Below are 69,436 nucleotides of genomic sequence, written 5' to 3'. Positions count from 1 at the left end.
TTTCTACTTTCACCATCACCAATCCAGAATTTCCAAGAGAGCTTTAACCTTTGGGTGTTCAAATTCTGCACAAGGTAAGTGAAAACTCTAGGTTTAAGCTAAGTAAATCTACATGACACTTTTAACTCGGTTGCTTGAGCAAGGTTATTTTGATGTGCGATAGTGAGGTTGTGATGATGGTTGAATCTATTTTGCTAGTTCTGTGCACGTTCAAATGGATGTGATTTGTTTCTTTAAAATTATAGTGAAAATCTAATAGTGGAATGTTTAAACTTGAACGTGTAAGTGTTGTCCTTGGGGTAATCGTTGAACTCTTCTTATTGGTTTATGTACGTTTAAACAGAATAGAAAATCGTTTTACTCAAAGTGATGATTATGTTTATTTTTTATACTCAAAGTGATGATTATGTTTATTTTTGTTACTCAAAGTGATGATTATGTTTATTTTTGAAATTGGGCAGATTTTAATCTCAAAATCTGGTTATGTATACTTTTTAAACTGTTTAGACTTTACCTTCAGACCTTACGTTCAGACTTTACCTTCATACCTTACCACTCAGACTTTACTTCAGAGTTTACTCAGACTCAGACTTTACCGTTCAGACTTTACCTTCAGACTTTAGCCTTGTGAGTCTGAACTTGCTTCTGAATCTGAATGTGCTTTTAAGTCTGAACCCGCTTCTGAGTCTGAACCCACTTCTGAGTCTGAATTCGCTTCTGAGTCTGAACCCACTTCTGAGTCTGAATTTGCTTATGAACTTCCTTCTGAGTCTGAACTTGCTTCTGATGGCTTGTATTTTCTTCTGATGATCGAATTTGCTTATGAGCTGAGTTTGCTTCTGAGTTTGAAATGTATTGCTTCATATTTAATTGCTCGGATGATGCATTTCATGATTTTAAAGTACAAAATCGTGATGGCTCGGTATGGGACGGGCCAAAGCGGATTTATGCATGCAAATACTTGGTTGTCATGACTTGCATGGGAATAATATTAATTCTATTGCCCATTTAGTGGTGCGTGACGATGCCCCGAGTGTCGGGATGCCCCGTAGGTCGGGATGCCCCGGGGAGTGTTTCGGGATGCCTCGGGAGTCGAGATGCCCCATTGGTCGGGATGCCCCGGGTGTATGTCGGGATGCCTCGGAGTTGGGATGCCCCGTTGGTCGGGATGCCCCGAAAGTATTCGGGAAGATGAAGTAATGAACCTAATCGCATGAGCATAAATGTTTTACATCATGCTTGCGTCTGAGTGAAAATATCATGATATGTTGCATTATTCAGATTTTGCGGCACATCCATACGGTAAAGGTATAACATGCATTCGAATTCTATGCATACTGTCTATTATGCATGTATATGTGTTTATGCCAGGTGAAGTGGCAAGCTGATTTTCCTAACTTAAAACTAGAGATTTCATTTACTGGGCTTCAGCTCATTCCATTATTTTTCAGACATGTAGGATGGATGTTCCACAGCCTCTACGTTTTGGAGTTCCCGTTTATTATGACGCTGTTTATGAGGATGTGTTTGTGCCGGAGTCTGACGCCGTATATACTAAGTGTAGCTCTATGATATGGGTTGATGTGGGGCTTCCGTAATGGGTTCCTTATCTTTTTGTTGCTTGGTATTTCAACTTGGAGGGCGAGTTGATTGGCCCGTTGAGGGCCTTCAACCTAGACGATGATGGTTCCGCAGCGGAGGGCGAAGTGATTGGCCCGTGACAGCTTCGGACTTTAGGCAGACTTTTGGATGTAGGATCTAGTTGGAGATAGGCAACCCTGACCTACCCAATTTTTGTTTTTGTACTTGTATGATGCTTTGTCTGGGTTGTAAATCTGACAAGGGTTTATTAATGAGAAGAAAAAGTATTTTGACTAAATTTGTGTGATATTCATGTTTAGTATTTATCTTCCGCTGGCCATATTAAAGATAATGCTAAGGGATTTGTGTCGCGCGTGACGTTCTGGGGCGTCACATATTGTCCCTAGCCGGCGCATACTGCGATCCAGAAGCGGTAGCCCTTTCTGTCATGTCTCGCTCAATCATCTGAGCCCTCTCATACAGCTCGTTGTAGTCCTTTAGTTTCAGGAGTATCAACTGACTACGGAGTTCTGATTTCAGACCATTTTGGAATCTCCTTGCCATATCCACAGGGTCCTCGACCATCCTTAGTGGGTACTTACACAACCTTGAGAACTCAACCTCATACTAATCCACAGTTATCTGATTCTAACGGAGCCGTAGAAACTTTGCCATTTTCTGTTCCTGTGCAGTCTCAGAGAAGTATTTCCTATTGAAGATTTCAACAAAGGCCATCCAGTTCGGAACCGTGCCTATAGAGAAAACCCTACCTTGGGTGGCCTCCCACCAGTCATTTGCTACACCCTGAAGTTGATACACCGCCAGGGTCACCTTTTCTTCCTCCGTGCACCCCAGCAGTGCAAAGGCTTTCTGCAATTCTTGAACCCAGATAGTAGTAGCCTCGGGATCTCCCTTCCCGTTGAACTTGGACAGTTTCAGCTTTAAGAACTGCTCCACCAGTTGGTGCATAAGGCGATTCCCATTCCCATGATTACCATTATTCCTATTATTTCTGTTATTCTAATTATTTCCATTTGCCCCATTGACAGTGGCAACAATGGCCTCAGCAGTAGCAGTAACAGTAGCAACCCGTTATTGAGTCTGCCTACCCATTAAGTTTCCAATCTCTGCAAGTGCCCTCAAAATCTCATCCACTCTGTGATCCTCCATAGCTCTAGCTCGTGAACCCAATCGGCCTCTTGTTCCCCCTTTCTCGGCTGCTCATTCTCACAGGGTTCTCTCACCAGACACCTAAACTGCTATAATTCCGTCCAGGAATTATAAACCTAAGCCATATCTACTCAAGTCTAGTAGTTCTAGGCAGTAAATCACGACAATGAGCATAGGACAAGCAGCCACCAAAACAAGCATCAAGAGCATATAACTAGTGGGATTCTCCATCTTACCGTACACCTTGCAGCGCCTGCAATCACGAACATCACCAAGCAAGCATCCAGTAATCACAAGCACATATTTACAGGGCATGCATTAAGCATTCTAAACTTGTGATCAAACAGGTCTCCCTAAGTGACTACCCCAAAGTTATCATCCTTATCACTCCAAGTCTCGACCAACTTGGATCGAGCTAACCATGCTCTGATACCAATTCAACAGAGATGTCACGCCCCGAACCCCAACAAGCACGCAACATCCCTCCGAGGTCGTCAAGTACGCGACATTCCAGGACTTGTCGCCGACCCAAACAGAAATGCTAACGAATAGCATAAGCGGAAGCAAACACAAACTCTCCATACAACATACAATTTAACGGGATAGTCAGGAAAACACTTCACATAAAAACCAACAAGTCATTATAAGCTCACAAAGATAACCCAAGGAGGTTTACATAATTACAAGCCTCACACGAAGCCACTTCCTAACGAAGCCACGAATACAAAAGGAAGGTTAACTTAAACTCCTCTACAACAGGGCATTCAAAATGATGATACATCCAATGCCCAACATCACCCCAGAACTCCGAACCGCACATGATGACTACTTGTCAATCCAAGCCTGAAAAATGTTTAACAACGGGGGATGAGATAAATCTCAATAAGTAACTACCTAAGCCTCGCTTAAGCTAACGCGTACCTCCGAACAATCCTAATCATGCAATACCGACATCCAACATGTCATAACAATCACAGGCGCCCTTACCTCGCCTCGGCACATACGCAAGCCCTGCACGTTAGAATCCCGCCATAACATGGCCAATTGCCCATCAAGCTTGCGCAAAGCAATTCATGGCATAATCAAGCATAGCATGGTTAATAATCCAGACGTGCTCATCAATTAATTCAGGCAAAGCATTCCCCAATGCAAATCATATTCATTAAGTCCATATTATTAACAATGCCTCGGGCCACCGAACTCCCGCCGGTCTTCTAGCGTAACCAGGCATCGTCCTGCTACGCCGGCGACGGCAACGTTGGGGATCGAACACCCCCCGGCAAGCCGGGTACCCAACAGCATTCCACTTAGGAGCATCGATCCGGCCTCCACCGCGATCGGTATCGTCTAGGATCGAACACCCCCCGGCAACCCCGGGTACCAGACGGCATCCGAACTCCCGCCGGGCATCGTCTAGAACTCCCGTCTAGACGGAACGTGACATGATCATGCACACACATTATCCACTCAATGCCAATTTTTATCTTTGTAAATTAGTCCAATGTCAACTAAATCCGTCCAAACGCTACGATAACACCGAATAATTCTCGAGAGAGAGAAAAATCGAGAATGTACAAAACCGGGTCCAAACCGGGCAGTTGCGCAGTGACCGAAATCCGTTTGAAATAAATAGTAAATCAACTCCAAAAATTATGAAATTTTGATACGTTGTACAAAACATCTTGATAAATATTTTTCATGAGGACACAAAATCCAGTTCTGACTGTAAACGCCTCATTTTGACACTCAAAGCCGGACAGAACCCGGTTCGCTCAGACAGCCCCTCAGACCATTAAAATACAACTCATTCAGTACCCAAATCACTTTGGAAACCTCTGAAATTTTTATACATCATAGACACGGATGTTGTTAACAATTTTTGTGAAGGAATTTTGTTGAAAAGAGGTCTGAAAAAATTTATATAAAATCGAAAAGACCGGAAGGTCGGGTGAACAGTAAATCCAGTAAATTGAATTCGGTCCAAAAATGGACTTACGAATGACCCTAAATGATCTCCAAAAATTCCAGATTTAATTTATGTTATACTAAAAGATGTCATGAGCAACTTTTGTGCAGAACACTTCCTCAAATTCGACCCACACAAATCACAGAAAAAATAGCAAAATCCAGCGACGTAGCAGCAACCTTACCGGAAATCAACCAACAAGCACCACCAAGCAAACCAAGCACAACCAGCCACTAAACCAACTATCCACAGCCCTAATCCACCCTTAAACATATTCATTAGTAACCCATTATCGTAACCAAGGCTTAGGGAGTACTTACTCAAGGTCTAAGCAAGATTTTCAAGCTAGGGAGCCTAACAAAGCAAAGCCAAGCCAAGCAAGCAGCAGCTGTTCCGGCGGACATACGGGTGGCTCGGCAGCGGCGCTCATGGCGGCTGAGGGTGGCTGAGCAAGGGAGCTGGTCGGTCTGGTGAGCAGCAGCAAGAAAAAGCAAGAAGCAAAGAAGCAAAATGAAGAAGAAAAAGAAAACAGCAGCAACAGAAGTGAAGAAGAAGCAGCGGCAGCACCAATGATGGACAGAAGCAGCACGTGAAGCAGCATGGGGCAGCATGGGTCAATGGTCAACAAAGCACACGTGAAGGTGCAGCAAGAAATTAGCAGCAAGAGCAGAAACAACATGAGGGAGTCAGCGGGCGTGAAGGAAGAGAGGAAGTCAGCGGGAAAGAAGGGTCAGCCGGCGTGGGGGTTCGGCGGGGGAGGAGGAGAGGAGAGAGAGAGAGGGTTCAATCATTAACCCACTAAATATTGTCCAATTTTCCTTTTTCCAAAATTTCCGATCAACTCGATAATTGGCCACGTTTAATGAGACGACGTCCGATAAATTAGTTGTGGAAATCTTGAAACTTCGATACCCAGTTCGGATTCTAATTAATGGCAAAATTCAATCGAATGCGACTTTAGTGTGTCTCGAATTAACAAGCGGCTTTTAGGAATTACGCGTATCGACTCGTGGCTGATTCGATATCGAGCCACATCTAAGTTTACTCGAGCCATGGCGACCTCGGTTGTCATGTAATTGTGAGGGTCAATCACTAGTTCCAAATGACGCGATCGTTCGGATTAGGTTTAGGATAGTTCACTACAAAAAAAACTCCGGATTAGCGACGATTTTTGCAACGAAAAAAAAAGGAAAAATCCGTCGCAAATCGCATTTGCGACGAAATTAGCGACGGAAAAAATTCCGTCGCTACTAGGTCGTCGCAAAATTTTGCGACGGAAAATTTAAATTTCCGTCGCAAATTTGTGACGGAAAAAAATTCGTCGCAAAATTCGTCGCAAATTAGCCACGAACACTATTCGTCGCAAAATTCATCGCAAATATTTCGTCGCAAATAATTCGTCGCAAATTAGCCACGAGCACTATCCATCGCAAAATTCGTCGAAAATAATTCGTCGCAAAATTAGCCACGAACTTTATTCGTCGCAAAAATCGTCGCAAAATTAGCCACGAACTTTATTCGTCGCAAAATTCAACGCAAATTAGCTACAAACTTTATTCGTCGCAAAATTAGCCACGAACTTTATTCATCGCAAAATTTATCACAAAATTCGTCGCAAAATTCAACGCAAATTAGCCACAAACTTTATTTGTCGCAAAATTCGTCGCAAAATTAGCCACGAACTTTATTCGTCGCAAAATTTATCACAAAATTCGTCGCAAAATTCGTTGCAAAATTCGTTGCAAAATGTATTCGTCGCAAATTAGGCACGAACTTGATTCGTCTCTACTTATTCGTCGCAAATTAGCCACAACTTGTAATGGTCGCAAATTTCGTCTCTAAATATTCGTCGCAAATTTTACACCATTTCGGCCATCAAAAGTTGTCCATATCAATAGCTACGCATTAATGAACATCATGTAATACATTCAAAACAATCAAAGGACACGAGAAAACCATAGATTCCGCTTCAGAAACAGAAAACGAACAAACCAGACACAATGCCATATAATTGAAAAATGTAACTGAAGGAAAGATGCTAGTCCGCCAAAAAAATAATGATATATGCAAAGTCTGACATGATGATATTTGATATCCAATCTTATAATACATTCAAAACATTCATAGGAGGCGGGACAACCATAGATTCTGCTTAAAAAACAAAAAATCGACAAACCAGACACAAGATTGGGCAGCTGTGGTACTCGGCAGGACACCAAAAGCAGTCACTTTTGTCGACACCTGATGAAATGTGGATACATAGATAAAGATATTCAATCAATCCAGAATATAAAAGAAGTATTTATGTATGAATGTGGAACTAGGTATAAAAAAACAAGTAAGAGGGTTAACAAAAAAACGTTTCAGGACGAACATCAATGTTCTTACATATGAATATGAGTCAACTTTGACATCCACTGTACTTTTTTCACCCTTGTAAACCGTATTCCTGTCACCTAGGAAAAATTAGATCCTTGTCAAAAGAGCATTGCAACAGTTTAATGACTTAGAGAGGTGAATCACCAACACCAATTCCCAGGAAGAGAGGACTCAAAGTCAATTAAGGCATGTATTTTTACAATGTTCAAATATCATGATTTTTTTTAACAAGAATGTGATCCTGGGATCTCTAAATTTTCAGTTTTTTGCAAGCAAAGAACCTTGTTGTAAGAAAGTTGTGCACAAAAAGTAATTGTAAGGCATGAACATATTAGGTGAAACTGCACTTATGTCATAAAAGATTGTGAAGCAAGCTTACCCCCGATTTTGGCAATTTTAACTAGAAAGGACCGAGAAAATCATCATCATCATCATCATCATCATCAATCTCAGCATCATTGTGTTGCCCATCATTGTGCCCATCACCTGTTGGATTGGCGGGAGGTACAGGAGGAACGTCATCGCGATTGAGGTTGAGGTGTCGCATAACGATTTACATTTGTTGTTTCAAGTCATGTATTTCTTCGTCCTTCTCTACAAGTATATTTTTCAGTTGGTTCACTTCTTGGGTCAATTGCTCGTCATGTCGTGACCTCCTTCGACCAGTCGCATTGGATGATGAAGTTCCAGCATGATTCGGCATGTACATCCTTGACAAGGATCCCATCCCAAATATTTTTCCTTTTTTCATCCCACCCGTTGCCTCCACCCATAATGCCATACTGTCAACTGATGGCTCAGACGCAACACAACCATCACTACCACTATCATTGCCCATTAAAAGTTCATCATATTTTTCCTACATTAACAATATAGATGAAAATAAAATAACTTCAAATGTATATCTACCATAAATATTAAAAACATTCACGGTTTTCATTCTAGTTTCCATAAAGCCCAAAGTATAACCTTACATACCTTAACAGATTTTGCTCGATCGCCAATCCATGTCTTATCTTTATTTTGAAATGTGCGTTCAAATGTAACTGCAAATGTCGGTTCCGTCCCCAATTCTTGTGCCTACAAAATGTAAACATGAGTAATTGAATTAAATTAACTTATAACTTATTTAACAGACTTACCAGTCGTTTGCGATGCTCCACAATGTTGATACAGCCTCCAGCATATGTGGCAGACCCTTCACTAGAACTAGAAGAGCGATTCTTTTTATTCAGCTCACTGATTTGCTGACTCCTTTCAGTTTCCCAAATTCTGTTAATTTCCGTCCAATTGTCATCTGTAATGAAAGCCGGCTTCACTTTCTTGATCTTCGCTCTATTCATCACATTTCGTATAAAATCACTGACTTTCTTCTGAAAAATTCTTCTCACTTCATTTTCTTCCTCTTGAGCCCACCTGAACTTCCGCTGCAATCAATACAAGAAAAACTGAAAGTTATTATGATGGTCACATATCTATTACCATGCACCAGACAATTCGGCGATAGACTTTGTTAAGTTCATCTCGGGGAACATATCTAGTCCCTTTAGTACCGAAAACTAAAGAATTGTTCTGGTCCCTTTACATCATTCTTGACCATCAATATACTACACCGAACTTAGTTGGTGAGAAAATAGAATATCTAAAACTTACCTTGAACTCATTCCACCACAAATCTTTCACTTCTTGTGGAACACTTCTGTAATTAATATACTGCCCCATCCAATAGTTTTTGACTATTTTATTCAGTTCCCTCACAACAAACGGAGCATCCGTGAATCTGCAAACATACGGATATTGTGCAACATCGACAATTCAGTTGACATCCATATCTAAAGCCATAAATATTACATATACTAAAAAAAAATGAAGTACTTACGAATCTCCAAATGGGCATATCATGAATCGTTGATCTTCTTCACCTGTGTTTCCGTCATTATGCGAATGCTGCGCTGAATAATAAGGAGGAACGGAAGGAGAGGGAGCCAAAGGAGATGGAACTGGAGGAGATTCAGTTGGCATGTGGCCAAGTCCCATAACATGTTCTTGAGCGTTGGAGGAAGGACCAACGTGTCCATATTGTCCATCAGCATATTGTGGTTAAGGGTTTGATGAAAGGACAGGAGACGAGGAAAGGGCCGGGGACGAGGACGTTGAAGAGGCTGGTCTTCTATGCATGTGACTTCCACGTTTATACTGACAAGTAGGAAGGTTAGACAAATATGTAAAAAAAATATGAACACGTATGACGTACATGACGAAGCTTACCATTTTGGTTCAGAAGCAGAAAATGTTCCCTCTTAATTAGCCAATGCCGAGTGTTTATGACGGGCAATTTCCTACGAACAAATATACTATGAATCGCACTCATTTTGATATCAAACATCAATATATGAGCACGATATGCCATGCTAAGCCGACATTAGCCATAATTAACAACACGATCCACTTTCAAACCACACGATAATTCATCAAGTACAAGAACAACCATGAAACATCAATTTCAGCGACATGATCTTCGTTCTCGGCCACACGATCATCAATGAAAGTGGCTAGCCACAGGCATTATAAGCCATTAATTTTTGTGGGCATCTAAAAAAATTTAAATTTCACTCAAAGTGGGTGGTCACAGGTATTCTAAGCCATTATGTAAAGTTTTGAAATTTAGTTATTTCTTTATTTTTTAATTTTTTGGGGCACCTAAAAAAAGGTAAATTTCACTAAAAGTGGGTGGCCACAAGTATTATAAGCCATTCTGTGAAATTTTCAAATTTTTGATTTTTTAAATTTTTTTTTGGGCACCTACAAAAATTTAAATTTCACTCAAAGTGGGTGGCCAAAAGTATTCTAAGCCATTCTGTGAAGTTTTGTAATAAAATTAATTTTATTATTTTTAAAATATTTTGGGCACCAAAAAAATTAAAATTTCACTAAAAGTGGGTGGCCACGGGTATTCTAAGCCATTCTGTAAAGTTTTGAAATTTTTTTATTTTTTGTATTTTTTTTGGCCACGTAAAAAAATTAAAATTTCACTAAAAGTGGGTGGCCACAGGTATTATAAGCCATTCTGTGAAGTTTTGAAAATTTTAAAATATTTAATTTTTTTTTGGCTACCTAAAAAAATTTATTTTTCACTCAAAATGGATGGCCACATGTATTCTAAGCCATTTTGCGAAGTTTTGAAATTTTTTATTTTATTATTATTTTTACATTTTTGGTGCACCTAAAAAACTTACAATTTCTCTCAAAATGGGTGGCCACAGGTATTTTAAGCCATTTTATAAAATTTTGAAAATTTTGAATTTTTTATTATTATTCTTTTTTTTGGCACCTAAAAAATGGCCACAGTTATTTTTTTCCATTTTGTGATATTTTGAAATTTTGGTTTTTCTTAATTTTTTTAAAAAAAATTCAACAAATTTAATATTTTCCCAAAATATGACTTTTTTTAATTTGCACGAAATTTTTCTGAATTTTTCTACACTTGTTCAATTTTAATGCATTTTCTGAATAAATGCTTAATCAACCACCCAATCATCATTGAACGCTTAATCGGCGATATAATGGACAAATTAACCAGTCGAACATCGATCAAAGCAACATGCAATCCTGAAATTGACCCTTAACTTAACCAACCAATCAGACACTAAACAATCCCTAAACAAATCCGATTAATACTCATTATGGTAGGTAGGGTTTAGGGAGTTGCTTACTTGGTTCAAGGCCAAGAAAAATCAAACAATAATTATATTTTGGCCTGTCGGCCAGTGGCGGGCTCAGCGCAGGCGTGGGCCCAAGTGTTGGCTAGTCGGCTAGGCGATCGGCCACGGCCGGGCGAACGACGGTGGAGCTGGGCGGCGACGGCATCGGGCCGTAGCTGGGAGGCGGCTGAGCGGCGGGGGCTGGGCGTCGGTTGAGCGGCGGCGATGGTGGCGAGCGGCGGCGACGGCCTCGGGTGGCGGCCGGGCAATGACGGCCTCGGCCGGCGTTGGGCGGCGGCCGGCGGCGACGGCGACAAAGAAGTGGTCGGGCGAGGCCGGGCAAGCGACGGCCGGGCAACCGACAGCCTTCAGTGACAAGCGGGCGGCGCGAGGCGGGCGAGCGGCGAGGCCGGGCGGGTGGCCGGGCGGCGACGGTTGGGCGGCGGGCCGGGCGACGACGGTTGGGCGGCGGCTGGGCGGCGACGGCCGCCTGCGAGGCCGGGCGGCGACGGCCCAGCGGCCGCGAGGCGGGCGGGCGAGGCCGGGCGGCGACGGCTTGGCGGCTGTTGGGCGGCGACGGCGAGCTCGGCGAGGCCGGGACAGCGACGGCTTCAGGCGGCTGCGAGGCCAGCGGGCGAGGCGCGCGGGCGAGCTGGGCGGCAGTGAGCTTCGCCAGGCAAGCGGCGACCCCACACGCTGGCAGGCAACGATGGGGACGGCGACGGGGGCGACGGCTGAGAGCTGCAGGGCGGGCAGGCGACGACGGTTCACAGCACTCGGTGAAGACAACGGAAGAAGAAGAAGAAGAAGAAGAGGTGTAACACAGTCCGTGACTGTCAGAAAATTAGAAAAGCTGACGGGGGCACGTGCACGTGCAGGGGGAGAGAGAGAGCCGTTTTTTTTTGTCCGACGCAAATTTGCGACGGACGCAAATTTGCGTTTGTCCGTCGCAAATTTGTGACGGACTAGCATTCCGTCGCAAATTTTGGGACGGGAAAAAATTCCCTCGCAAATTTGTGAAGGACCAAAAAACGTCCGTCGCAAATTTGCGACGGATTCGAAAATGTCATTTATTTTTGGAATCTGAAATAAATCCGTCAGAAAATTGCGATGGAAAAATATTGTCTGTCGCAAAATTTTGGAAAGGCAAAAAATACGTCGCAAATTTGCGACGGACTAAAGAATTGTCCGTCGCAAATTTGCGACGGACCAAAAAACGTCCGTCGCAAATTTGCAAGGGAATTTTTTCCCGTCCCAAAATTTGCGACGGACAAAAAAATATCCGTCGCAAATTTTGGGACGAGAAAAAACTCCCATCCCAAATTTGCGACGGAATGTTGGTTCGTCGCAAATTTGCAACGGACTTTTTTGATCTGTCGCAAATTTGCGACGGATATTTTTTTGTCCGTCGCAAATTTGCGACGGACAATTCTTTAGTCTGTCGCAAATTTATGACGTATTTTTTGCCTTTCCAAAATTTTGCGACAGACAATATTTTTCTATCGCAATTTTCCGACGGATTTATTTCAGAATCCAAAAATAAATGACATTTTCGAATCCGTCGCAAATTTGCAACGGATTCGGAAAATTGCCGTGAATTTCACTTCCGTCGATAATTCTTCGATGAACAGTAGCCATGAATAAGTTGTCGTAAAATGAGCGACGAAATTAGCAACGATCCAAATCCAATAGAAAATAGAATATCGCAAATGTCATCGCACGAATAATATTTGACTTGTCGTCATTTAGCGACAAATTTTCCGACAATCAATTAAATTAATAAGAATAATCGACAACAACAATAATAACAACAAACCACCGTCCTCAGCGGCTGCGCTGGCTTCGGGCTCCCCTCCCCCCACGAAGGGTAGGAGTTCGAATCCCAGCGCTGGCGTTAGGGATTCTTAAGCGTGACGTCGTGGTGGTGGGTCCTGCGCTAGCGTCACCCCGGGTTTACCTCCTCGGCTGTCGGCCGTGTGGGGGGTTCCCGGGTTACAAAAAAAAAACAATAATAACAACAACAATAATGAAAATAGCAATAACAATAATAACAAGAAAAATAATAATAATTATGACAACCAAAATAACACTTATCGCAATAATAATTTAACTAAAAGTGTTTTGTCACAACAATTTTAATCTTCATTTTCGTCTTCGTCTTCGTCTTCGTCCTCGTCTTGATCTTCATCTTCATCTTCATCTTTATCATCTGTCTCAAAATCAGATTCTGAACCATCTTGTACATTTAATTCGCAAATTTCAGTTGGATCCACATCTATCATTGCTCCACATGGATCTCATAAAGTTGGAATGTTATATTCCTCAGTTTCAATCGTGTTACAAACTTCCTCTTGTTGATAGGCTCTATCCTTCCAGTGTTCCTCGATTTTTCTCCGTGCTTTGATTTTACATACAGCCCACCAATCAGCTTTGTCACGTTTCAAACTAGGATATGATGCATAACATACTTGAATTGCTTGTTGTGCCAAGACAAATGGTTCATATTTCATATACCTTTCTTGTGATTTATTTCAACCAAATTAAACTTTGTATGCACCTTCATTCCTTTGACGGGGTCAAACCACTTGCACTTAAATAACACAACCCGCATCATTAAAGGTCCAGGGTACTCTATCTCTATGATTTCATCCAACAAGCCATAAAAATCATCTTTTGAACTGCCACCATTGGATGACCGAACACACATACCACTATTCACTGTGGCTTTTCCCATTCCATATTCTTGAGTGTGAAAATTATATTCATTTATGAAATATGCTGGCCAACTTCGTACTCTTAACTGTGGACCCCATGACAAATGATATAACAATCCTTGCTCTCCAAGTTCATTATGATTACTGTGAACCTAAGGTTACACACGCAAGGTCAATAAAATATATTTTAATAAATGATGTATAAAATTTAAATAACTTGATTTTGGGCCATAGGCAACTTACATATGTTTTGAACCATGCTGCAAATTGTTCATCGCACAAACGGTCGAACTCATTTGGTGGTAGTCCACACATTGAAGTTTGGAAAATCCTAGTAACAAATACCATTTATATATTAGCAAATATTTGACACACAATACATATATTTGTAAATTTACACTTACACGAAGTATGGCTCGACTTCTGGGCAGTTTAGTAAAATATATGTATGGGCTGCATGCAATTCTTCGTCTGTTAAGTAACGAAACTGACGTGCGCCGCTTGGTCGACCCAGATAATTGAAAATAGAGAATGCTTTGCAATTGGGTCACTGGGGCCCTCATCATTTCCGCCTGCTCTCCGCCTCTTGCACTGCACGTGCGGCTCAAAATAGTATGACGCAAATGTTGTCACTTCTTCCACAATATATGCATTACAAATTGAAGCTTCAACACATGCCTTATTCTTCACTTTTTTCTTCAAATGATATAAGAATCTAGTTGCAATAGAAAGAAACTTATCGGAACATAATATATAATAAAGTAATTTTAACTTTATTTTGAAAAAAAATTACCTCTCAAATGGATACATCCATCGAAATTGGACGAGATCTGCAACTTTGGCCTCATAAGGCAAGTGAACTAAGAGATGCTCCATCGAATCAAAAAACAATGGAGGAAATATCCTTTCTAAGTTGCAAATAATAATTGGAATATCTCTCTCCAGTTTCTCCATGTGTGATGCTTTTAACACTGTCGAGCAAATATCATGCAAGAAATTGCTTAACTCTGTAATGGCGCCCCATACAAAGTTCGACAGAACTTCCTTAAAAGCTATTGGAATTAGTCTTTCCATCAATATGTGACAATCATGACTCTTCAAACCTGTCAACTTGCATTCATTCAAATCAACACATCTCCCGAGATTCAAAGCATATCCATCAGGAAACCGCACAGATTTCAACCATTGACAAACAACTCGCCTCTGCTCCCTATCCAATGTATAAACTGCTTTTGGTTTTGGTCCCCTGCTGCTTGCATCCACATCTAGTGTTGGCTGATCACAAATATCTCTCATATCTTTTCTTGCGTTCAAGTTGTCTTTTGTTTTTCCGGTGACATCCATCACAGTATTTATGACATTGTCAAAAACATTCTTTTCTATGTGCATGACGTCAAGATTATGATGAATAAGATGGGCGTTTCAATACGGTAGATCCCAAAATATACTGCGTTTTGTCCACTTATGTGTACTTCCGTACGCAAAAGTCGTACCGTGAGGGTTCTGAACAACAGTTGGAAAGTCCTGCACCCGCTCCCAAATTTGATCGCCGGTTAACCTCAATGGTGGACGTGTTCTTTCAGTCCTATTCTTGATGAACTCTTTTTTATTCCTTCTGAATGTATGATTTATCGGTTAAAATTGTCTGTGACGGTCAAAATAACTGGGCTTCTTTCCATGTTTTAATCTAAATGACTTTGATCTCTCCAAACATATCGGACATCCTAAGATCCCAGCTGTACTCCATCCAGATAACATTCCGTAAGCTGGAAAGTCATTTATCGTCCAAAGAATAGCAACCTTCATTACAAATGTTTGATCGGTAGAAACATCATATGTAAGGACACCTTTCTCCCATAGCCGTTGTAACTCTTCAATCAATGGTTGCATATAAACATCTATTAACTTTTTCGGATTTTGCGGCCCAGTCACGATCAATGTCAAAAACATATAAGGTGTCTTCATGCACATACCAGGTGGAAGATTGTACGGCGTTAAGATAACTGGCCAACATGAATAACTTTTTCCTGATTTCCCAAATGGGGCAAATCCATCAGCACAGAAACCTAACCTGATGTTTCGAGGCTCTATCGCAAACTCAGGGTACGTTCTATCAAAATGTTTCCATGCTTATGCATCTGAAGGATGACACATTAGATCCTCTTCTGTTTCATGATTTGCATGCCAAGTCATGTGTTCGGCAGTGGCTTGAGACGCATAAAGCCTTTGCAATCTGGGGATTAAGGGCAGATAAAACATTTCCTTGCATGGTCTACGCTTCTGATTACGACCCTGCCTCCTGTTAATCTTGTACCTAGGTTGGCTACAGAATTTGCAAGATTCTGCATTTTCATCATCTCTCCAATATAACATACAACCCCTACTACATACATCAATCCTTACAACCGGAAGACCTAAGTTATCCACTAGCCTTTTCATATCGTAAAAATCACTTGGCATGCTGTTATCACGAGGCATTGTTTCCCGCATTACGTCAACAAAAGAGTTGAAGCAATCTTGCGACACATTATGCTCTGCCTTGATATTTAACAGTCTTGCTGTCACTGATAACTTAGTGTGGTTGTCACAACCTGGCCATAAAGGTTCATCTGCTGCTTTCAACACTTCCCAGAACTGATTAGATGAAAAAGCTCCATTACACACATTCTCATCAAAACCCGTTACTCCTATCTCTTCCAATTGTGATGCATGACTAGTACCCACTTGTTCAGGTGTAGGAGTAAAACTAGTACTTGCATGGTTCGAATCTGAAACAAAATTCTGACCAGCTGCATCAATCACCATCCTCTCGTATGGGTTCAATTGGTCATAATAGCTACATTTTTCCCTAACTAAAAATTGGTCACTTCTTCGATATCCTTCATCAAATATAAATGGTTCACCATGGCAAGTCCAATTATAATAATTCGGAGTAAACCCAAATCTACAAAGATGTTCTCTAACTGTATCACACACATGAAATTTACCATTACTGCACTTTCTACACGAACACCATAACTTATTTCCATCCATGAACTCATATTTACTACTAGCAAAGTCTAAAAATAGTTCCAACCCAGTACGAAACTCATCGGTCAATCCTCGACGTCCAGGTAAGTTCTTATTATACATCCAAGCCCTGTCTCTTTGCATTGTGTCTGTATTAAAATAAAAATATCTCGTAAAATATTTAAAATATCATATCTACTGTTGTTAATTAAAACAAGAAAATTATGAAAATTAAAATTTTGTTTTTCACGCAACAATTACTTTGAAATTTAAAAATTTGAAAAAATTACCATGTAAAAAAGACTTACCCAGATATTTGACTGAAATCTTGGTAGCAGAAAGTGGTCAATTTGAAGAGAATTGCAACGTTCACTTGGATTGCGAGACCTTCAATTGGACACGTACCTAAATAAAAGCAAAATCACTTAACATTCATTTTTAAATTATTTTTATATTTTCCGAATTTTTTAAATTTTTTTTTTTTATATGACCGGCTGACGCCGGCGAGGCCGAGCGGCCTCGCCATGGCCGCCGGTCCGGCAACCGGCTGATCTGGGCGAGGCCGAGCGGCCTGGCCATGGCCGCCGGTCGACCTCGCCGTCGCCCAGCTGGGCAACGGCAAGGTCAACCCGCAGCCATGGCCAGGCCGCGCTGCCTCGTCCGGCCATGGGTCGAGGCCGGTCAGCCTCGCCATGGCCGCCAGTCGACCTCGCCGTCGCTCAGATCTGAGCGACGGCGAGGTCGACCGGCGGCCATGGCGAGGCCAGTCGGCCTCCGCCAGATCTCGGCGAGGCCGCCATGGCGGCGAGGTCGACCTGCGGCCTCGCCCGGGTGTGTCCGTCGCAAACTTGCGACGGACACAGACCGTCCGTCGCAAATTGGTGGCCGTCGCCGATCCGGCGACCGGCCACCAATTTACAACAAAAACAGAATAAACAAAAAAAATTCGCATCAAGCGATGAATAAAAAGGACATGACCGTATTAGTTGCATGTTTAGTCAAGAAATTAGCTACGATACTTATCGGTGGAAAAATTTTAACGAGATTGATTTCTACGCGCACGGCTTGTTGAGAGAAACGAAAGAGGGAGAAGGCAGGAGAAAAGCGGGCGACGTGACGAATTACTATTGAGAGAGAGAAATTGACGGGTGTGGTGCATATAACGAAAATTGCGACGGATATAATATTCGTTGCTACTTCCGTCGCACAAAATTGCGACGGAAAATCAATCCGTCGCACATTTGCGACGGAAAATTAGTCATCGCTAATTTCCAACGGAATTAGCGACGACCAACATTCCGTCGCAATTTTGCGACGAAAGTTGCGACGGAAAATAATTCCGTCGCAAATTTGCGACGGATTATTTCCGTCACTAATTTGCGACGGATTTCTAAATCCGTCGCAAAGTTTGTCGCAAATTAGCGACGAAAAATTCCCCGTCGCAAAAATCATGTTTTTTTGTAGTGGTTCTAAATTCATACAATGGCCAAGCGGAATCACCCGCGACCCAATTGCACAACATTTGCGAATCTTTCCATAACCATCCTTAGATCGGCCTTTAACGGCCCAAAATATTCCCTCGCCAATCCTTATGGTCGAAGTGTCAATCCATGGCCAAGTTCTTAGGTCTACGTCTTGATTCCTAGCTAGCCATTCCCTAACGGTTAGTCTACTCGAGAGTGATAAATTCCGAGCGAGATTTCACTGAAAGTGCATTGAAGAAATATTCATTTTATAAATCCCGAAAATTGGTCGAAATTCAGAACGTCACAGGTGTGGACACCCAAAATATAGTTTGTCTAGCGTCAAACACGTGAACAACACATGTAGCACGTGGGTATTGTTATAAGTAAGCCAACTCATCAACAAGTATAGGGACCAACATACATTGGCTGACAATAGTATTCATCGACACCACGTGTTCAATTGTTGAAATACGGCGACGGATAGCTAGTAGTGGCTAATATGAATGTTAGCAATGAATGTTTAATGAAAATGTATTAATTAGCTGCTTTGAAGTTTAAGATCGATAAAACAGTTGAAGCCAAAGACACATTTTTTGAGGGAATGGTTACTGTTTGAAAATCGGACCATTCGATGAAGCAATTGAGGGCCAAAGACACATTTTTTAAGGGAATAGTTACCGCCTGAAGGCAGGATCCTGGGACATATATGGCTACAAGAAACCACATCATGGGGCAATTTATGAACATGGGGTTTGTGGAGGCATAGACACGTGGAGTTAACTGACAGAAGTTACTTGGAGATTTATAACCACTGAAAATTGTCGGAAGGTAGTTACCACAAGCCATTATAAATACCGCCAATCAACCATCAGAAGCCCCCTGCGTACAAATCAAACCAAAAGTTATTTTTCAATTATCTTCATGTATTACACTTTAACTTTCCTTAGTTATAGCTTTCATTTACGCTTCATTGATTAAATTCCGACATGTATTTTTATTTCGATGCTGCATCGTCGATTAAATTCTGGTGTAGTATCTTTATGTTATGTGTCGTTGATTAAATTCTGACTTAGTTTGCCTGTATCACGTTATGTCATCGAGTCTGTAATTTTCAGGCCTTGTCGACGATTAAATTCCAGCTTGGTTTGAGATTGTAAAGTGTCGTTTGAATTGGAGAGGTTGATGCCCTTTCGCATAAGATATTCTCTGTCCGAAATTAGCATAGGACCCTAATTTCTTCACATTAAAAGATGAAGAACTACTTTCGGTTAAAGATCTTTTGTTGTTCTGTCGTGTGAGCAATTATGATGAAACATCTTTTTGGCATGCCTGATGGGACCAGCGCTACTAATTGGAGAGGATACTATGCCACATACTGTGAGTCAATCCAATTCTGATAATGCCGGTGGTAGTTCTGCACCGCCGCCAACTAGTGAGAGAACAGGACGCGCCGAGTTATCAATGGCGCCATTAGTGTTGGATTAACTAGAGAACGAGGATGTGGTTATTCCGAGGCAACTTACTGAAGAACAGAGGAGGCAAATGGAGCCAAGTCCAGTGATGTTGTTTGCTATGAGGAGAATGCTGAAGGAGCACCATAATAAGTTGACAAATCACACGACAGAACATTTTGTAATTAGGCCCTTGATTGTCAATACCTACCGCGAGTGAGTGCAAGGGCGGCATAAAACGTTAAGTAATTCAACTCGGCCTCTGGCCAGCCACGTCGCTACTGTGTCTACCGGGTATGATTCCTCACCTCCTACTCAAATTACTTTTGGCACTGTTGGGCGGATCATTCTGCCTCCACTACCAATTAGGATCCTACAAAGGAGTGAAACTATTTATACAACCCAGACCTAAGGGCCGATGCTGACCAATGGAAGCAATCTCCCGAACCCATGTCAAAGCGGCGAAGTAGTGGGTGTGACCAGACCTTTGGGCCAATTTTGACCAACAGGGGTAATTTACCTAATTTACTTGTGGTCGGTTTCACAGGGAATGATATCGGTGGTTTGGTGAACTAAATCCTCAGCACAATGCACCATTGCCAGCTTTTGAGATGAACGACCACTTGGTGCTATGCCTCAACCCAACCTCTCACCTATCCCTAATGCTACCATCGACAACCAGGGTGCACTTCCAATCCCACCTAGGGGCAGAAGATTCCATAACCAATACAACATCAACCAACACCACAACTACTCCCACAAAATGTTCCACTTCCATTTCCGCAACAGATTCCACAACCATTGCAATATTAACCAGTACCACAAATACTCCTACAAAATGTTCCACCTCCATTTCCGCAGGAGATTCCATAACCATTCCAACATCAACCAGCGCCACAACTACTCCATTTCCGAAGCAGATTCCACAACCATTACAACATCAATCAGCGCCACAACTACTTCCACAAAATGTTCCACCTCCATTTCTGCAACAAATCAAACAGCCATTGCAATACATATAATAAGCTTTACCACAACCTGTTCTTGGAGCTCAACATGTCGTAGCCCCTACTACATTCGCTCCTAGTCAAAATCAGTTGGTGATAGATTAAGTGATGCGACAATATGGATGTGATATGGGGTACATCAAGCCTGTTTACAAGAAACCGTATCCAGGCTAGATGGATGCGATACCTTATCCAAGAGGTTTCAAGATTCCAGAATTCTCTCTTTTAATTGAAGAAGATGATCAATCGATATATCGAACATGTTAGCTGGTTTATCACATTACGTGGTGATGCTACGCACGGAGATCTTTGGAAATTACAACTATTCCCATTATCATTGTCCAAAACTGTTTTCACAAGGTACACTGCATTACCAGTTTCAGAGAGCTATTTCATTGTCAAATTCTTTTGGGAGCAAATGGAGAGGATGTTTCATAATCAGTTTCAAAGAGCTATTCAATTATGTCTATGGCAGATTTGTCAATAGTGAAGCAGCAAAACAACAAATCAGTGGATCAGTTTATATCTCGATTCAAGAAAGCACAAAATTAGAGTCTTGTGCCATTGCTCGAGAAAATTTTTGCAGACTTGGCTTTTAATGGATTAAAATTTGACATAAGGGAAAGAATACTAGGACAACCATATTATAATCTTTTTCAATTAGCAATGGTGGCAATCAAACACGAAAGTCTGATAAAGGAAAAGGACAAAAGACAAGGTAGGCAAAGTGATGTGAAGTTCATCGATGGGTTGATCTCGATGACGATATGAATCAAGCAGAAATTGCTGAGATAGTTGCGGCTAAAATGGTGATCGCTAGACCATACACATGCTAAGCTCTAAAGCCGGCAAAGACAAATGAGAAGCTGAATATCATGACTAAATAGGGTAGATGTATTTTTTTTTTTAGCCGAAGGCCTAATAAAACTGACTGAAGGGTAGGTCATACCAAGCAAAGAAGAATTAGCGGGCAAGAAACACTACAAGTGGCATCATTCTTGAAGCCACAACATTGTCGATTGTATCATGTTTAAGAAAAATATTCAAGGGGCAATTCGACAGGACAAAATTAAGTTTGCAGGTGAGAAATAAAAAGCTCCCATGGAGGTTGATGTTGACCCATTTCCCATCATGACTGAAATGGTGTCTGTAAAGTCCAAAGGCAAAAGACTACGGCAACCGAATCTTTGTGCTTGATGCAAGTAAGAGATTGATCAAAGCTATTAATCTTAAGGGAAAACTCCACAAGCAAGAACTTCGATCCAAGATACTAAGAGTGGCTGTCGACAAAGTTTCGTTAATCGCCCTAACACGGTCAATCAACGGAGTCACCCTAAAGTGTTGAACTGCGTTATTTACCCAAGGGGCAACCACTAAGGAAGAAATCATTCAAACAATGGTACGAAGATGGAGATCCTATTATAGGCATTGAAGAACCTAGTGGTAAGTTCAAAAACTACGTTAGTTACAATCCACCCCCTTCGTATCCTTGCGACGTCACCCCTTCTAGGTGGGGAAAGGAGTTTGATGAGTCTCTTGAAGATATTAGTTCATCGGTATTGTCTTATCGTCAATGGATAATGAAAATACCATACGTCCCACCAGAGGATTAGGGTGCGTATGGTAACGTTTCTATTTCTGGGAACAATTTCTTTTCAGAAATAGTTTTTTCTATTTCTATTTCCTGGAAGAGTTTCTGAGCAAAATAATGCGTTTGGTAACTGCACAAAATTTCTATTTCTAGAACAGAAATGCGTTTGGTAACTGCACAAAATTTCTATTCCTGGAATAGAAAAAGAACAGAAATGCGTTTGGTACAACCAAAAAAATTTCTATTTCCAATTTTTTTCATTCAAGTTTATATCTTTTATTTAAGTGTAAGTACAAGTTATAAATGAAAAAAACCAAGAAGCATTGTTTATTGGTTTGTCTAATCCTTTTTAACTCACACTACTTTATATATATATAAAATTAATTATCGTAATCTTTTTATTATTCTGAATACCATATTTATCTATTTCAAAAGTTTCTTCACAACCGCTATTATAAATACTATTTATTCTCATATTAAATTACCAAAAGATAAAAAAGAATGCTTACATCTTAACCATGTGTTAATTGTTTTTTTTACCAATAAATAAACAAAACAAGAACTCATCCTACGAATGTGAAGAACTCTCTAGGTCAACATTGACAGTGCTATAATATACAACAGCTGACGTCACTAATTTTTGTCACTTAAGAAGATTATACATTTCTTTCTCTTTATGAACTCTTTCCTATGATGCATAGAATTCTTTGCCACTATATATATATATATATATATATATATATATATATATATATAAAGAACATTCGAAACTCCATATACGACATTATAATAACACGTGGATGATGCCGATTTTAGTGGACGCTTGAATATGATCCATTCGATTTTTTAATCACTTAAATAGTCACAGTAACTTTGAAAATTGATTTATATAGACATGAATCCTTAATTTTCTTATAATGATTAAGTTTACAAAATCAATTTAAATTTGATTGTGACTTATATATATAAATATTTACATCTTGTTTTCATCCAATAAAATTGAACATGTAGGTGAAGGAGTAGTCTTCATTTGCAGCAAGAAAAACGTAGTTGAATGCCAACACTCCAAAGAGATTCTCTATACTCCTAGTACTAAAATATCCCATCAACTCATGCTTTGCCAAATATTCAAAGCTTGCCAAATCTCTGTTTGAAATGCTGCACAGGCTTTGGATTTAAAAAAATACAACGATAATAATACTTGCTAATTAACAAAATGTTGCCAAATATTTATAAACAACATAACAAAAGTCAGAAACATAAAGTCATGGAATCTCAGGCATATTGTGATTCCTTGCCATTTGATTTGCAATATTTTTCTTAAGCATGTTCATCTCAACTGCCTTCTCATGCCACTCATCTGCATCCTCCACTTGTGTAGGTCCAAATGGGTAGTCCGGATCTCCATATAGGGAAAAAGGCTCGGTCCACTTTGCATTGAATACCTCTTTCTGTGATGCCATTTAACCTTCACTAGTTGAGCATCATATGAGCCATGCATTAAATCATACCATAGTCATATAGGAATTACACGCAATACTACATTAAATCATAACATTGTAACCACCCAACATTGGCCACCACAGTTGCCCCTAGAAAGGAATTAAAATGGAAGTGAATTTCATCAAATAGGATTTCTATTATTGGCAGCCAGAAAATGTAAGTGCCACATGGATACTCAGCCAACATTTTCCATCTAGTGTCATGAAAGAACCAATTCAACAAGGCAGAATGACGAGTGACATTAAGAATTTCCACATTTGAACCTAATAAACAGATATTGTAATCACTTCTGCAAATTAGTATATAATCCTTGTAAGAAATTCTTCAGGATGAAGCATGTCATTCCATAAGACCTCATTTTCCAGATGATTATCCGGCTAAAGGACATATAAAGAAGCACAAAAGTTACCACTGTTGCCGTAGTTTTCCAGCAAGAGGATCTAGTTGCTCTTGCTTCTCCACTTCAACTGTTTTCCCCTTCTTATCAGCTACTTTTGCCACAGACTTCTTTAGCTGCAGGTGCCTGAGCTCAACAGGCAGCAAGTACCAATTTAATCAATGCAAAGTTAATCTGAGGAGTTGAACAGAACAAGCATCACAAACAAATTTGTCCTCTATAACCCTTCCTCTTTGTTCTATTTTCCTCCAAAAACCACACAAGAAAAGACTGATAGACACAAGAAATATCATGCTTCACAGGGAGAATCCAATCAAACAAACCAAGTGCAATTGAGACAAGGAATAATGTAGCGTCCATACACAAGAAATATCATTCTTTATTTTTTTTTTCAGTTTTAGTTAATCAAAATGAAAGATCACCATTTCCACATAATCACATCCCAAACCCACCCACAAGAAAATGCTCAACAAGAGAAGCATATATACTGTGCTTCTTATCTCATTCAAATCATTCCCCTGGAAACTTACTAATTGACATTCAGATGAGATGGACATACATTTCAAGATTAACAGGCAGCAACCTTAAAGAAAACAATAAATAGCTATTTAACATTTTGCCTGGAGCAATAAGAAGCACAGTGGCCCATAATATTTGGAGGGAGGAATGGAGGGAAATGAAGGGAGGCCAGACAACAAAGGGAAAGTTGACACAACAGAATAACTTGATTAGCATCTGGAAGTCTTCCTTCGTTTGGAGAAACTTTTTAATCCTACAGGTAGAAAAAAACTTAGTGAATAAGGCACTCGTAAGAATTATCTTGCTCACATGCAGCTAAAACATAGTACCTTTCTTCCGGGAACAAAGTCGACAGTGGGACCTCTAGTGACTTCTACTGCAACAACTCCTGCTAGCTGAAACAGGCATTTCGCTCATAATGATCAATACTTGCAAATTGATAAATCATTTTTAATAGTAACCACTAGAATCGATCAGCTATATATAACATCATCCAACCACTAATCAACCAAGAACAATACCAGTTGAACTAGACAGAGGAGATTTCCTACAAGCAACTGAGAACTAAATGCCCAGGGGATTGAAAACAAGATAGATAAAGATTTGCTCTTAAAGCATCTGAATATGGAGAATATGTGGGTTATGCCAATTAAGGGCTTCCATACGTGCATGCACATTAGTTTTAAAGATGTTGCATGCTGGAGGGAATAAAACTTCAAAGTTAAATGGCAAGAATTCGAAGTCTTTTTCAAACTAAGCTAGTCATATCAACAGAGATTTCGTCCACCTATTGGGAGAGGCGACTCGTAATATGTAAGATGGAAGAACAAATCCTTTAAACAGTCTTTTCACCTGGTATAGATCTACGTATGTAATCTTTGGACACTTGGACTTCACCTCCTCTGTATCCAACAGAAAAGCAAATGTAAATATACTGACTGAAGTTATATCTCAACTCCATTCACAAAAAAACTCGATTCATCAAAGCTATGACATTATCCATGATGGGTTCGTACAGTTGTATAATTGAAACTCTTATAATCATAACATATCTACAGGGTAACTCATGTAAAACATATGCAAAGGTCTTAGAATTTCCTTGGTCGACAATCATGGAAGCATTAGACTGAATACTAAACCACCCATCTTAAGCATGCTCTCATAAACTGAACATAAGATAATACATATACCTCAACTTTATGAAGACTGTAGGGATTTCTTTAAAGAAAGTATCAATGTCTAAAGCAACAACTATCTTCATGCATTTTATACTGATGAATATTGGAAATATATCTAAATTTGGTTAGATGAACCTAACACTATGCCACAGGCAAGTAACAAAAGTAAATCAGAGTACGCAGATTAAATCCCGTTGATAAGTCCAGAGTATAACGTTAAGCCAACTAAAATTGCAAACGCTCTGCTTGGCCCTTCAAGAACTTGTAAGTACATAGCATCATGTTAACAAACTTGTTAACCGTCTTCGACATAACAGACGACGCGCCCCGCACGTGTGCACTAAACATCGTAAGATGATTAAGTCAACCATTACTCATCAAATGACACACAACATAGGCAAAAGCAACTCCTCCCACAGCAGCAAATGAAGGAAAGCTATAATTGAAGTATTAGAAGACATACGTCCATGGAAATTGGACTCTCAAATCTCCATGTACCTACATATATTTAGTATCAAACGAGCATGCAACGGGACTCGCACAATCACAACCTACAATTGCATGCTCGTCCTCCAAACTGCCGTCGATGCATGAATAGATGAACTCCAGAAACTACTTCAGGCACGGATGTCGAAGAGGCGTAGACACCGCTCCGCCAAAGGAATCAACACCGCGAAGGCAGAGAAACCTAAAGGCAGGTAGCTCAGAAAGAGCAGGGAGCGCTCACCACAGAAATCAAGAGCGATCTTCAAGCCAGCATTGGCACCGTGGGAGTACTCTTCCTTGTTCCGAATCGAGCCGTTCGGACCGGCGGTCTTCGTCCTCGCGTCGTAAGTCCCGGCGTCGTGCCACCTGCAAAGACGAATCGCCAGAAACCGCCAGACATCAGAAACCGCGGGGGCTAAATCCGATCGACGGACGTCCGTCGCCGGCCAATCGAGGCGGGGACGGAACCGTAATGCGCGTAATCGGGAGCTCGAGACCCTCGAACCGGGAACAAACACCACGCCGGCCCTCGAGGGTATTCGGTTGCTGGCAATCTCGCGCGGGGCGTTCCAGCGAGCGAGCGAGAAGGAAGGCCGGAATTGCACCTCTACCACGAGTGACGGGGGTGGTGGCCGGTGCTCTGCAGACGACAGATGATGGAGGAGCCGAAGAAGCCGCTGCTCGAAAGGAAGAAGAGGTAAGAAGTAAAAATTTTAGGGTTTACATAACCCTTTTTACCTTTCTATTTCTATTTCTATTTCTGTGAAAAAAACAAGTAGATATTTTCTACTTCTTATTTCTGCTTCAAATCTATTTCTTGATCACTTTTTTATTCCTGAAAATAGAAAAATAAAATAAGTTACCCAACAGGTTTCTATTTTTTTTTTGTTCTAGAGAACAGAAAAATAGAGAAACAGAAGCGTTACCAAACGCGCCCTTAATGGTTCGAATCTGGAGAAGTTCGAGGACTAAGGGACAATATAGCAACAAGGGCCACAACCCCTAGACAAAGTTCAATGGCGAAAGTTGGACGGGAGGCGAAAGTCACCTCAGTCCGACGGGGGCGCAATGGCAAGTGGTGACGTCAGAGGCCAATGAATTTCGACAGCAAAAGTCGGCGAGGTACGATGGAAGCACTGTGCAAGAGGATTCAGGAGAGCAAGCGACGGCAATCGACAACGATTGAGCAACTGCGACAGTGAGGGAGGACTGTCAAAGGGAGAGGTGCGATAGTGACCAAGGGTTGAACATGACAGAACGAAGGGCACTGTTTTTTGTTGAGCCGTGGAACGACATCGTTTTGGGACTATTGGTGCAACGTCATTTTTGTTGACCCATGAAACGGCATCGTTTTGGGACCATGGTGCTACGTTGGATGAAGCGGTGTCGTTTTGCAATTCCACGTGGATGGGATTTTTTAAATATAATGCCAACTCATATAAAAAAATTCAATTAAAAAGGCCACGTACTAATTTTGACAGGAATTTCTCGCTGTTGTCACTTAAGTGATCGTCTTTTCTTCGATTTGGCATTAAGTGATTCGGCAAAAACTTTTGGCACTAAAGTGAGTGCCGTACATAACTTTTGACACTTCTAATATTCTCCCTAGATTAAAATGCTCCGAGCCAAAGTTCATGTAATTTGTCATTGAAGTTTTCAAGAACTCAAAACCTTCAATCAATTTGGAAGTCCAGGAGGGTGCATCTCAGTTCTTCACAATGGCAAGCGGTGTGCCTCCTTACGTCCTCTACACCCCCACCATTTTGTTCTTACCATGGAGAGTCCATCCTCTTTGCAAAGAGAGCCTGTGGAACTTTTCAGAGTGGGCACGTGAATCATTTGAACCGATGTACCCGATATTGCCGTAGTTCTACTTCTACTAGCTCAAGACAATGCCTTTCCTTTTATGAGGTAAAGCTCCCATTCGTTCGCAGCTCAAGAAATCTTAAAAGCTCGAGTCTTTTACCCTCGGCTGAAATCAGAGGGCCTCTGAAATCAATGCCTTTCTTGTTAAGTCTCTGTAGTCTTCTCACTTCTCACATCTTCCTTTCAGCTTCTCTTGCAAGATAGTGTCAATCACAAGCAATGCATCTGGAGGACTTCGCCTACGAGCTCTATCGCCAATAGTCAAGTTGTTCCTTACTACCTTTCGCTTGTAACGTGAAACAAACAAGAAAGAAATCGAGTGTATGACGAACAATGATGGTAAATCAGGATCTCTCTGCCGCGTTCCTCTACTTCGTGCCCTATCCCCTAGAACAAATTATTGTAATTCTTTTGTTGCCAATCAATCGGGAAGACACAAAAAGTCCATTCAAACCAACAATAATAGACATGAAGCTATATCACTTCTGCCTCCATGGGAACTCAATTAAGTCCCCAAAATGGGGCGACCAACGGATATTCCAAGAATTGGGTTGTATGATTATCCACGACAACGAAATTGCAATTGTTTTGCGGCACAATGCAAGTGAGGAACTAAAAACGAGCTTGTTTCTTCAAATAAAGCAGTGGCATTCTTATTATTTCTCATGCACATTCTCTCGAGAAAAACAAGTTGAGCGATTGAACCATACACTGCTGTGACACAAACAGGTTCAGGAGGCCAACTTGTTTTGAAAGGCCATCTATACAAAATCATATTTTCATACCACCGGCATCGTATCTCTTTCAGACAAACCCACCATGTAGCCAAACACCGTCACTATATTTGGCACTGGGATGATTTCAATATAAAAGCGGCTCATGCAGCTTTTACTGAGCCCAAAAGTTGCAAGCTCCCCATAATGTCTTTCCACCTAATGACATTTTCCCGCAAAAATTGACTCTGCTTGGACATTCCCAATGCCGAAGCATTAGTAAAGCTCCATAGATCCCACGTACAGATGCTTCGCCCATGGCAGGCCTCCCAATAAAATGGTTGTCCATCACATGCTTTCTTTACCTGAAAAGACTTGGAGAATTCCTCAAATGATCGCATCGACTTGAAACAAAAGCAATAGCATGCTTTCAAATAAATATCAGTACTCTGATGAGCATAATGGCCCTATTCTTCCGAAATGCTCTTCACAGAATTGCAAACCCATCAGATGAGCAACAGTTAGCCAAAAGCAACTGGATTGAACCCTTATCTGCATGAGCTGGAAGTTACATATATTGGGCTAACCATTGCTTGCACATATCAAGCACAGGGAGTGCATTTGCATGCAATGCCTGCAGAAAAGAGTAGGCATAGCATTTCAGGATCCAAAAGAATAACTGGCTCTCACAAATTCATCAACAATATCAGCAGACACAGCATCAAGCAACGGCAACTGTTGGTAAGTGATAACTTCGACATGTGGGCAGTTGTATCAATTGTAAGTTATGAAATCAAGGTCCGTGAAGATCTCAAAGTGAATTTACTTTGAATTATGGACAAATGGGCATTCATGCATCTGAGCTAGTTCAAGCCTATACGTCAAAACCTCCTTTTCCATGGAAAAAGGAAAAGGAAAGAAAAAGGAAGATTGAGATGCAACACATGGATCAATGATTAGCATCAAAATTCTTAGACATGAGCAAGAAACCAGTGCTCTGCACAGGAAGATCTGGATTGAACTATGTCTTTCAAAGAATGCAATTACCAATGTTGTAAGATGTGCAAAATCAGCCATGTGTGTATTCTTGTACCAATTTTTATTGCTATTCGTCATCCTTCTTTTTTTCCCCCACATTTCGAATATGATTTATTTCATGATCTTCGACCCGCTAATAGAATGATAAGTAACAAGAGCTCTTCCAGTATCGCTTATTGATTTCATTAGACACCTTTCATCTGATTTTTTTTTACTTATATCAGTTTACCTCGGCAAAACGAAAAACTATACGTGAAACAAAAATAAACTTTAAATCAGAAGCACTCCTTGCCCTTGCTTTTAAACTGTGAAGATTGACTTGCTCTTCTAACAATAAAAATAATCAATCTTGCTCCTCTAACAATAAAATAATCAATCATACTCTGTGAAATGATAGTTTAATATCCAATTTTTTCTACTGCTTTTGGTAATCACTTTCCTTCGTCTGATTGGGATAAAGGGAAAATTATTCTTTAGACACAAATATCTAGACTGCAGAAGTTTCATTGAGTTAAAAAGTATTTATTGGATCACTTTTAATCTGGTCAATTAGTCTATCAAATCTTTGCTGTTAATTTCTTAACCTTGGTAATGCCATATTTGATTACCTAGGATTCTCAAATGTAGGAAATTTTAAAAAATCCTCTTAAATAAGGTTGGTTATATCAAAAGATATCTCCAGGGTCAATATTAGTTAATTACATTTGGGCTTCTGTAATATTCTGAAGTAATATGGAAGAAATAAAATAAATGATGGACGCTTCTAATTTGTGCTATCCTTTAAGATATCCGTGACTTTTTTTTCATAGTTAACAAAGGATTTTATAAAATAAAAATTTCAAATACATCATAAACGTACAAGGAAGGAAAGAAGGAAAAAAAAGGAAAAAACATCACAAGACTACAAGAAGTTAGAGCAAGATGTCCAAAGCCAAATAAAAGAGTACAAGACAGAAGCAACCGAAGATTCCAAAACCCTCAAACAATCTTTTGTTGTGTTCCTTCCCAAAGCACCACGCGAGACAAAGTGGCGCAGCGCTCCAAGACTTCTTAGACATAGAGCCTTCTATTGTTAACATTCCAACAGCTAAAAAGATGGATGGCATGACTTGGCATTATCCATGCCACCTTAGACAAGGATATGATTCCAAAGCTTAAGAGCAAAGTCACAATGAAGAAAGAGATGATCAACAGATTCCCCAGGATGTTACTTTGATTCTAACATAATGATGATAGGTGGAAAAAGGAAATGAAATCGTAGATGTATTTCTTTGACATACACTAACAGAATATATATTAAAACCCTTTAAGAAATATTCAATCTTAAATTCGCAAAGAAATTAATTTTTTCCAGCATAGAGTGAATAATTAAGAAATTATGAAAGTCCACATAAACTAAAAAAATAATTAATTTTTTTAAAGAAATGTATTGAAAGTATGATGAGTATGTTATACCTGTCAAGACAGTGAAGATTCTCTCAGAAGGAAAAACGAGGGGGAAAAAAGAAGGAAAAAAAAAAGGGAAAGGAATGGAAATATGAAGTGGGACATGAGTCAGCCAAGGAATGGAACACGTCAGCTCCCTACAAGTCCTCTGAGGAGCACAGCATTTCTAAATAGAATATCGATTATAAGGAGAGATCCTCTTCCCTACTAGTACCAATCAAGCATCAAGAAAGAATGCCAGGATCCTTTTCACAAGTTTCGACATGGCAATTAGAAGATGATCGAGCCCAGAATGTCCAACGTACTATAACCCATGAATCACCATGATGTTACTATTTGTCACCCATGCAATACTACAATAAAGAATGTCTTTAACATTTCCAAGGGATAAAAATAGAAGAACTAGAAATGAGAAAAAACTAGGCCTATCAGTTAGAAAGGTGACTTTCTAGTGTGGTGTTAGTCGTGTAGGTGTGATGAAGATACACGAATAAATTCTTGAAAATTTTAAACCTAAATTGAGATGGAAAAAATCACCTGATGTGCTACATATTGCACGTCAGCAACACTTCCACTCCGTGAAGCGATTTGAAATGCACTTTTGAGGCGACCACAGATCACGCAAGCCAGCACCTTTCTGTTCGCAAAATCATTAAATTTGGACTATTGTCAAAACCGTCAAAATATAAAGAAATGATAATTGCATCAGCTATATCATCATATCGAAGCAACTACTAAGCCAAAATAATGCGAAGTAAGGATCCTTTCAGGAAGTGATTGGTCAACGTGGATACACCACATTATACACAATAATCCAATCCAGTAAAAGGCTGATTTTCACTTAGCATGCTGAAGAACAGATCATTTGGGCGGAAGCACTTGCAGCACTTTAAGCACAGAGTAACGTTGTAGGTGCATGTAGTAACTATAGCACTCACAAACATGTTTACCGACCTCGCTCCCCACCAAAATAAGAAGTGGATCCTAAAGAACCGCAACAATTCATGCGTTCCCACTTGAATGATCAGTAAAAATTTTCTCTCACATCTTCATTGGAAGAGATTTCGATCCATTATATAAGTAGCTTTTCAATTATTGCCAAAGATCGTTCCATTCCAAGTACATCACAAAAGAGTGTTAAGTAAAATGGTTAATTCATCTTTGCTTTTCCAATGAACAGATATTTCTTCTAGAGGGAAAAGCAATTAAAGGACATGATATATACTACTTTGAGACAAGAAACCAGCACCTACTAGGTATAATGAAGTGTATAATCTATAAAAATTCCCATGATTTTTCTATGTCTTCCAAATACACGTAAGAGATATATTTAAAGTCCATGGTAAGACAAACTGAATCATACCTGTGGCTGCTGGTTAACATGTCTATCAAACGGTCAGGACGTTCTTTGTGCTTATTGGCATATACATTTATGGCAGCTCCTAACACCTACAACATGTTCCAAAGATGATGTTTATTGAGATGAAGATGACAAAAAAAGCTTGGCTACTCATCTTCTAACAAGACTTTGCAGAATACAAGAGAAGAAAATATCGCGAAAATTTGTATATTAACAACATAGAAACTTAAGCAATCGCCCAAAGGATTTGCAATGGTATTGTTGACCTTCAATACCCAGGTTAGCAGTACCACGTTAATTGCAAATTTCAAGTAGCCATAACAGGTAAATCCCCAATAATCAAGTGGGAATTCCAAATAGCATGAGAAAGATGAAAGAGAAGCTTAAAGTGATTGAACCTCGACATCGACTTTCTCCTAACAAGTTTAACAATGGCAGCATTAGCATTAATCTTTGTTGTGCCCTAATAGCTGCATCTGATGAAAGTTTTACTATCATTTTATGTGAACTGCTTGGAAACTTAAACCAGCCAAGTGCCATGCTATGATATTTTTTACGGACATTACATCACCTGATCCCAGTCCTCATAATCAATAGTGCCTTTGATGTTTCGGAAAAACTCTGTCAACTGGCCTCCTTTTTTCCTTTCCGCCAGTGATGCAGCTACCGCAGCATAAATATCCACAGCTGTATGGTATGTTAGAGCTAGCTTAGCAACAGGACCAAAGTACAGTTGAATATTGAGACAACTCATGACAAAAAAAGTTATTTTAGTTACCAGGAAGGCTAAATTCGTAAATCACTTGAAAAGCCAAATCGAAGTTCCTCTCAGCAAGAGTCTCTGCAATCTCACACCTTCTCCTGCAATTCATAAACAGAGCACAACCTTGCATAAAGTCTCTCTTTCAAGACATTTCGATATGTTTTACTTTCCAAATGACGGAAAACCTCATAGTAACTATTTCCCATTGGTTTGTATGGAGTAGCTTTTTTTTTTTTTTTTTTTTGGTAAGGTAAGTAGTATATTAACTTTTCATCGCGCAATATACAAGAGGAATTGCCGAACACAAAAACCTCGTACCTGAGGCAACACAAAAGTGTTGCGATAGGTGCAAAGATGTAGCGGCTAGAAGAAGCATTTAAGCACGAAGTGCGCGGCACTTACAATAGCCAACACAGCGGCCAAACAAAATAAAACAACTATGATACAACAGCAAGGATAGTCAATGAAAGATAGAGGCCGGAATGCCCCACTTAACTTGAAGTCTTCTGTTACGCGGCACTGTATGGAGTAGCTTTAAGCTCTACTTTTTCTAAATTTTGTCATACTCACAATTCGACTTTTATTTATTGCAAAACACCAGAAATCTTTCAATATATACAAATAGGTAACATAAAAATTAGGAAAAAGTACTATTTTAAAGTCAAAACCAACATATTAGAACTAATTGGGAAAGTTAAGGTCTAATATATGCGACATTTTACTTATCATGATAAGATTCTTAATTTAACGCAGGCAAGGTCTATGGATTGCTGTTGCATATTCAGCTCTCACAGCTGCTACTGCTGTTAAATAATTATGATGGACTGACATGTTAGGCAAAGAAATATCATGCAGGTTCAGACAACTTCGGAGAAAAAGCAGCTTTATGACTTTTCCAACAATGGAATCAAGCCCTTCTCTTGATAAAAAGTAATACATTCATGAGTATGAATGTGAACTTATCCAAAGCTCCAAAACAGACAAAAAGAAAGTTCCCAACTTCCATAAGAACAAACATATTTTCTTTGAAGGACAATATCTTTAGATTTTGGTTTGAGCAGTTTTATCTGAATAAGGAACCAACCTGAATGTATCGGGATCATTTGGGTTCCCAAAAAGAGAATGCTTCCATTGGGGCCCATCTGAATCATTGAATGATTTGACGACATCCATCTGTGAGATTATTGATCGACAGCAAAGATGTCAGTTGATCGACTACTATAATTGCCAAAAAGAGACCACTAGAAAGCAAAAATAAATATTTACTTGTATTGCCACGCGGGCAGAAAATTTGACAAGTCCTTCTTCAGTGAGCTTTTCAGAAGCGCTTTTTCCTCTCAGGCCCTTTGTGACAACTTTAGTAGAATCTCCACCTTTATATCGTGCTGAAAGACCTTCATCAAAATGCATCTACAGGTTGAAAGAAATTACGTCATAAATGAATTCCAGGTCAAGATTACTCATAAGAAAGATATCTTTCTAGTAAGTCCAGACAATCATTCAAACTAGAAAGAACAAACACCAATCTCAAACCAAGTTTAAGCTAAATAACCATTACTCTCTTTACATCACAAAGCTCACTTATCTTTTCCCGCCAAATCAGAGAAATAACATTGTCAGCAACATTTTTTTATATCGTGTACGGCCTCGATAGCTGTTGTCTGGCAGACAATTTGAACATAGAAAAGGAGAACATATTGATATCATCATTGGACATCAATAGTATTGTATGCGCAATTTCCATAATTTATCTCGCTTACTTTGTATACGAGGAAATCCAACACATATGCCTCTCAGAATTTTACAAATTGTTAAATTGCTCGTATGTTAAGATTGTCTTTCATGTATTGGCCCCAACTTCTCTACTTCAATATTCTTTTGAATTTGTTCCTCCATAGCAGCGGAATTCTCAAATTTGATGTAGAAATTGATAGCAGAATGACAATTAAAGATACTAGGACCAGTACGAGGAAATCCCTTAGCATTATCTTCTATAAGTGATAAACTAGGCACAAAGGCCCAGAGTTATCAGTGAGACAAAGCTCGCACGCTTGAGATACAAGGAAATACCTTAGCATGTTCCAAATGTTTGATGGCTTCTTCCTGCGTAGAGGAATTCATAAATAGTTGAATACAGCAAAGCCCAGCCGCAACGTGGTCCTTCTTGATAACCTGAACCACAGGGAGAAGTGAAAACAAGCAATGTGAAGCGAACTTTAATAACAGTCCCAAGAAGTGTTTGGTGCCAAAAAGATAAATCTAACCACAACAAATTTGCCCAATGGCATGAGCGCTGGAAGTGGGGACAAGGGGCAATAAATATAATTGTCACTGACACAAAGGTAGCCTCACAATGTTAAAAATCAATTTAATACAGACATATTATATCTCACATTCACAAAAATACTTAGTGCAAACGAAAAACTTTATGCAGAGCAAAGGTAAAACTTGTTATGGAAGTAAAAACACAGTTTCTCAACTGAAGAGGACAAAAGTGATGACTTTCTCCTTTAAAGTTATGATGAATTTATAGTAAACAGAAATAATCACAGCTAGAAATCTCATTTGTAGTAAATTACCATCAATAACATCAATGTCATGTTGAAATATGGATCAAAAGGAGTGATATATCTTTTCCAGTTAATGGTTACCCTTTGGTTTCCACAAGTTAATAGTATGCTAAAGACACATCGGGTTTATCCAACTGCATGTAAGTAGGAAATTTTTTGAGGTTTTAACTTTTATTTTTTGAAGAGAGAGAGAGAGAGAGAGAGAGAACCCAGGCAGCGCCCTGGGAGAGAGAGAGACAGAAACAGAGCCAGAGTCTATCCAGTGATTTAACTTTTTAAATGAGATAAAAAAGAAACGTCAGGATGAAACACTCAATATTGTGCTACTAAATCATAAATTAAAACATAAAGAACTTTCAAAATAAGCCGACTGCCACTAATGAAATAGACAGCATAACACAAATTTGCAGCTCTATTTGCTTGACCATCTAAAAAGGACTATATTCTCACAAGCGTGCACCAAGTCTAAAGAATTTAATCTACAAGGAGTAAATTTTACCTGAAACTTGTACAAGTAATTGAAATGCTTATGAGTTTCACAAAAAATGCAGATTCGGGCAAGGGCTGCTACTGTATGTTGAATGATCACAGCTTTTGAACTTGATGTGAGTCTCGTGGAAATTACTTCTTCCAAAACAGACATGGCACCATAGCCGATGCAGAAGTCACACAAATCATCAATTGTTCCATAATCAGTTGCCAGAGGATCTGGTCTTTGTGGAGATGAAGATGAAGTAACAACACCATGGCCTGAAGGTTGAGGGGATGTAGGAACATCATCCGGTGGAAAGAATAACATACACCCGTCACTGAAATGGCCATGCCTAAATATAAAATTAAGCAGATGCTGCGGAGCATACTGCAATTAAAAAAATACACATAGAGTCATGAGCTCTCAAGGGAATGAAAAAAGCATGGATGAACCAGAAAATTAATAACAGCTTTAGGAAAGATAACATGTCCATACACACTTAGTACTTGTCAAATTCGATGTTGAACCTTCTGTTCATCTTCACTTCAGGGATTTCTAATGGAGTTGTTTGACAAGGCATACTCTAAAGTTACAATCTAGATGACTTCGTTAGAGATCTCAATTGAAGATCAACAGAAGGGCTATTTCCACAAATATGAGAAGTAAAAGAGCTAAATTGCCAAATTGAAGTAGCCACTTTGCAAATGCCCCAACCAATAGGTGTCAAGACAATTTTCCACATACTAATTATACCCAGGGCCAAGTATCCCACAAAAAAAGCTTCAATTAGAAATATTCTGCTAGAATCTTCAGATACGGGGAAGTTGCACAAATAAATCTTCCATACACATCTATACGAAAGTTCTGCATACAAACGATAATCAGACAATTTGCATTAACAAAGCCTGCATGAGGGTGCGCATCAAGAAAAATAGAGTAATGTGAATATCATGCCAAAGCACATAAAATATCAAAGACTAATCTGCCTACTATAAATAATTAAAGCCTTCCAGATACAGATCATATGTGAAAGATTAGTTTACCTCCTGTAGATAATTAACACATTCAAGATAGCGAGTACTATCCAGATTGCTTCGAGGTCCCTCTTCCAAATCGAGGAAATTAGAGTCATTTGCCGAGTTTGATGAACTAGACTTCTCCGAACGTGGGAATGTAGATGGCATGTACAGGACATTAAGATATGAATCAGCAGAAAGTGAATCATCTAATATAGCTGGAGCACTTTTAGCCAAATGGTCATACCTGCAATGAGAAATCCATTCATAATCTGTCTCAGCAAGCATGTGAAGTAACCTTCTCAATTTTGTGATGCGGCAAGGGAATCATAACATAGACATGAACGGAGTTTGAGAGTACTAAGCACATTTAATGTGCCGAACATGAAGCAAAACACAAGATGAGGTGGAAAGTTCACTTCCTTGACAAACTTTATCTAAAGACGATGCAAGAAAAGTATAGGTGTAACCTACTCAAACATGGACAATCAGGTGCAGATGACTCAATGAGTTAGTTGGCTTCCTTGGACATTTCTCATTCTTTATTTTTATTTTTATTTTTATTTTGAGACATAATAGGTCCGTACTTGATTTGCAAGGAAGATAAATCAAATGATCAATCATTGACCCACTCTAATTTCAGAGTCCACAACTCTCCTACACTCAAAGCGAGAGTTAAAAATTCATCTGCAAAAAAGCCACGTTGAGATTAACACCCAACAGAATCACACGATCACTTGAAAAAGGCTGAATCAGGGCACGGTGTGAATATGTAACAAGTCCAAACACCCATGACCAGTCCTCACTTAAAACTAAGCCATGCTCAGGGAGGCCGTGACCCTAGGTTGTTTTGATAGTTTAGGATTAGAATCCAAGATATTAACTTGTCATCTCTGGGAAAGCATTCAAACCCTGTGCATATTCTCCAATAGTAGATCCAGATCTCTTGCCATTAACCAACCTCTTTTGGCCTAGGAATGGCAATGGGGCGGAGATGTTATTGGAGGTGCCCCATCCCTGCCCCACGCCCCACACAGGGCAAATTTCTCCACCCCTCCCCACCCCCATGGAGCATGCAGATGCCCTCGCTCCAAGTTAACATTGAAGTCTAGACATCTCAACAACGGTAACAATTTATAGAAAATATTCATACCGACTAAATTAGGTACCAACACAAAAGTAAAATGGCTAAGGGGGAAGAATTGAGTGTGATAATTTATTTTGGAAGGTCTTCATCACTATTTAAGAAGCAAAATACGGAAAATAAAAGATACATATGTTGCTGAAAATGGAAAAATAAAATAAAGAAACTAGGTTTTCAGGAGTAAAAGATAGCAGGGAGGTTTACGGGGCAAAAACAGCCACATCCATCCCCGCTCCGCATGTGAGGCAGAAAAATTTGCCCCCCACCCCAAAACTCATGGATGGCGGGGTCCAGCTGCCCCATTGGAGCCAAGCAATTCAGGTTTTCGTTTTTGAAGGGTAGGATTGCCATCCCTACCATGGCCAAAACTCAACCAACAGACATAAGGAAAACTTACCACCAAGGAAAAGCACTCAATCTCCTAACACTCACTAGTTGACCTCTCCAAGGCATACTAAGAAGCCTTTCCTTATGTAGTAACCAGATTCACCAAGTTTTCAGCACCAAAAGGATTTTCCACAAGTTCAACACCTTAGCACTTTTATGGAAGACTAAATCTCTAAAACCAACTTCGACCTCCCTAAAGATTAAAAGTCTGCCATGAGCATTGCATTGCAAAGAAAGTAATAAGGATCTCTCATGCTTCTTCCCTCCATTTTTCACACCAAAAGCTATGGAAAAGGAAGGGAGGAATAAAAGATTTCTCCTAGCATGCCCATAAGTTTCAGAAGGACCTCCAGACTACCTACACACTGTAGATCTGAGGACTTGCTCTCCCCACAATTCCCTTATTTACTACTTGTGAAATTGAAAAAGTGCCGCTTGTCTAATAAGAGAGCAGGTTACACCTTCGAAACTCCAACAGGAAAGAGAACATAGTACAAAGCAATAGAATAGTAAGGAATGAAAAGAAGAACCATCTTCATCAGAACCAGGGGCTTCAACCTATTGAAAATCAAGCCTGGAAAGGCTTCCAACTTCTACATATGTCAGCTCGACCTCTAATTCACTTGTTGGCTCTGCCAGGAAGGGATAGCAGAGAGAATAATTGCCAAAGCAAGGATAAAAGAGGACACTGTAAGGAAGAAAATGAAAGAAGGAATGGCAAGGGAGGTGACAGGTATCCAAAAACACAAGCAAAGCGACTGGACATGTCAATGTACTGACAGGCAGCAGATCAGCAATCAATACGTGTAACACAGTTCTAGTCATTTAAACATCTTACATTGAACGGACTGCTGACACATCAACAGGAGGACCTCCTTCAATAGTATTAATGATCTCCATAATGACAGGTGTAGCATCACCCTTATACAACTGAAGTGCTTGCCTGGAGAGAGAGAAATGCATATCAAAATTGATAAACATGTGCAAATTGATATATTGGCATGAAACTATTTTTTAAAAAGGAAAACATACTTAAACTTCACTCGAGCTTGTCCATAGTGTTCCGTTCGAATTAAAGCATGTCCCCAAGCATTCCATACAGGAAAGACATCTATCTGCAAGAGGGGAGACATATTTATCCATTTAACTAGTCAAAACAGCACAACACGTGACTGTGTTGCAGAAACAAAAATTACCTTGCACTTCTTACAAGTGTAGACAGCCATACTATACCGTTCATCTGCAATCAACCTGTCTCGAAGACGACCGGATGACTCCTTGTCAGCAATATCGTCAAGGGAAGCAGCAATCCCAGATCCTAGGAGACTCTGAAGCAGTTCGGCACGTCCAAGCCATATATCTGTCTGCAGAAGAAGTTCAGAGGGCTCATCTGTAGACTGACTACCTACACTCGAGCTACCAGCATCTGATGATGTGTCATCTGCATCCTTATTTCTCTCAGGATTGCTAGACAACTCACTAGCCCCAGCCAGCTTTCTAAGAAGTGATTTAGCATAGAATAGTCCCTGCTCATAAGAAATGGTTAAACATTAGTTCAATCTGCATAAGATGTACTTTCAATTATAGTACTACGAACTTCCCACAAAGTTGTGCCATTTTGTCCAATGAAGGGATTATACAACAGCGGTCAGTTGTCATGTCCCTGAACCAATTATCAATCAAAGAAGGACTAACCCCAAAAAATTGGTATGACCAAAGGACTGCCGGGTAAGAGAGCTAGCACCTTGACCTTACTTCTAAGTGCCTTCTTGTACGATTTCTCAGATTAACATAATTTAATGAAAGATAGAGAACTTTTTCTTCTATTTTATATACTTCTTTCCTTAGATAAGCTGAGAGCAAACCTGCACAAATGTGTCCGTCGCATGATATGCCCGTCCAACTGTTTCCATTGATGAATTCTCAGGCAACTGTTGGCAGCTTAACACATTTCTCATCTGATTGACACACAAGTCAAGGGCACTTTTGGCAGACACGATCTCATCCAAACACAATGAAAGCAATGCCTAAAACATAAAATCCAAATTTTCTGTTAAGAAGAAAGATTCAAGAAAGTGACATCACACAATCTGTATACCACCTTTAACACTATATGTTCGCAATATGCATCAATTCAAAGTATAGAAGAACTTGACAATGCCAACACAGCTAAGCAAAAAGTGCAACTCCACATTACAAAACAATTTTGTATGTATTAGCAATACCAAACAGTCAATGCACTATAGAAGAATCACAGAAAGAAAACCACCAGTATACTCTACTCTCTCTCTTAGCCACATCTACATAAGATGTTGCTATTCTATAGGATTAGTCAAGATGTCTATTCAACAAGACGAGTTCACAACATGTGAATTCCATCTTATCTATTGGTTTAAGACATGTATGCGGTAGCTGTGGAGTCAAATGAAACTCAAGAATTGGTGTACCAAGTGAAGGATCTTATCATCAGAGAAGCTAGAGGATAGAAAATAGTTTTCCTCAAGGTCAAAGTTCAATTAGAAACACCTCCTTACTATGGCTTTTCTGTGGACGTTTAGACTGCATATGGCAACCATTCTGTGCCCGGGAACAGATTCCGATCAGAAATTATTCTTTTTTATTCTGTGCCCGGGAACAATTTCTAAGCATTTGAAGGCGTTTGGTAACTGCCCAAAATTTCTATTCTTAGAATAGAAAAAGAACAGAAATGCGTTTGGTAACTACAGCTCAAGTTTCTAGATTAGTTGGTGATGGTCCCATAAAATTCTACTCCTCAAAACCTGCACTTTACTAACATGGATAGATTGATTGATCTGCTTTCAAGCTCACTTAACAGGCAATCTGGATGCATTTGAAAAGCTCATGCCTCAACCAGATTTTCCCGATTCCTTATTTTCAGCTTGTTGGCACTGGCAAAATAAGGCCTATTTACTAAGGCTTTAAGCAATTTCAATAATAACAGAAGCCCCATCTTCATGAAAAGCAACTTTAGTACCCTGGTACCACAAACTCATCAAGTGATCAATCGAAGACACTTACCTTAAAGAGAATAACATCAGGGGCACTTTCATACCGATGGGACGATCTGACAGCTTCATCCTTACTTCGATTCCCAGTTAACATCCATTCATCAACTATGGAAACAGGTGGAAGTCGGTCTTGCCCCTCAGCAGAAAGAGATGTCATTGAATCTTCCTGAATACCTGCCATCGCCTCCAAAGCAACTCTTTCGGAGGGCGATAATCCCGAACTCTTTCTTTTCCGTTGAACATCTTTCGAAGCATTTTTTTCTCCAGCATTGCGAGGGCCCCAAGAAAAAGCTCGTCGGGCCTCTTTCTGCAAGTTACTCAAACTGCTCGAAAAAGATGACCTCGTTGAAGCACCTGCTCTTGTTTTCGGTTTTGACCTTGTTCCAGAAACTGATATACGAGGTTCCCTGGAGGGAGAGCTTATGCTGACCACGATAGCTTTAGCAGCATATGTGACAATCATAGAATTGTCTCTCAAGGAAGGAAATTCTTTAAGAATCTGTAAAAACACGATTCGTTCATCAGTTACAGAGAGGGAAATATAATCTAATAAGCGCTAGTTGCATTCATCCATGATAAACTCTCTCTCAATGCTAGATAAGAATTTTTACCCCAGCATTAGGCTATTTATTTGCGATGCAGATTATAAAGTAGTATCATACTGAAAATCATCTTCTTGAGAAGTAAAATACCAAAGACGCAGATTGCAGCTGCTTCCTCATAAGGAGAACCTCAAGAATTAGATGAGGGTGCTCGTGCAGAGAAGAACATCTTTGCTGCCATGGCAGAGGCAGGGAAGCAAGAACACGGAGACCTAAGGCCCAAGAGTTAAGCCTAGAGACCTCAACATCTGACAATTTCCCATCTCTCCGCTTCAGGAAGAAGTGAACCTCCATAATATCAACAAACAAAATAAGTAACCCAAGGGACAACATGGAATTGTAAAACATACAAGCAAGAAAGACACAAGAGTGATTACCAGAAGCTGCTTGGACCGCAAGTTGGGTAACAACTGCATGGCACCCATTGCAACTGGTAAAGCATCTTCAGAGTCACGTAGGGAGGAGAGAAATCGTGAGGCTTCTGCTGGACCTCCACCATTCAGAGGATCTGCTGTTAGAAGTTTCACAAGTTGTTGAGCCTGTAGCTCTCTCCGCATATCTACTGATAAACCAGCACTTTCAGCCACTTTTAAAGCAGCAGAAACAGCCCCCTTTTCAGCCAATCTAAGAGCCAAGCCCTCAGGATCTGCTTTACACGCAGCTTCAACCTAGCCAGAGTAATCTGAAACTCTGAGCATCTAATCAAATACAACTATTACTCAAGCTATAATTTCACTTTGATTACTCTTAACAATCTAAGCAAATTAGTTTAGGACAAATGACCTGTTGCCAGCTGCTATAATGATCATCAGCACTTAATATATGACTGTACTTCTGCAAAGCTTGTCTCATTTGCAAAATCTGAATCAAAACAAACTTGTTACACGAAAAGAACTCGAGGCTGACAAGAGTATTCAGATGAAGAATCACAAAAACCAATTCTTGAGTAAAAATAAAACGAGTTTCTGCCTATGGGAGAAGATTGAACTAAGTGAATCTAATTCCACCTCATTTCTCACTGGATCACTATGAGGCAGATGGCAGCTGCACATGGTGAGAACGTCCAAGGCGGCATCAAGTTCCCATCCGTGCATATACCTGATAGAAAATATTCAAAAGCGAATGACCAAATAGGGAAGATTTGACGGTGACTATGTACGGCTATTTTGAAATATCAATAACTCGACATTATCAATCAGCTCATTTGCATACAAAGTCTTATTGACCCTAAACATACTTAAGGGCAAGTTTAGCTGCCAGTTGTTTATCATTCAGCCGCAAGCAATACTGCCAACTGTTACTCCAGATGCTGTGGCCTCCATAACTTTGTGTTTGACCAGATATTGAATGGTTTTCTTCGCCACGCTCAATTAATAACTGAAGTAAGTGGTCAGAGGCACCATTACGTAGAAAACGATCGGATAGAGCAAGAGCATCCGTTAGTTTTCCTTCATCAATTAATCTGTAGAAGTAGATCAGTGAGATTCAAAAGTAACCCGTGATGCAATCAAAGCTAGAATATCATACTAAGTGCAATACAAAATTGAATTATAGAGATGAGGCCACATTTAGCATTGTAACTTGCACGGTTTTAGCAATTAGGTCCTCAAACTTTTAATTGGTGCAATTGAGTCCTCTAACTTGCATGAGTTGTGCATCAAGCCGTTTTGCCAACACATTTAATTAAGTTAACATGGCAGATGACATGGTATTATTTAACAATTTAATAAAGAAAAAAAATAGCAAAAAGAGAAAAAGAAAGAATGCAAGAGGGAAGGTGAAGGGAGAAAGAGAGAGATTGTGATAATGCAGCCGGACAGGCATTGCCATCTCTACCATGGACACTGGCAATGCATCCTAGTGCTGCCACCACCAAAGTGAACCTCTATCATCCATAGACACTAGACTTCGCCTAGAATGCTAGAACATGATGATTTTGCATAAAAGAATTGATCAATTGCTGAAACTTTTCACGTTATTCACCATAACTTCAGCAATTGGAGCAAATGCCAGCAACAATTAGTTTTAATAATCCAGCTTAATCAACTCCTTCAATTGCACACCATGTAAAGCTGCCGCCACAAAGTATCCTTTTGAGCTCATCAGGCTTGGTGAACGGGCCGACAAGGGTGAACAGTAAACATTTCGCCACCAAACAATAGTTTGAACCTCTTTCGTGTTGCTATATACTCAAGGGGTCCTAGACTCTCAATTGGAAAAAAAAAATGTGAAATTCGGGATCAGAGGTCCTCTCAATCTGAAGATTGTCCATTACTCATCATCACAATCGCACTCATCTTGTCATTGTTTATCTCCATGGAGGCGTTGGCTACATTGGTAAGTCCAGCTAGTGGTGGAGGAGATGGAGTGGTAGCACCACAATAAGTCTCCAGAGTCCGTGGTGGCGACGGCTCTAGGTCTCCCTCCCTCCCGCATGCATGTTCCATTGCACAATGTCTTCTATTTCTTGCTTTCCTTTTTCTTTTCTTTTTTTGTTCTGTTTTACTAAGCTGATTTTTCAGAATTTAAAATGTCCCTCTTTTTCCACATTTAATATTGCCATGTTGGCAATCACACCGACATATTTGACTGTGCACAAAACGAAAGGATTTGGTTGCACAAATCAAACAAGTTAAAGGACTTAATTGCAACAATGATGCAAGTTAGATAATTAGATATCGACTTATCCCCTAAAATATATCATAAGTCCATCTAAAATTATCAAGCAAAAAATTTCATCCTTCTTGATATAAAGCTAAAAAGACATGGCACCAAACAATTAATATTTGTACTGATACTAGAAAAATAACCATTATAATAGAACAATATGAAGACCCAATTAGAACGACGAAATTCTACCCTGCAAGTGACGTGAAACCTACACGAGGGAGTTATTGAAGCAAAGGATAACACACCAGATGTCAGCATCTAAGCCTGTTTCTTTTCAAAGGCTACTTGTGGTGTTTTATAACATCGCCCTCACATCATATTTTGTAGTCAGGTCATGTGATATTTTTCACCTTTATGACATTGTTGCAGTCACTCGTTAATAGGTGTCCCGCTAAAGCTGGCATCCCATATGGCAAAAGGTAGGCCAAGCACACAATAATAATGTCAGAAGAAAAACATATATTGCTTTTACAAGATTTGTGAAAGACAGATCATGATTTCTTTCTGAGAATAGGAGAAAAATAATAAAAATTAAGGAAGGGAATAGAAATTTGAATCTTTAAAACTCTAGAACTGACAAAAGATATTTAACCAACAAGATTGGATAATACAGTTAACAAATCAGACTTGAAGACAATTAATCACAAGTTTCACAATTTCATTGTATCCAAAATTAAGGAAATACAGAAAAAGTAAAAGTGGAAAAGACAAGTATGCTGTCTTAAATCTTTGAAGACAAAGAAACATATTAGAAAAGAAACAATGTGCACAACAAGGCTGCCTTTCCAGTTCAATTATAAATAAAAAAACTCATCTATGAGACTTGTTTTAAGGTGCAATAGATCCCTATCAGCGCGTCATATGCAATATGGAGATTGATTCCATGTAGGAAATTTTGAAACAAACTAGCAATATATCTCTGTTGATGCATCATATGCAATATGGAGATTGATTCCACGTAGGAAATTTTGAAATGATCCCAGCAGCATTTTATATCACTAGAGCACCATTAAATAAAACTTCAGTTACTAATAATGGACCACATGGGGACTACTATGTGGTTTCTACGGTTTATGTCTGCTACTGCATTTAAAATAGGGAATACATATCAACTCAACAATTTTGTTGAGATATAAAGTGAAACTAACAACCCTACAATGTTTTTACCTATAAAAGAAAACCAATCCTACAAAGTACAATATTTGCAGATGACTTGCACCTGCCTGCCCAATATATTTGAGTATCATGATTGCCTCATCCAATCAGTCTAAAATAACACCAACCAGCCAAACTTAATTTGAATCGACAATCCAACACTATTGCAGTTTGATTTGCAACAGAAAAGAAGCTAAGTTATGTTATTTGAATATACAAAGGGGAAGGATCGTAACACCGTTCAGACTATGAATCCTTATGAAGGCTCTCTCTCCATATATCAGCACCATTCACTCAAATTGACACTTTAACTATTTGATAAAATATTTAATTTTTGCCCAAGAACAAGATCTCCACTCCGTGGTATTAAGCTCTGTTAGTAATTATACACATTGTGTGAAATATGGATGGGTTAATATAATCTTCCTTAAGATTATGTGAAAGAAAATTGCTCCATGCCATCATGAGGTTACAACAATCACACTATCATTGACAAGAACTAGTATATAATAGAACTATTTAAAATAAAAGATTTTACAAAAAATAATCATTGAATTTGTTACTACTCTGTGCCATCTCATGACATATCAGATATTCTGTTTATTCACATACATTTGATAACTTTTTGTATAGGAACTATAATTAACATGTCACACAATTAAATGACTAATGAAAATATATGAAATATAATGGCATGTATTTATACGCGTAATCGTTTTACTCTAAAAGAACAAGTACTCCATAAGTTCAAAAAATGAATGGGAGAAGGGAAGTCTTACTGAAAGTCACGTGCTTACATATATCAGACCTGAACGTACAAGTATTATACTGATAGAGGTACCGGGCAGCACCGTCATTACAATTACAACATGCAAATTCCATGGTAGAGCTAAAAGGACAAGGCAAGGAAATTGAGAAGCCACAATTATTATGTATTCCAGCATAATAACATCATTTCATAGTTGGATTAATAAGCCAACATAAACCAAGATGCATCTGCAGAATATATATCATAGAACACAAAGGCTATAAATGCATATAGTGTAGTGTAGTGTAATTAATCTGACCCAGCTTTTTTCTACTGAATCATTTCAGGGTATGCTGACACTACTGAGTAGGATAAAGCTTAGTTACTGTAATCGCCTCCAGACTTATTTGCAAGCAGTCAAAAGCCTAGCTAACTAAATCTTAATAGAAATCATTTGATCCTATAGAAGTGAATTTTGACCGATAAAGAAAATTCATAAGTCCATAGAAACTTACAGGGACAACTATCAGAAAGCTAGGAATGCACTTAAAATAAGTGAAACAGGGGAAACTAACTACCTCTCAACAGCTTTCTCGTAAGGTTCTTCATTCTCCCAGTCAAATGAAAGATGCACCGCCATGTCATAGTCGGCACGATCAGACTTTAGAGAGTCATCACAGGTTTCAGCAGGTCCCCCACTTTGATGATTGACATCTGTCAGAGTGATAGGGATCCTACTGCTACCACCACTTTCATCAAGATCAGACTCTGTGTCACTGTCATGTTCACGGGCTCGTTTTATAGCAGCTCTTTGCTCAAACCTAACTTTGCCATCATCAGCTGTTCGCTCAGATGTCACAGCAAACTCTGAAACTCGATGAAGGTTGGTTTGCATTTGAATCCAACGGTTTAAGGTTGGAAATCTATACATCAGGAAATCTATACAACATCAAAATATAGTTAACAATAATAATCAGATAACAAATAAGATACCGATGACTGCATTACCTCTCAGATTGATCAAGAGCGAACTCATAGAACAAATGATCAGCATCAGATGACTGCAGTAAACCATTGTTGAAGGAACTGGAAATAGAAGAGTCGCTGCCATTGTATAAGATACTGCTCCCAAATACACATGCTAGGACAGCCCTTACAGGAGAAACTTTTGCCAGATGTTTAATTATATCCAACTGAAGAGAGAATAACGGCACGCCAGGTGCTCCAGGGGAACAGTTAAAGGAGTTGCTCTTAGCTTCTCTAGAAGAGGGAGTGAGAATTTTCTCCAAGTGACTCCTAGAGCACATAGTAATGACAGGAATGCATGCCCATCCACGGCCAGAACGTGGTGGATAAACTGGAGGCACGCAGGCAGAAATTACTTCATGGACAAAATCAGCACGCATTATCTCTGCCACTTTTGCCGCTGCATCAGTGTTTCCGCGGTCAAATACCAGACGAGTCAAAAGCTGCAGGGAAACAGATGAGTATTTAACCCTTATAAAGTTTAACTTATCAATGAAGTCCACATCTTGCCCAGATTATGGAATTACCATGAAGCAAAGCCATAATTCAATAGTCATTATTAATCATCACACGAAGAGATTGAAAATAAAGAAGACGACTCATAAATAATCTTCTACCAAATGAATAAATTTGACTTTCCTTAATAGCTGAATCGCATGAGTTTCCGTCGACTACTATATTAAGATTGTTTTCATGATGTGGAAACCTACCACCTAGATTAGTCACCATCACTTTACTTAAGCAAGTTCAGTAGTAACAGTTCTCTGAGATGATCACCTGACATCTAATACTGGAAATTAGAAACACTAAGACAAACTCCTAGCCAGAATAAAATAGACAGGTCGCTGCTTTCACATATTAGACTACTAAAGCATAATTCGCCTAAGATGGGATAAAGACAAAAAAAGAACACGGAAATTTCTTATTTTTGGATGGAAGGCTTTCAATCAGAGTTTCTAGAGATATATATGCACACGACCTGACTTCAACTTGCACATATAGTGCCAGGGAAGTAAATTTATAAACAATTTAATGCCAGAGAAGCAGGTCTCAGACGATAAAATATGTACAGATATTTCCCACGTTCAATAAATGTGGCCTTAACAAACTTTAGGGATTCCACCAGTGCAGTGTGCCACAACAAAGACTTTCTCAAGGTTCCAAAACCGTACTATACAAAATTATTTCACAGGAGAACTGCACCATATTCTTAGTTTGAATTAATTTTCAGGAACTTCAAGAAACTAAAGACAATATCTGCATTATAAACCACAAGCTATTACATGTAATCAGAATGAATGCCCACTGTCAAAAGCAATTTGATACTGTATTATCCTCAATGAGAACACAGAGATGAACATAATAATAGATTACCATACTTTGAAACAAAAAAAAAAACTAAGACATACATCTTTAGGCCATTCATAGACAATTGAGAAGAAGTTAAAATCATGAGTTGTGTCTGTCCCATCAACTATGTCACCAATTGCAGCAATGTGTACTATGAACTGCGAAAGATATGTCGTTGGCTTGGAAGTTAAAGGGCCAAATAATCTCTTTCCATTGTCTTTCAAATCATAGTTGTTAGCCTGCAAATTCTTTTCTGTGGTCATTGAATTCAACGATGTCTCTTTGACAGTTTTTAACCCAAGGCCAAGAACTCCATCCTTATTTAAGTGTGAGAGACTTTTACGATCAGCAGATACAGCTTCCTCTCTGCTAGAATTGGCCTCTGTTTCTTCGTCAGCAATGGCTCTTGCCAGGTTATATAGCTTGCCTAAACGTAGAAAAAAGAATAAGAAAGTCATAATTCATGCAAAAAATGATGGCAATCTCCCAGCACATAAAGAAAATGTACCACTTAGAAACTGTCGCTTGCCCCTGTGAGCATCTTCAATCATCTGATGTAACAAACCAAGAGCACGCTCCCTCTGCCCTTGTCGGTGAGAATCCTTAGATGACGACACAATGATGTCCCCGGACAGAATTGTTTGAATAGCAGGAGGATTATCCTGGTGCAAAATCAAAATATGCAATTAAAAGGACAATCAGAAACATACAGGTAGAGATCATGATATTGCTATAACATACTTCCAATAAAGAGGAGATTAACTGGAGAGATAAAACAGGGATGCACAATGCAAACTGTGAAAAGGATGGCAACCAACTTAGGAAGAGCTAAAGCAACTAGGATTGATTGCATCCTAAAATACATTTCTCGTAGTTGGCTTAAGAAAACATCATCGAGAATGTTTGTTCTAAAGCTCCCTCCAACGATAACAGTGGAAGAAAGAGGCAGATCCCATATAGATTCAAGACTTCAATCAACAGAATCACATAGTGACAAGAGTAAAACTAGCAATGCCCAAACAGAACACGCCAATATCAATGCCTGACAACTGCAGAAGGCCTTGGTCTCAAACCGATCCATTTACTATCGATTATTTGATTGACTAATCCTTTATATTGAAATGGGTGAAGAGTTAAATGTTATAAGGGGTACCAGAAGACTGAAATTCGGGAAATTCAGATAGAATTAGTATCTCTCAGGCATACAGGAAACACAGGAAAAAACTCTCAAGAGTCTCAGCATCTGCAAAAGCAATGAACTTCCCCCCATTTATGACAGGCCGGACAACTATATTTTGTTGCCTGAATATACTCTACAGTAATAGAAAGGCACCAGGGAAGATCAGATGCAAACCACATTCACAAATTGTCTACAATTCCTACTATCAACAAGTCTCCAAGCAACTGCCCCAACAATGAAGATCCACAGAATGAAAACCTAAGCATCGGGAACCACATCCATCCTTTTAAAACAGAAAAGGATTTTTCATCTTCAGCAACTACTTGATTCATAAACCCATCAAAATGTTCAATAGTTACTATACTAGTGGAGCATTATCTCATGTACTGAGGTGGTTGCCAGGCTCAAGATCAACTTGAGCACGAGATTTCACTAGGGGAAGGACTGAATGATACTTCATCATCCTAAGTTTTGTGGTGTAAGTTTTATACCGAATCACTAACTTAGGACTCCCTTTAGGCGCTAGTTTCGTGAGCGAATTTGGAAGCCAATTGTCAAGGAACCTGAGAAGAAGCTGTCAGGTTGGAAAAGATCTCCCCTTTCAAAAGGAGAAGAAAAACCTCTTCTAAACAGCAACTCTTGAAGTTACAATTTATTTCACATCTCTTAGATTCCTTACTCTAGGTCACAAGTCATCTCATTCAGAGTCATTTTTGTGGGGTGATACATATGTGACATGTAAATTTCATTTGGTAGATTGGAAAGCAATCTGGAAAGCAATCAAGCAACCTTTTGTTCTGTCTGTGTGCCGTGGAAGTTCTTTTTTCAGTGGGGTGGGGGGTGGGTGTTCGACTGAGGAGTGAAGCCTGAAGCCTTTGTTACTAAATAAGTCTCCTTTTAGCAAATGGCCACAGGGATACACATAAACAATTATCACCACCATCAAAAATGATCTTTTTGTCCTTGAAAGTTGCAAATTTTGTCCTTGAGAAAAACAAGATGGATTCTAAAAGCATGGGATAAACACATGGCACCATCGTCTTGAGGAGGACTGGAGTCAGTTCCTTTTAATCAAGCTCTTTTGAGAGTGAGCAATGGGATTTACATCTACTTTAAACTGAACAATTGGTCTGGAAACAGGGCACTAAAAGAACACTTTCCAAATCTTTTGCAGGGGATTGTTGTTGTTGTTGTTGTTGTTTCAATGATGGAAGAATCACTTGAGGGATTGATTTCTTGAGACATGCCCAAGATTGGGAGTTCAAAGCTTGTTAATCTTTTACCTTTCTTATATGATTTTAAAGATTGTTCTCACCTCCAAGAGTGTCTTGGTTTAAAATTAGAAGAGAGAACTTTTTTTTCTGTGGAAGTCAACCCACAGGCTGTCGACAAAGACAGTCGATACTGGTAAAACAGTATTTTCTTGGAAAGATATTTGAAAAGTCACAGTACCAACAAGAGTCTACTTTTCTATGTTAGAAGTAATCACGACAGTCTCTTTTTCTTGTTTTAGAAGTAATCTTGTGATGGATTCTCGCCTTAGATAATCTGTAGAAAAGAGGCAAAATGCTGGTAAATTGATTCTTCCTATAAGGCAGAAACAGTGAGACATCTTCTCCATCATGGTCCTTCAAGGAGAATGATTTGTGCAGCTTTTCATGCATGAACCAGGAAGGGTTATGGCAGGATCTATTGAGTAAAAATTATAGGCCCGCATTCAATTGCCAAGCAGCAAGAAGAGAAGGATTTCCACAATTTCTCTCTGCTGTTTTCATTGATTTGGAAAGAGAGGAACAAGAGAACCTTTGAAGAAGAGGAGTGTTGTGTTTTTGTAATAATTGAAAACTGGCTCAAAATCCTACATTTTCAGAGTAGGGAAATTACTTGCCAACATAAATGCATTGATTGACATTGCCTCTGCCTTTTTTCTTTGGCATGAGCTTTTTTTGGTTCTTTAAGCTCTGTTTTTATGTGATTTTGCACCCCCTTGGTGCCCAATTTTTCTTTACCTACCAAAAATAAGAGGAGTGTAACCCCGTCCAAACCCAGAGATTCGTCATAGATACCATCCTGTTTGCAATTGATACCCACAAGTTTGTACCCTCTTTCCAATTTTCTTCCATAACGGTTACACAATAATTCTGTTCCTTTTTTTGGGAGTACATCTATTGCAACAACCTCGCCCCGTTTCCGGAGATCCAGTCTCCCCACAATGCTTACAAGTGAGGAAATTAGAGTTACAAGATTCCCAGAAAACCTTTTTAATGGAACTTCCTATCACCTGGCCAATAATTAGCATCATTTACTTCTCCCCTAATAGTAAACAGCACAGTTCAGTCTTTCAAAGCATAATTACTTTTTCACACAAAGGTATATTGGGGAATCATGTAGGGAATTGGGCCTCCACAGATTTAGTACTATCTCCTACAAACCTTGACCTATAATTTCAACCCTGGAAATGAACCGGCAATATATATGTATATATGTATATATTAGGGCCATGTTAACGAGTGCCCTAGGGGCACTGGTTAAGTATACTTGATTTGGGATAATCTGATTTTCAAGGCACTGATGTGCATAACCCAAGGGCAATTAATGGGTTGCCTAAGAAGTGCCCCTGAGGCACTCGTTAACATAATCCTTTATATAATATAACAACTAAAGAAGGTAAAAACTATAACTACATGGTAGATCTGCATAGTACATGGTTTGGTCACTTCCGAAGATATGCTAAGGGAAGTAACCAACATTGCTTCTAACATTTTGTCTACTTGCTACTTGATAAATTCAAACCTGACCTGTTCCAAGAATTCATGGAGACGCTTGAGCACATGCCTTGACACAGAAATTACTCCCACTTCATGAATCTGGTCCCAGTAGGTAGAGCCCATTTTTGGAGACCGTCCTGGATATATTTCAGACAGCATAACTTGAGCCTGAAATAAGGTAGAAAAACAAGGTTGGAGCCCACAAATGCTGCACTCACTAGATAATATACCTGGCAAACACTATTACAGTACTGCATGCAAGAAATCTGATACTGGCCAGTGAGCAAATCACGACCCTGTTACATTCCCTTGCAGAAACAGTGACAAAAGTTGGCCTTCAACATAAGCTAACGCATGTAGGACCAAGAACAATTGAATTTGTCAAAGCATAAACCTCCAACTGCATCCTCTAGATTAGATATACGTCACTCAACAAATCTTCAATTACTGACATCAAGAGTCCAAGTAAAAAGTAAGCCTTTATTTACTAATCTTACTAGCTCTTCCTTAAACGTTAAAGATCTCAAAGGGGCGTGAACATAATCAATCAGTATAAACAGACACGGTTTTTGTCAATATATTAAATTTGAGCTTCAAAGTTTACCTGATCCAAAAGCTCTTGGCACAAATTTACAGATTTTGCAGATGTTGCAGCCATGTCAATCCATAAAAGAATCTGTAAGCATATGAGAGATGTCAGGCCACAATGCCGTAGCAAATTTTTTGCACATCACTTGCCATTATTAGGATTTTCTGATTGACATGACCAGAGTACGATCGATTGAAATAAAATCAGGCCCTCTCATACTTACTGTGGCCAGAGGACCTAACTGGGAACGTAACAACGTAAAATCAAGATCTTGAACAGAGGATGTTCCATCAGCAGCACGAGAAACAGCATCGTCTACCTAAGAGAACAAATCTCAATCAGAAATGGACACCACCAAAACAATCTAGAAAAAGAACATAATTTGGAATAGGAAACTCAAGGTAATTGTACCACATAGATTGTTCGTTTTAGAATCAATACCACACTCAAGTAGAGGCAACAAAAATATATTACTTGGGCATGCCAAACTACAAAACTGCTTTAGTGCCAATATACAAATAAAGCAGGGTAAAATGGACAGATATTATACTCCAACATGTTGTTTTTCAGCTCATTCCACTTCATAGAAAAATTCACAAGATTGCTTCTTGACATTAACAATTCAAATCCATTATTTCTGCAAAATAGATACCACCAAAAGGAAATGGACGAGGTAGGCAAGTTGCTTTAGAAAGTTGAATCAGAAAGCCAATATTAATGACTCTAAATAGCACCAACTAGTACAGAAGGTCTACATAGCGGAAACATGGCAGAAGCCAAAGTTCTCCACAGAAGCCTTATGAAAACGAGCACCACTGATCACTAAACATTTCTGCCAGATGGTGGCATTGCGCTTCAATCACAGAATTGTATCTTACAAATGGAAAATAGAACTCCAAGAGTAAACTTGTCACCCTACTGGTTGAAGTATGCCCGAATAGATGGCCATCTACAGTGAACCTGCCAATGACAAAAGCAAGACTCGTCCTGCGGAGATATTTGTTTTCTGAACTTCCTTACCCTTAGGACTCCCAATAAATTCAAAAATACAAGGAAGAATTTCGTCGAAGTCTCCAACAGTAATCTACCTTCTCCAGAACTGTGGCACACTCTCTCTATGGCACTATTTTATATACTTGGCTTGTTTGGTAACCCTTAGCTGAACAGGATAGTCTCTGTGGAACATCAATCTTGGAAATGCCAGTCTTTCATAAGCGACTTCCAATTCACATCATCGCCAATCACCAACATTGCCATTGAATAAGGTTTAATAAATAATCACCACCTTAAAAGTAAAAGTTAAAGCATCTCCTCTTACTCCATGTAAATGTAGGCACTCTAAGTTATTCAATTTCCTCTTATACAACTAAGTTTGTATCCACTATATAATTCTTCTATATCCAAGCATTTCATTCCATATCAAGTCTTTCGTAAGGTCCAGGTACTAAGTCTTTGCTTATCATCTCCTTCCACATTCTTTCACATGCTTCCCTATCCCTTTCAATTTGCACCCCCATCATATACGAGCATCTTCTCAATGGCATGCCCAGAAGCCTACGTACCCAAACTATACTTCTCACATCTAATATCAATTTGGATGACCCCTACCCTTTCTCAAATGTATACATTAATAATCCTATTATTTCTAGAGGGTTCACCCATCCAACTAAGCATCCTCATCTCCAATACACTCATTTTGCGAAAGTGTCAGTGTTTTACTGCTTAATTGTTCCTACCATAAAGCATTGCTGGGCTTATTGCCAAATCTCTAGAATTTTCCGCTTGAGTAGTCTCACAGTCTATAAATAAGGTCAGCATTTTTCCATTTCATCCATTCTATTTATACTCAATGGGTAAAATAATCCATCTATTTCTCCGTCCTTTTTGCATAGTCAGCTATCGAAAACCTTCATTCTTTGGGCCTTCACTTTCTGCACTTTCCATCATCCTGTCATTCCATCCAACCTGAACCTTAACTGACACCCCACGTGCACCACCTATGACCAACTTTAAAGGAAACTTTTAGATTCTAACATCTTCCTCCATATTTCAAGCTCTCCATGTACTTCAACCTGAGTTCAATCTCGCAGCACAACATCATCCACAAGAAACACACATCAAGGAACACCATCTGCAATATTCTCAACGAGCTCATCCATTACTAAAGCAAAATGATAAGGATTTACAGTTCAACCGTTTTGTAACCCAGTGGCTGATGAAAATGATGGTTCCATAAAACATATCCTTCAGAGCCTGTGCATAAGCAACTCATGCTCCTTTCTTCTATTGAATGTCCAAAGTTATCTTGGAACCTCGTCATATGCTTTCCCCAATCCTTCCAGACTACCCTCTTGTCTATCCTTATACCTTTCTACCAATCCCTGGAAGGAGTGGACAGAAACCCTACAGCAATTCTACGTGATGGATTTGAACAAAAAATTAAGGGTAGCAGAATATAATACCATGCAATGCCTCACGCAAGAAAGTTACTCCGTTACTATATGTGTCCATTTATAACCACCCCAAAAAAAAAAGTATCAACAGTTGATAAAGTGACCAATCAGGACAGTACAGATGCTTTTTTGAATGCAGTATCCACCCATTCTGACAATTCCAAGGTTGCTTTATCTTCTGCAGATAATGAAAATCGATGAACTGCTTCTTCTCCTAGGTCGTACTTGGCCCGCTGCATGCAGCTGCACAAAAGTAAACTCAAATAATCAAACCACAAAAGAAAAAGACTTTGTTAAAGAAATTACAACCAGGAAATCTCTAATAGAAACCAGAGATGTTGAGATGTTTAACTATATTAAATATGCTAAAGTGGATTGCCTTTCTCACCAATGAGACAACCGAACAAACATAAGGCAGTGTTGTTATTCTAACTCAGTTTAAGAAAGTTCTTAAAGAGAACCAAGGGAAATTAACAACAGAAAATAGATCTAAATCTAAACAACTCAAAATGTCAGGGTATCCAAAGATCACCTCAAAACAAAAAAAAAATAATAAGGTGGTTAGCCATCCATTATTTACAGAACATATTGGACTTCATTGTAGAAAACCCTTTTGTTTCTCTCATTCCAAATAACCAAAAAGGGAAGCAGGAATTCTAGACAAAAAAAAATCCTGTCTTTCCAAGAATTCAACACTGCAAAGCTAAGAGTTCCTCACTTAGAGGCCCAAAGGGGTCCAACTAACACATAAAAGAGCTCACTTCAAGAAGCTCGTATTAGCAGGTGTTCCAGCTTCCAGTAAATTTCCCTTTAAGGAAACCCAACTTCTACTGTGTCCAAGAAATAGCTCCTAAAAGTTGGTCCTATGGTGAATTGCCTATTTGTAGTCTACACTGTGAACCCCTTTACTACATTAACACCCAGCAAAGCATAAGGCATATGAAAAGTTGTGAAAGATTCAATTTCCCAATCTTCACACCCATTTTTCTGCCATTGTGCAGCATTACCTCACCAGACCATCCTTTTGTCTTGTTTGCTGGGAAATCTAAGAAAATGCTATTTTAAAGGTTGATATCGGTTTTTTAGTCCTTCCAACAAATGAATTGCCTTCCTGCAACCCACTTTGAATTTCGCAGATGCCCGCAAATCCAACCAGATAATTGATGGTTCATGCACACGGTTTTGACACCAAAATTGTTCTTTAGGATCTGTTCCAATTAATTAAATGATCAATTCAGAATTTAGCTCTCATTCAGTCAGCAAGAAGTACCAAGAACTTGACCTAAATGTCTTCTCAACAGTTCCTCATAATACCACCAAAGATAGAAGGAATTCCACAACTTTCAACTTTGACTATGTTATCTCCAACTAGAAAAAGAAAACACCCATTTGAACCATCTAAAGCCAGATTCAATTTGAGCTCCGAAATGAATTATAAACTTCGCCATGCTGATTATGAAAATTGAATTTACCACTTCCAAAACTGCAAAATATCTGATGCTTGACCACCCCCAACCATAGTCAAGACGGAAAACTCTAGCACATAATCAGACATAAGAGAGATATGGTCCACGCAGAAAATTTTTTAACCAACTGCTTCCCAAGATACCTATGGCAAGATTACGCATGTGTTCAGGGAGGCTGTGACTTTTAGGTTTTTCCTCTAGCTTTCTTTAGCATTTGAAATCTTGCTTTTATAGATATTGAACACCTCAACTCTTCCAAAACACAGAGATTAACAAGTCCATATCGAAATAACCTCCCCCCCTAAAAAAAAAAAAAAAAAAAGAAAGAAAGAAAGAAAAGAAGTGAAAACACCGATGGTGGAAAACAAGGACAAGACTTTTGTAGAACTTTATTATCAGGCAGTAATCTAGATTCCTTGCATAAAGTAAAAGGCACAAATTTCAAGTTTTCCCCTATCGCCCAACTTGACAATCAAGCTTCTACAGCACCTAGATAATAGCCGCATCTGTAATCACATGCACCTCTGTATTGAGGAGAGAATTAAGTCCCATGTCAAACTCGAGAAAATTTTGAGATGCTCCCGAAGCACAGCATTCTCATCAATCGAAGCCAATTACCACATTTCAATTTCTAAAGAAAATAAGAGGTTCACACCAAACGCCAGGCCAAGATTGGCTGGGCTGGATGGAGATGTTATGATCTAGGAGCCCCTAAAGATCTCTCATCAAATTTGGGCAATACTATGGCCTTCTTACCAAACTTTATCTCATTTTCAGATGAGGGCATGTAGTGTTATGTGTCCTGTATGTGCATGTTCACAAATCTCTCTTCCTGGTATCAAACACTAGAAGCAAAGGGCCAACACAACACCTCTTCTATATCACAGTTGGGGCCAAAAAACTGGTCTGTTCAATAAATATTAGATTGCTTTTCATTCTTCTTGTAACTGACTCAAATAGCGCAATGTTGATACAAAAATATAGGGAGGATTCCTGTTGATAGAGCCATTCGCCCGAACATAAATGAGAGCCAGTCTGCTTAAAGGCTTCTAGACAAAGATTAAAAAGAGACTCACAGGTTGAGTAGCTTGGATGGGGCTGCACGTAACACAGTTAGTGCCTCCTTCCAACTCCACTGACGTTCATAGAGTGGTAGAAGGCGCTGCAAAATAGACAGTCGCCATTCCCAATCTTCAATGAAATGCTTAGACATGGTAATCCTCCACTCCAAGGCCTGTTTCCCTTCAGTACTTAAGCCACTCGTCAGATGTTCTTGATCAGATAAAGATGATGGTAGATTTCGACGTAATATATCAAGCAGAAATCCAGTGAATGATATAACAGTCTCATTTTCCCCTTCAACAGCAGTAAAATCAGTATGCTCCCAAGCACATGAATCAGGCGATCCATGATAGCCTTTTGGTGACGCACAGTGTGTCAGATTGAGAGAGAGATTATCCATGTGTAAAAGAGAGATAATCACATTTATCATAAGTATCTGCATGAAATAATTTGGATATTGTGTAAGGGTTACAAACAGATTAAATGACCAATGTCAATGATAAGAAGCTAAAAGTATACAAATCCATGGAGAAGCATTCAAAAAAACTCATGGAGACATAAAAAATCACCGAGATTCCATTTCCAAGCTTGATACTACCACAATTATCATCCCCCGCCTTATTAAATAATAAAAGTACATCTTCAGCCAGGACTGTGGAACAGGTGAGAAACAGAATCGTAGAAATCAAATACACTGAACTTTCTTAAAGCTAGAACACCACATAGAGAGATCAAAAAACTGAGTATGAAGTGCAACTAGTCCTAATTCTTTTCAATTGGATAATTAACTCCAGAAACCTTTTGTAAAGGATCTAAAGATGCAATGTGGAATTCCGAGAGGTTTGGCAGGAACTCGAGTTTGGAAAATCATATTTTTCTCCAAAATTGTCCTATGTGGCTGTCGGGAGGTAACTAGAACTTAATTGAGATGATTTTACCACATTTCATTTCCTCATCGTTTGGGAAAGTGTGTACCAATCATGAAATGTGGAACTTCAAATTAGGCATAGGGATTTTTGGAATTCAATTTAGTGATATATGGTTCAAATTAAATTGGTTAGTGATTACAATTGGCAAAAGAAAGTGGAATGTATATGGATAATTAGCATTCCTCACATCTTGTTAGCCAGTAGGATATTTTCAGTTGAAAAATCGTAGGACTTCCAGAGATAAATCCCACTGAACCAGTTGATATCCCTAAATTATGCCATTCTGAAATGTTTTGGTACTTCATTGTTTAATTTAAAAGATTTAAAAATGAATTGCACCATGCATGGCGCACTTCCCAGTTCCCCCTAAAGAGATAGCATGCTAAGCCAATTGTGATCTAGTTTCTAACGAGCTTTGTTTTCATGATCTATGTCTTTTGACACAAGTAAATTTCCTGAAAAATTAGTTTCCAAGCACCAGCAAAGGATCTTTCTATGTAACCATTTTCTCTAGTTTTTAATATATTCTTCCTACCTGAGAAAGGTGGAACACCAGCTTATATGAGGACCAAGAATCAAAAAGAAGAATCATAGAAGATATACATAATCAGCACACTGTGCAATTGATATTTGGAAGATATATATATGTGAAGAATACATATCTCAGTCACTAAAGAAACTATTTGTGCTGTGAATCCTTCTAACAACAATAAACCATATCTGACACGCCCCCCAAACCCACCTGAATAAGGACATCTATTCTCAAGAGCACACTCCACATACTTTTATAACGACAGAGGGCCCCACAGGAGTTTACTTTGACATCAAAGAGAAACTTAGATGTTTGGTAGAAGCGACGGACAAAAAAACAGAGATTCAAGGGAAGTTAAAACATATGCTTGAAAGCGATAACGAGGCACAAATAATTAAAAGAAGGTTTTAAATACACACATACCAGAAGATGGTCAGGATAAAATGAAGTAAAAGGATAATAAAAGGAGAAAAAGAACAAGAAAAAAGAGGACCAGATGACCTTGCGTGGAACATATTTGATGGCCTCCAGGTGATTACGCAAGTCTTTTAGATGATGAAGTGCCACTTGTCCATGATCTTCTCCTTCGTTATGCAGAGTTTTTTCCATCACTCCAAGAGCGAGAACAGTGGATTCCAAAGCATATCTCATGTGCATAAGTTCAATATCTTGCATCCTACCAAGAGTTAAATGCATCTCGGGATGAAACCGTGAACTTACAAACTAGTGAATATTCATAAAGAAACTTTTGGAAATGGTAGTTGATATAGTAGCAAGAACAAACAGCTTCCCCTCACAGTATGCTTTACGCAATAAGTTTTGCATGGTATGAGGTAAAAGAAAAAACTGCAAATAGCAAGTCAAGTTGAACAGAATACTCTAAACCATATTGAGAACAGAAAAATCACACAATGCGGAAAAAGTACACTTAGCTGTCAAATAGAGGCAAAAAATTACAAAAAGATACCGATGGTCCAATAGACCTCACCAGAATTCATCTAACTAAAGATATCGATGCAGTGCCCACTTTACAGACATGTGACGTGCTAACATAAAAAACCCGATTACACAAAAGGTCTCAAACAACCCCAACAAATCCCACAAGAAACAAGAATTGACAGAAATGTAAACAATGAGCTGCAATTAGACCATTCTTCAACACAAAAACCTAAAAGACAGATACTTTTAGCACACGGAAATGGAACACCGTTATTAAGAATCAAGACAGATTAACTTCAATAGTTGTTCGGAGTGTCTAAGGATCCATTTTAGTAAAATAAGTATTCACTGAAACTTATATAGGCCAAAAGAAGCAGAACCCACTTCAGCATTTAGCAGCAATAACAATGTGCTTGCATGTTAATGTAACGACCACATTGTATTGGGGAATGTTTAACCATCAAAAGATTCATTTATGAGACCGCTAATCAGTCGATTGATGCCAAGGTTTCACGTTCACAAATAGTCTTTCCATCAGTTTCTCCATCGCCTAAGCTAAAAGTCTAAGAACAACAATGAGGATTTAAAATTAAATCATCGTAATATCTTGATTTAAAGAAATGTAGGCATGTACCTCTTCCAGGCAGCAGTAGTAGAAGCAATGGGTTGCATACTTATCAATTCAATAGCATCTTGAAATTTGATACCAGGAACCACATCAAACAAGACCTGTCAGGAAAATACTGTGCCCAAATTAGCAAAAACAGCATTTAAGACAAACAAATAACCGCACAATAGTACATACACTATAATATGAATCCGACATTCTAGACTTCGAAAAAAACAAGAGCAGACTGATGACAATCATATCAACACATTTAGAATGCATTTGTTTACTCAGGCATGTTCACAAGATCAGCAAGCTCTTTTTTTATATGCTAAAAATCAGAGTTACGGAATAAAGCATATAATGAAAGGGAAAATAATTGGACCACTACAATCCAAACTCCATAGACCACTCCATCGAATATGGAAACTGCAGTACAGTTAAAAAATTCAGTGCCTGGTAAGCTCCAAGAGATGGTCTTACCCGCAGAGGACTTTGAGCAGAAAGCCTCTCCAATACAAAGTTCTCAACAAAGGGGTCCAAATCAGTATTTTCAGACATAGATGTAGTATCTTCTTTTCCAGACAACAGTAACGAGGACTTTGAGCTCCATGTACGACCAGAATTCACACAAGCAACAAACGAAGCAAGATCAAGCTGATAACATAATGAATCACAAAGATTTTCCACGCAAGATACCTGCCAAAATGCAAAGACATACATATACGTATTCAATTTAAGGGCACAGATATACATGTTTGAGAAAGTAAATCAAAAAAGATAAAGGACAAAAAAGAATACCTCATCCGATTGACTGCCATAAAGAGTTGATTCTTCCAGACGGATCACTCGCGATTTACTTGTCCATAGCAACTGCATCAATTTTCTACGGGCTGATGTATTACCAGGCAAGAGATCCCAACCAATGGCAGCTACTAGGGGTTGAAGCCGGGGAAACAATAAAAGAAACTGTGACACATGTAAATAAGACTAAGAGAACATGATTTGACTTCACATATGTGTCAGAGCTGCAGGCTTCAAGTATAAACAACTCACAAGTAAATATGGCAGAGATTAGCTATTCATTCAGTACTCACATATTCAGCTAAAGATAAGACTGGACACATACATTGCTAGCTTCTTCAAGCTGTTGTCTCTTCACCAAAGATATAGTCGTATCCATGACACACTCAAGTACATGTAACCTACAAACTCGCGCATAGTGGTACATGCCTCGCATGCAAGCACCAATAGTCATTCTCAATTGTGAGGACTTTGCATTTGTGTCCATGTCTGGTGCAGATTCCTCCATATATTTTTCAAAACAATCAAGGGGTAGTGGGATTTGCTTGTCAAGTGCTCTGTACTTCTCAATGTCTTCTGAGAGCAATTCATCCTGAATAACCTGCATCAACAAACAACCCATTAACTTTCCTTCACTAGAAAGACATCTTACAATCTAACTGGCATAATAAAGCAAGACAACACAAGGATGAATGTCCAAAATACCAAATTGGGTAATTCAATCAAATCATCATGGCCTGAAACTGAATCAAATTCTGCCATCAGGCCAGTTCAAACTAGATCTGATTAAGTAGATACAATTCACCAGCTTTATCTCGCAGTCAAACATGAAATCAAGTGATTAGCCCACAGAATTGAAATTTATTGTCTCAGAAACACCCATTTATGACTTGTCCTAAGCATAACCCCGAATAAAGAAAGTTGCATATGCCCAAGATCCTATTGCCAACAGTTTACCGGGGGACAATCTATAGAGTTTCAAGCCCGATGCTTTTAAATTCATCCAACCATCAAACCTCATCACTTTGAGAAGCTCCAGCAGCAGAATTGCAGTGGGAGCTCTAAAGCCAACTTCTTAAACAGCTCCTCCCCCCCACCCCCCACCCCAGCTTATAAATAGATCAAATTGGACTTCTCAATCAACAAATCCAGTTAAGATCAACCCCATGGATTTCAATTCCAAATTTCCCGTGGCCCAATGCAACCTAATTCATTACCAAGGCAAGAGAATAGCACCTGAATCATTTGGACAAGATGTGGGCAGTCTGCTGCAAGGGCTTTTGCATATAAGGAAAGCAACTTATCCCGCATAGCAAGCCAAGAGTCAATAGGTCCTCCCTTTCTTGACAAAAGCATCTTGAGGAGATCTTGTAATACCGCACTATTAAGACATTAGAAGTTTAAGTGCATTAAGAAGGATTGAAAGAACACTAGTCATTGAAAAGGTAAAAGAAGAAAAGAAACACGCAGAAGAGCCGAAATTGTACAGTTATAGTAAAACTAAAGCTTTTTTCCTAAGTTAAGGGCAATCGTCAAAAATCTTTCCGAAATATGACTTTAGACTAATAGACAACAGAAAATTTAAGGGTGCGTTAAGATGTGGAGAAGTCTTCCCGGTGTCAATTTTACCCAAAACTGTCTGAAATCTGTTTTCAGTTATCGATATCCCATTTTCTTGGAACGGTTTTTAAGTTATATTATATTAAATTTTTCATGTTTCCAAATCCCTCACACTTCCAGTTCCAGTTTTCGTTGGAAATGAAGAAATTCAGAATAATTCTTCACAACATTGATATTTTCCGTTTCAGTTGGCAAATAAAACTAGAGCTTTTTATTTTCTCCGAATCTCAAAAGCTTTTTCTCATTTTCAAATATCTGGAAATAAGGGAGCCCGATTGTTCTCCAAAACTGGAGCTATTTTTTATTTTCAGAAAATCTGGAAAGAAGGGAACCCACTAAACATGTTCTGCTAATAACCTGGAGCTTTTTCCAGTGTTACCAGTCATAATCTGACAGTCTTAAAGTCAAAAGGATGCTTACAAGCCCCCTATCCAAACTCCGCATAACAGGGTCACATTAAAAGAAATAACAGCTTTATAAGTAAAACTGAATATATTCCCAAGGTGATAGCAATCCGAATACTGATCACAAAGTTTCCAACTCTCAGCAATAAATAACAAGCTATGAAAATTATAGCAAAAGGAGTCTAACTAAAACCGTGCTTAAATCACCAAATACCAGCAAAACATCCTACTCCCCACTAAATCTATACATCAATCAAGCCTCCTCCACTCTATCACCCATCAGCATATGTAAATGCCCAAAACCCCCCAAACAACTCCTGACCTGGGTTAACAAAATCAAACAACAAATGCAGAATGGAATTCGTGCAGCCGACGCCACTCGGTGGGATGAGGCTTGTTGCCGTCATCGTGGCTGCTGCTGCTGCTGCTGCAAAGAAAGGAACTTTCCCCAAGTCTTAACATCCTGCCTAGAGAATGATGTTGACATATAAAGCGGCGAGTGTGAATTTTGAAAGGGTTCATCAAACTAAATTTCAAAACCTAATAAGGAGAAATATACACCTAATTGGTTTACTACAAACAATTCTTGCTCAACTCTTTGGATGGGGAAAGAATTTTCCACAAGAGCTCTTTCTTCAACTCTTATTCACTTTCACTTTTTCTATAACAAACAAAAATTGTATTAATGATGTGACAATCTACACAGGACAGAGTAGTAAAAGGAGTACCTTTTACTTAAAGTAATCACTAAGCAAAATAAAATTAAAAATAGGAATCTAACAGAGGGTGTATTAAGCAGGAAACAATACTAGGCAAAACCAACAACCAAAGGGGTCACAAAATAATTTCCAGATGTTAAAAAATATATGGGACGAGAAATGAACTAGCAGTAAGGACTAGGATCTAGGAAATAGTGATCAGCTTCGATGCACATCTATTCTATTTTGCATAAGGACGAGAATTTTATGAAGATGTTGCCAACTCGATATGAGGAAATTAAAGGATAGTGAAAATTGCATATCTGAATCTTGTGTGAATTCGAGGTTACCCCTACTTAAGATAAAGTTCAATAACGACGAGAAAAGATTGTTCAAGCTTTCAATGACTCAATCAACCTTATTATAGATAACCACGATAGAGATGAGGATACTGTGGTCAATCTGCACATTTAGTAGCGATGATATTGATACCAATAATATAATAAAACATTGTTGAAAATGGGAGCATCTAGGAGAAAGTTGGTCCTGCCATAATCTAGGTGGTATGACATGTAAGTAGTGTATTAAAAAGCTTTAGGACAGATGGTACTCTACAATGAAGGGTCACCTTAAAAGAGATATGGTGAAATGCAAGGGGACCAAACTACTACCTTCACAAAAATGGCCCATTCTAGATATCTCAGTCTCTTAAACAATAGGATGCTAGATCGAACCTCGCGTATATCAGGATCTTTACAGCAAGCCCCGAATAGAAGGCTTGTTGTTCACAAAGATTTTCATTTAGAACATAAAAAGATATGAATGATGATATTTTCATCAACTAGCATCTAGGGAACATGCGAACAATTCCCATCCCAACAGACATGGTCAGACATGCTTCATCTGGATATCTGACATGATTTTTCCTCCCTATAAAGGAAGAACCAAAGGAGAGTATTTCTATTTCATGGTCCAACAAACCATTAAAGCAAAGCCTGACAAGACATGGCTATTGGGACATTATCAAACTAATATACCAACCAATGGCAACTTCACCCGATCTGGAAATTAATTGCACATCACTTTAATATTCGTTAAGACAAAGGGTAGAGCAAACAATTACAGTTAGCTAATGAAACTTTAATAAATGCATAAATCTCCAACTGCCAACATAGAATTTGTATAGTACTAATTAAATAGTGTCCACCTCTAAGGTAACACCTAAACTTCCTGGAAGAAAAAGAGCACGTACCGGAACTCTGGTTCATCTACTCCATGATCAAGGTGAAGAAAACGAACATGGTTGATTGCACCTTCCTCATTCCCATCACTGACACACTCCTTCATTGCATTTAAATGAGCTAACTGAATGCTCTTCTGTATCAAACCCATAATCTTAACATCTTCCTCCTCCAGCAACAAACCCGCCCGAGCCTTCTCATTCCTATGCACCATCAATGCCAATCCGGATTCATCAACCGCCCAACCTTGCAGTTGCCTCTGTATGTTCAAACACAACGCATCAAAAATTTCCGAGTATTCCGAAACTATGGCCCTCAAACACATTAACTCCTCTTCGTCAATTGAGGACGTGCCGGCACTCACGCTACCTTCCGCGCCACCGTTATCAACACCCTCACTTTCCATAACATCCACCTTCAACCTCCTTACACCTAATTCCAACAACACACCCAGAACCCTACCGCAATCATTCAATCTCCTATCTGTATGCCCGAGATCCCCATTTCTGCTCTCGCCCCATGTGCTATCATCAATAACCTCGCTCCCCCCCACACTTCGGCTATCGACATCCACCCGAACCTTCGCCGAAACCCCATCGTGCAGGGTCTGCACGCACAGCAGAAACTCGACGCGCAGCCGCAGGGTCTCGGGGTCGAAGCTCCACGCGCTCAACGGCCTGTCGAACTGCAAGAGCTCGAGCGTGCACAGGTAGGCGAGGAGGGAAGGGTTCGGGCACGACTGCGACCACAGCACGTGCTCCAACCGCCCGGCGCGGCTCACGATCGCCTGCAGGACGGCGAACGCGAGGCCCGGGTCTTTCGCCCGGAGAGTCGAGAGGATCGCGCGGAACGGCTCGTACTGGGCGAGGTGGAGGTGGTTCGCGGCGACGCGCAGGAGGAGCTCGGTCTCCTTGTCCACCTTCTCCATCGGAAACACGAAAGAAAAGAAAACAAGGGGGGTGGGGGGTGAAATTCGCGACGCTCACTCGGCGATCCAGTGATCTGCTGCTGCGGCGGCGGCGGTGGCGGCGGCGAGGGAGGTCGGAGCCGGAGAGAACATGGCGCTTGACGCGACGGCGCTGAAACTGCAGCTGCGAAGGGAAGGAGGAGAGAAAACGGGGGAGAAAGTGAAGGAAAATTGGGGGAGCGGGGGTTGAATTTTCTCGAGAATCCTGGAGAAACGAGAAAAGGATTTGGGAAGCGAGTCGACGAGATTCCGGTACTCGGAGAAACTGCAATGGCGTGCAATGGCGTGCTAGTTTTGTTTTTTTTTATTTGTATTTATTTTTTTAAGGCTTCTAAAGCTCTCTATGAGCTTTTTTTCTCTAGCTCTTAAAATTTTAATTTATCAAATCGAGCCATTTTATTTTTTTCATAATTTTTATTAAATCCAGTCAAATCCAAACGACGTGGATAACTTAGAGTACGTTTGGTACTCATTCTATTTTCATGAATAATTTATACTCAGAAATAATTCTTTTTTATTCTATTTTCGAAAATAATTTTTATGCATTTGAAGGCGTTTGATAACTTCCCAAGATTATATTCTTAGAATAGAAAAAGTATATAAATGCGTTTGGTAAGTGCGCCAGCGACCGACCACGGGTCAAGAAGGAAAAGAAGAAGAAAATTTCTTTTCCATTTCTGATTTTTGTTCCCAAAATCAAGAAGCAACTTTTTTTTTCTTTTTGATTTTGTTTCAAAACTGATTGTGGGAATAAATTTGTGCAAATTTGTGCCCGGGAACAAAAAAGTTACCAAATAGATTTCTGTTTTTTTTTCTTTGGAACAAAAAAATAGAATCAATTGCTATTTGGCCAGTTACCAAATGCACCCTTAGAGTTTTCCCAACATGATAATCTGGGCGCAACCGCAAAAAAGTAAAAAGGAAAAATGATGCAAGCAGTCCTAAATTTTGACTCAATGTGTAATGCAGTTCAAGGATTATGTTGAACATGTACCAAAAGTTTAGAAATCATATTGAATATTAGGCTAAAGTTTATGGAATACATTGAACAAATTAAAAGTTTAAGGATCACATTGCACATTTGATCAAAGTTTAAATACCGTTTGTATCATTTTCCCAAGTAAAAAAGATTATCCTATTCTCTAACTATTTAAGGGAACACTTGAGCTTGCTCAAGCTTCTCTTCCTTGTAGACTCGATCTCTCTCTGTGTTGGAGTGCGTTTGATAACCATTATGTTTCTGAAAATAATTTCTGTTCAGAAATGATTATTTTTTATTCTATGCCTAAGAACAATTTCTAAGTATTTGAAGGTGTTTGGTAACTGTCCAAAATTTCTATTTTTGGAATAGAAAAAGAACAAAAATGTGTTTGGTAACTGTATAAATTTCTTTTTATTAATAATTTTTTGAATTTTTGAATTTTTTTTTCCTTCTTCTTCCCCTTCTTTGGCCATGGCCAGGTCGCCGGCACCGGCAACCGGCCACAGTCCAAAGGCCAGCGAGGGCATCGTGGCCCTCGCCAGATCTAGCAAGGGCTGGACGCTTGCCGTCGCCCTCGCCCAGGCCGCGACAGTACAGCCCTTGCCCTCGCCTTGATTTTGGGAACAAGAATCAGAAATGAAAAATAAATTTTTCTTCTTCTTCTTATTCTTCCTAGCTTGTGGCCCGCCGCCGACGACCGGCCATAGGCTAGGAAGAATAAG

The 69,436-nt window shown here is 39.4% G+C and overlaps 1 protein-coding gene and 1 long non-coding RNA gene across 3 annotated transcripts; both read right to left on the bottom strand.

The window, feature by feature from the left end:
* Positions 1 to 23,453: 23,453 nt before the first annotated feature.
* LOC115684250 (uncharacterized) lies at positions 23,454 to 26,823 on the bottom strand. 2 transcript variants are annotated; one of them, XR_008815243.1, is made up of 4 exons: positions 26,360 to 26,823; positions 24,784 to 24,849; positions 23,948 to 24,061; positions 23,454 to 23,503 (listed from the first exon to the last, which is right to left on the bottom strand). It is a non-coding gene; the product is annotated as an uncharacterized LOC115684250 (long non-coding RNA). The 2 variants fall into 2 exon arrangements; XR_008815244.1 differs by having other exon boundaries at positions 23,463 to 23,508.
* Positions 26,824 to 28,589: 1,766 nt separating this feature from the next.
* Positions 28,590 to 67,995, bottom strand: LOC115684245 (uncharacterized). Its single transcript, XM_030608985.2, has 36 exons — positions 66,777 to 67,995; positions 64,039 to 64,183; positions 63,128 to 63,403; positions 62,800 to 62,967; positions 62,482 to 62,697; positions 62,026 to 62,120; positions 60,954 to 61,128; positions 59,006 to 59,427; positions 56,583 to 56,706; positions 54,234 to 54,329; positions 54,026 to 54,097; positions 53,452 to 53,589; positions 49,982 to 50,135; positions 49,533 to 49,900; positions 48,106 to 48,566; positions 47,676 to 48,020; positions 43,762 to 43,986; positions 43,532 to 43,622; positions 43,308 to 43,385; positions 42,902 to 43,192; positions 42,615 to 42,812; positions 41,933 to 42,421; positions 40,759 to 40,920; positions 40,090 to 40,419; positions 39,926 to 40,008; positions 39,732 to 39,836; positions 37,390 to 37,609; positions 36,374 to 36,733; positions 35,375 to 35,476; positions 34,571 to 34,714; positions 34,389 to 34,477; positions 33,320 to 33,402; positions 33,113 to 33,228; positions 32,545 to 32,630; positions 31,719 to 31,818; positions 28,590 to 29,331 (listed from the first exon to the last, which is right to left on the bottom strand). Exons 1-36 carry the CDS (start codon positions 67,691 to 67,693, stop codon positions 29,266 to 29,268), a joined length of 7,590 nt encoding a protein of 2,529 aa, XP_030464845.1. The 5' UTR covers positions 67,694 to 67,995; the 3' UTR covers positions 28,590 to 29,265.
* Positions 67,996 to 69,436: the final 1,441 nt, after the last annotated feature.

The sequence above is a fragment of the Syzygium oleosum genome, unplaced genomic scaffold (assembly GCF_021117445.2).
Source record: "Syzygium oleosum isolate NSW1041296 unplaced genomic scaffold, Sole_v2.1 Sole_v2.44, whole genome shotgun sequence".
NCBI lineage: Eukaryota > Viridiplantae > Streptophyta > Magnoliopsida > Myrtales > Myrtaceae > Syzygium > Syzygium oleosum.
Note: the sequence above shows the minus strand (reverse complement) of the source record. Positions and strands in the feature narration are given on the sequence as shown.

What these genes read in the sequence shown, in the direction of transcription:
- LOC115684245 (XM_030608985.2), bottom strand. Translation starts at nt 67,693, where the DNA reads ATGGAGAAGGTGGACAAGGAGACCGAGCTCCTCCTGCGCGTCGCCGCG. An exon ending in ATGGCAGTCAATCGGATGAG is followed by an intron (nt 62,698 to 62,799) that starts GTATTCTTTTTT and finishes GCATTTTGGCAG; the next exon opens with GTATCTTGCGTGGAAAATCT. An exon ending in TACGAGAAAGCTGTTGAGAG is followed by an intron (nt 43,987 to 47,675) that starts GTAGTTAGTTTC and finishes CTACTTCTACAG; the next exon opens with ATTAATTGATGAAGGAAAAC.